Source organism: Seriola dumerili, unplaced genomic scaffold (genome assembly GCF_002260705.1).
Source record: "Seriola dumerili isolate Sdu_G_001 unplaced genomic scaffold, Sdu_1.0 BDQW01000109.1, whole genome shotgun sequence".
In the NCBI taxonomy this organism is placed as follows: Eukaryota; Metazoa; Chordata; class Actinopteri; order Carangiformes; family Carangidae; genus Seriola; species Seriola dumerili.
This window is the reverse complement of record NW_019174364.1, coordinates 1,072,305-1,144,393: the sequence shown is the minus strand read 5'-3', so window position 1 is coordinate 1,144,393 and position 72,089 is coordinate 1,072,305. Positions and strand designations below refer to the sequence as shown.

Below are 72,089 nucleotides of genomic sequence, written 5' to 3'. Positions count from 1 at the left end.
TTAACGCCGTGTCGATTTTCATTTTCACTGCATTATGAGATTTTGGCAAGTCCCCAAGTTACCTCTCATGTAATTCCACACTGATATGAAGCTGCTTAATGAAAGATGCATGTTCTCTGTAAGATTTTGGTTAGAATAACTGTGCGTTTGAGGAATTTAAAAATGCAGTGAGGAACACATGCTACTACAGCCCGAATCCTTCAGATGATGTGGTGGTCTAGATCCACAAATGAATAATATAGCTATGAAAGCTTAGTGCTAGCCTATAGTGCTTCGTATGGGCTGAGCCTCTGCTGTCTCTTTTTCATCCAGCAGTCATGGATGTTTAGATGGAAGCCACCCTGACAAGCAGTTTCAGCCACTGTAGGAGGCTGCGATTGTCTGATACTTGTGGATTATATTTCCCCTCAGCCGGACTATTTTATTCCACTTCACTGAGGTTGCCCATGATCATTAGCAATCTTTCCACTCATGTCTCACATAATGAAGTGAATGAAGTCATTTTCAATCAATTGCTATGTTGATCCAACTTAATTAGTACTTCAGAGGATACAAAACAAGATTAGGTAACTCACTGTTCTTGATTGCCAGGGCTGTTTGTTTTGGCTTTGAATTAACCCTCACTTCTACTGCAGCACACACTTTCTTTAGCTTCTACATGTATTCCTTCACTACTTCAGATCTGTCACATTTTTCTCTTAATTTCTTTGGTTAATATGTGTAGCTAAAAAAGACGCTGATTAGCTATTCCCTGCTTTTAAGATAAACCTGTCAATCATAAATTACCCTGCAGGGCTACAAATGATCTCATTAAATAAATCTTCGTAAGAGTTATTTGAGAAAATACACAGAATTTCAGAGCAGATTTTCTGGGTCATTTTCAAAATGTGACTATGCCTTTCACATTGGTTAGTTGAGTTTGACATGTTAAATCCTATGATTCATATAACCTTAAATTAGCTAGGTGCCTGTGAAGGCAGTGCACTTTGTCTCTTGTGGCTCGACACCCCCCGACAAAGGCTGGAGGGAAAAGAGCAATGCCATGTTGTCATGGTGCCCAATAGAAGGAGCTCTGCCTCCTGGAGGTAATGAATCGAGAGGGGGATTGCTCCCAGTAGACCTCCATGTATGAGAAGCACTTGACTTTAAAGCAAAGCTCACAGACTATACAGCTGTACAGGGGGTAAGGATGGAGGGTGAAGTAGGAGCCATTACATACAGGGATTCAGGGACATAGTGCCCAGAGATGAATTAAAAAAAAAAAAAAAAAAAAACACTGATAGGAATAGATACAGGTCATTTTTACAAGAGCTCCAGAGATCTGGCCACGCTCTCATCGATAGAATCTGATTTGTAGTAAATAATGGTGTTTTGCTCCTGATTGCTTTGAGACAATCAAATAATGGATATTACAACCATTGTGGGATTTGTTTAGTATCATGAATTATGATACATAATTTTTTGTTTTCCCAATTAACACTGCAAAGCAGCTGTTAAATCAGATTTCTGCCTGAATGTAATACTTAAAATGACACCTGAAAGTCACAGTTGAATTTAATTTCCAATTATCATGCAATCCAATGACATTACCATCAGTTAGACTATGTGTTATGTGATATTCCAAACATAGTGACCCGAAGTGATACCAATCTCAGAAGGGTGTGTACCAGTTATCACAATACTTTTGCATTACCCAGCCAAAAATATACATTAGTGGGTCCTTAGGCAAGGATAAGCTAATGTCTGCTTTAACCAAAATCTTCATTACTTCACAAAGGACACTGCTGTAGCTCTTATCTGTCGTCTGATTGCTGTGCACACCTCCCACCAATCTATTCAAATGAAACCTTTCGCTGATTCTTGCTGCACCAACGGCTGTGCCCCCATTTGCTGCTTTGGTAAAACTGTGCCTCTGCCTCCCCAACCTCCACCCACTAAATACTGTCCAGTTAAGCCTTTAAAATATCATGTTTTCCCGCTCTGTTCCATTACTCAGGTCGTGCTTATCCCCAAAGGGACTGTAGAGTGCATTGATTCTGATGTGTCATTTCCAGTGACACCAGTTGTAAATTCTTATGTGTGTGTAATGTTTTTCTAGTGACTACTAAATGGTGTAGTGTTGCCAAATCAACCTTTGGAAGCCCATTAACTGTGAGTTATTATTGTATCCTATAAACACAATAAAGTGTCGTGAATAACTATTTTAGTAAATACTGTGATATATTCGATTGACCAGTTAGAGCAACTCTTCCTAGGACATGGTATGACATGAAACATAAAAACACCTGCATCCAATTTTTTCTTTGGGAGCCTTCCCAATGAATCTTGACAAATATCATTGTCAGTTGCAAAAAGAAAAAAAGCAGAAGTTTTATCACTTTCTGTCCCTGAATCGACACATGGGGCACTGGAACATGCTACCAGCATCTGTTGACACAGTGTTACATGTGTGTTCCAACTATGAGGTTTTTTGTTTGTTTGTTTGTTTGTTTGTTTTGCCCCTTCTTCCTTTATTTTGACTACATAAACAGTGTCATGTGACTTGATTTAAAGCCTTAAGACCTTTTGAACTTTGTTGTGCGCGTCGTGTAACATTCCTCTGCTGCCTCCCGTAGCTGCAGTGCTTCCCGACTTGATTAATCTCCTGTTCCAGGGAGAACAGAGAGAGATTCATCTGTCTTACACCTTGCATTTATAGTCCCAGCCATTCTCTGTGATGATGGAAGTTTAACACAACATCATCTATATTCCTCCAGTCTTGCTGATGTGTTGTATCAACCTATAGTTGTACCTGCACTCATTTTCTGAGAAAATGAGGGGCGCAGGAACACTAATTATTAAAAATGAATTTTCCTGGGGCCCAAGCCTACTCATTATTCATCTTAGTTATTGCTAGCACTTTGGATCAGCCTTCGTGTGCCAGAATTGGTCCATTTGTCTCTGTCAGGGGTGGGCCCTTGACAGATGTGCCAATATGGCTGCCGAAGTTCTGCGCTGGGGGAGAGGCATCTTAATTCTCCATGATGTATCACGCTGGCAGCAACCAATTTAGCAGAATTGAGCTCCAAATCATCTTACTTCCCACTGCCTCCCACAATCTGCTTCCTTTCTCTAGATGAGGTAAATATATTAAGGATGGAAATAAATTAGGAATTCCCGCGCCCTGAACTAATACAGTATCAGTGAGTTGAATGTTTGTGTCGTCACCTTGGCATGTCCAGAGAACAGCACCCTGGGCAGGTGCCACCAGGATACATAAAGCCAGGCCCCAACACACAGCGACTATGATAAATACAGCCAAATTTTCTGGTTTCCCTGTTTAGGGCAGATTGATGTGCTGGACCGACATGTTTGCTGTGTAAACCTAATTAATTAAATTTCAGGTGTCACATGGTGTTGGTGTGCCTTGTGGCAGCATATTAGGCCTAGTTGGTGGCTCTTGTCCAACGTAATGGATGTGGTCATGCTCAGCCTGCTGGGACTGCAATATTGAGGAAGTGTGCGATTGCCAGCCCACAGGTTTCCTCTCTAATGTGGTTATGCTGATGAGCTGGAATGAGCTAGCTAGCAGCTCAGCAAATTTTTAAACTCATAATCATGATGACTTACTTTGTAATGAGTACATACACCCCCAGAGGTGAGGAGGTAACTGTAGGGGGCAAGACCGTGTAAGTTGCATAATGGCACAATGCTGGAAGTTGTGCAGTGCTTCACTTGAATTATAAAAAGAAATGTGTGATTGATGATTATATGTTCGAATGCTGTGAGATATGTTAGCGTAAAATTGTACTTAGACTACTGAGTAGTAGCTGTATACAAGCAATTGATGGCATTCAGTACTGCATCACTTTCTAGAGCACTGGTATTCCAGGCTTGTTAGATCGTTTATTCTGTACTACTATCTGTAGTTTACCGAATTGCACCGCTAACTATTGATTTCTGTCTGGATTCTAAATTATAAGGACACTTGCTGTGTAAACATGTGGCCATTGTCCCTGCTTCACTTGCAGAACAACTGCAACATAGAAGAATAATGACTCCTTGAGGGGGTGAGCTGAGCTTAGAGAGGGCAATAGCTCAGAGTAGTTCAGGCCTTTTTTTATTTTCTTTTTTTTTTCTGTACGATGTTATTTTGTGGACTAATGGTGCCTGTGGAGTGGATGATGTGATTTTGTGTAAAAAAAACAACAACAAAAAAACCCAACAAACTTTTCTCTGTAATTCATATATGTGGAATAGATTTTTATACTTTAATAATATTGGATCAATAATGTGGGTTATCAGTCACTATTATTGTTGTGTAGTTTAAAGATAAAAAAAAGTGTGACTACAGCCCATATGTTTCCACCACATTATCTTTCTGCAAACTCAACGACATTTATGTTAATTTAGAGTGATCCAGCTCCATATTCTCACTGTAGCAGGTAGAGGGAATATCACTCAGGCCTGTCATCCTTTGTCTCGTAAAGTCTCATGACTCATTTAAGTGGGAACTCGTATACCTGCAAGGGGTAATAAATAATGTAGATGTATCATGAAATTATTGGGCTAGAAGGTGTTTCTTGCATCTTAAAATGTGTGATAGTCTGAATCTTCTGTGCAGTATGCAAACATCCCCATTGATTTGAAGATATTATTTTGTGTTTTTTTTGTTTGTTTTTTTATGCTAAAGCCTGAAAAATGATACTTTTCACTCAGCAGCAGCAGGCAGCAGAGGGAAACTTTGAAGCCAGGGGGTAAAAGACAACTTTGTCATCCGTGGGCACACCCAATGCTTTCACAGTTTCAGCCATTAGCTGCTTTGGTAATGTCACTAAGCCTATATTTTTTTATTTTGATGAAAGTCTGTAGGTGCAGTGAATTTGTTATTTTTTCAGAGAATTTTTAATATGTATTTTTATGTCTATACCTAGTGGAGACCTACCTAGAGCGGCTTTAATTATTAAATGGATTTAACCTCTCTTCACCAGCGTTCACCTCTCCTCTGGAATACATTTTCTTTTTCTTCTATGTGAGCTCCCTCCTCCCCTCTATTCTTTAATTTCCCTCCTCATCTATCTTTCCTAATGCTGGCCACATCTCAATTCTGAGCGGGGGTTTGCATGTGGATGCTATGGGGGTAATGAGGAGGGTGAGACACCCACTGGATTAAAGCTGGATTTAAAATGGCTGCTCGCTGTTCTTAGCTCAGCATTCATCTGAGGATGTGGTCATGTGCTATCTTGTGATTTGTGACCTAATTAGCGGTTTTGGGGTACCCAAGGCTAAACAACCTGCGCTGTTTCTTTCTCAGTTGCCTTCAGTTTTCACTTCCTCCACTCCCTTCCCTCTCCGTGTCTACTGACTGACACATGTACCCACATATGCGCACTCTCTCCCACTCTTAAGCTGTAAAAATATAACCAAAGGATGACTGTGAAATCATGTGAACAAGCAGCAGACACAGGGGTTTAGCTGTGCAGATAGAGGCTTCTCTGTACAGCCTGTTTATCATCATCCGGTGCAGTAAATAAGTACATGTCTGTTTAGTTCAGGTCAAAGTGCACAGGTGCAAATCGGGAAGGTAATTTAGCTGTTCAATGTTTACCTCCGCCAAGAAGGTTGCATTAAGATGACCTCCGGCTGTCTGTTTCAGTCTGTTACCAACGTATCTCACACTAATGGCTAGACTGGCTTGGACTTTGCTGTGTTTAGCTGTGATCTCTCCAGAGAGTTCACAGAACAAAGAGGGAAGGCACTTATTAAATGCGGGGACCTTGTGACCTTTCCTGTACAATCACCATCATCCAAACTTTGACGATACACAACCATTCTACTGTATTAATTACACAGGGCACTGTCGATTAGAGTTGTATGCAAAAGTTTGGCCACCCCTGAGCAAATTACATATTTTGTTAATATTTTTCTCAAGTGGAAGGAGGTAAATACAACCCCTGACTCTTTAAAAAGATAACCCTTCAAAATGTTAAAACTTTTTATGCCTCCGTGCTAGCAACAGCTGCGGCTGGAGGCATTTTGTTTTCAGGTTGCCTGTCCATCCATCCCATTCTCGTGAACGCGATATCTCAGGAACGCCTTGAAGGGAACTTCAAGGGCATAATTATGTTTTTTTTATTCTGTTAAACAGTTTCATGTTTTTGCTTCACTTTACTACTTCTACTAGTTCTAGTAGTACTTCTAGGAAAAGTCTCAGTACCATATCACTGTTCTTTGTGTAAGCGAATGACAGCATCTGTCCTAGTGTGTGACTGTGCATTGTTGCACATTAGTGTTTTTCTTAAGCCTTTGGGAGATAATTACAAGGTCAGGACAGTTCATGGATCTCTGTATCAATCCCAGACAGCTCGTGTACATGTTATTTGCAGAGCTGATCTCCACCATGTTAGGAGAGATGAAAATCAGATTGTGCACAATGTCCACAATTTCATTCACAGCCTATATCTGATATTGGAAAGTGAACTATGACTAATATTAGAGACGAGTTGTGTCCCCCACACACATTGTAAGGAAGATGTGTGCTGTACAGTATATCTGTAACTGCCATGTCCCACTTTAGACATTTTGGCGGAGATAAGCTTCTGTATTTTAGGCAATTTAGGGAGGATTATTGAGACATTGCCGGTTTTCACGGTACAAAATTGGCACTGTAGGACCGAACACTTAAAATAGCTGCTCTTGTAAAAGAACATGTACAAGCTGGCAAAATAAAATTCCAGATAGCATGTCATCTAAGGGTTCACTGTGTGGGTGGAGATCTTTCTCCTCCACCTGCTGACTGAGGATAATGGTCTGCTTAGTGGTGACCTCATGCTGTGGGGTTATCCCGACGCCATGACAGGCAGGTAAGTGAGAGGCTTCTGTGTGTTTCACAACCTCTGTCCCCTGGGAGAGAGCAGCTTGCCTGTCTCCTTATGCCTGCCCTGGTTTATCGCTCTGCAGTGACCCACAGTCAACTCATCCTCCTGCCGTTGTGTCCCTCAGTCCCGGGGACGATGGCCCACTGGCAGGCATCTACCACTGCTCCTTCTGCCCTCCCATCTCTGATGGCCAGCTGCTTAAAGCAAGAATGATGACACAATTGGTTCTGTAATCTTTGGGATGTGTTTGGCAGTTTTAGCCATGCTAGCTGCATGACTCCGGGGATAGCAATGTCATTTTGTGTCTTGTTCCACTGGTGATAGTCAGACTGAAATATCTCCAGGTCTTTTGGATGGATTGCTATGAAATTTTAATGTTTCATCTAGTGCCATCATTAGGTCAACATTTAGATTTGTCCAATACTTTGTTTTGTGACTAAATACCAAAAACTAAAAAAAAAACAAAACTAATGACATTCCCAAAAGAATCATCTGCGCTTTGTGTTTAGAGCAAGTATGCAAATGCATACTAATGAGCTAAAATAAGTTGAGCAGCTGAGCATGGTAAACATTGTACCAGCTAAACATCAGCTTTTTGGCATGCCGACATTACCATATAGCTTGAAGTGCAGTTTCACACAGCTGGGGCTGCTGGGTCTTCTTACAACAGCAGTCCTGTCGCAGCTGACGTAAATGGAGGCGAAGAAAGTGGGGGAACAAATGCATGGCACTGTACATAAACCAACAAACCAGGAACTACATTTTCATCATAATAGGAAAAATGTATACAAAATATAAAACTGACCATATTGACATGGTAATATATTGGTCTTTATTGTTGTTTTTCAATCTACCATAACCACATGTGTATTTAAAACAATAAAAAACAATAACCTGCTGAAGACCGTGTTGCCTCTTATACCCAACTGAACTAAAGTGATTTAGACGAACCAGCCAGCATTATCATGATTAAAGTTTTGCACTCTCACTAGTGGGTCGACACAGTGGTCACAGTTTTCCTTCCCTAATAGTCAGGTGCAGAAGTCATAGCTTAGTGGAAGTTCCTAGAGCCAAAGAAGAGATAATTAAACTAATGGAGGAAGCTGCATAAATGTGATCTTCAGGTATGACAGTTCATAAAGAGGTGAGGGCTTAGAGTGAGATAAGGTATTGTCTGAAAATAAGCATAACAAGAGGAATAGATGGATAGAGATGGTTTCTGTCATATTTCTGTGTGGGTGTGTGTGTGTGTGTGTGGTGCGCAGCCTAACTGCACTAGAAAATAATTGGTTCAATTTTAAGAAATGGGGGATTTATAACATTGCTGTTTACTATATACCAATATTAGCATTAAGACTTACTGTGGTGTATTTACTTCAGCCTCAGTCTGTCATTTACATTTTAAATGTCCTCTGACTTAAATGACTACTGAAATACTCACTAATTATCCCTTAATATAAATTTGACTGTGACTTGAATACACTCGCTATTTTCTGATATTAAAACGTCCATCACACGCAGCTGCAGGACATTTATGAGTGCTGAGGTTAGCCCTGTGTTTCCGACAGTTAGCTGATATGAAACAGTTGCCCTTGGACAAAGCGGAGTAATGTAGCGGCACTAATCAGTGTTTCACTTTGCGGCTCTACAGAGGAGATCTGTGTTCTGCTCGACAGAGTGCTCACCTCTATCTCCTGTTTACAATTAGCAAGAGGGTTCCTTTCTCTGATGCAGTGTTGGATTGGTGTTCACTGATACAAAGAGAGGGTAAAACCCACAGAGAAAACATTTAGTCTTTCCTTCTGGGAAAAACAGCTTTTAAATATGTGGAAAAAGCAACTATGAACTTATTTTTATTTACTTGCTCTGCCCTCTCGTCCCAAACTTGGTCATTAGCCAGACAAACATAAGGTTTGAAATCCTAAGCTAAATGATGTAAATTGGCTGGAAGTGTCTCATAAGACATTTTCTACATCAAATATAGTCCTTTTGAGTTTTGTTTGAGTTGGATCTAAATAAAAACATCTCTGTAGAGGAGACTATTTGTTTGACAAACTAAAGTTTGCCCAAGAGTTACTGAAACAACGATTACTGAGAAAGTACAGATCATGAACAAAGAGCACGGATACAGGATGCAATCGGATTTGCATTTGAAACATGAGGGCTTCTTTCAGTAGGTTGTCATGAATTATTCCTCACCATGGCTGCTCTTTGCAAACAGAGCTAAATGTCTTCAGGAATGGGGGAGTTATTCTGATTGACGTGTTTATGAGAGGCATTTTATTGTGACTGTTTTGATTATTGTTGGACTAAAAGGAGTAAAGATATGACTAAACACCTGTTGAAACAGTGAGATATAGCCTCAGAGCACAATTTCATTATTAATACAAGGTTCATACAGACCTAAACCTTGAGATCCCAAGATTTGATTGACTTATCATGAGCAGCCAAAGCAATGAGACCATTTTCAGTTGCATACATCTATTACATACCCATGATATTGGATTGTCTTACATTACAACATCATAGCGATGCTGTCACACTTAAATTGTATAACTAGATGTTTAAATATATCCATGGATCTAGAAATGTAATCGACCCTTTCAGATTAGCTGTCCACAGGGCATGCAACATTTACGCATTTTATTTTTGTCCCAAATGCAATTACTGGTCAGCTATTTACCACTACAGTTTGATAATTTGATTACATGAATGAATCTTTGTTTTATGCTTTCAGAGAATGTTGAGCTTGTTTGTGTGAAGCTTATCTCTTGACACGGTGAATTCACAAAAATAATGAATACATTTGTTTACTTAAAACACTGCAATTTTTTATAACAAACATTCAAATTGTCGAATATTCTCAATTCAAACACTGATCAGATTTAATCCACAACTAAGGTCCCTGACAAACCAAGCTGGCTTCAAAGATCTAGTGCCGGCAAAGGCCGACTGATTAGTTTGTCACCTCACATCTTGCGTTTAACAAGTTGCTCTTACACACACACACACACACACACACACACACACACACACACACACACACACACACACATTTATTTACACTGTTGACACTGGCTGTTCTTATAACGCAATGAAACTGAATTTAAATCCCAAGTTGCATAAACAGTAATAGAAATTTGATTTATAAATTAAATATTGTCAACATTAAAAATTGCATCATGAGAGTCAACAAATGGCTAAACAAAATACAAAATATTAAACTTGATAATTACGCAGTACTTAGTGGCTTTGCTGGTGGACATACACCTGAAGGGACTAAACATGTGTGGCACTTAAAGCTTAAATCATTCCTGTATTAACAGAAATGGCTGTAGCTTACAAATGCTCATTATGACGTTTTCATTTCGTTATGATGTCGTTTTCATTGTAAGAAAATGAGCTAAGAAAATCAGAAATGGGAAACTTGACATTGTCAGGGGTGATGAATTTGGTTGATAACTTTTTGCGACAGATAACAGTGGACAGGGGGGAGTGGTAAAACAGGAAGCAGCCACAGTAAACTGGTGAGGTCAGTGGTTCGTATCGGAGCCAGACTGTAGCCAACAGTGGCATTTATATCTCAGAGAACACACAAACTCTATAGAAATGCAAAGGTATTTGCTACAGTTATGTAGTAGCGGGTATGAAAGCTGAATTTCTCCATCAGAAAAACTCACCCCTTAAGTATTGCTATTGTTTTTGCTCTCCTCATTGTCATGTAAAAGCAGGCTTGACAAATCTGGGTGCTCAGGGAGAATTTGCCCTATCTCTTTTTTGAATTCACGCTTTTTGCTACCTTAACTTTCACCCAGTGTTATATTATTTCTTAAAGTGAGTTACATACTGCTCGGCAGAGACGTCACTTAGTTGGTGTTTTAGCTTCACAAATCATGTTAAATTAGCATTTAACAATATAAACACTTTTACACAAGGCTGTCATGCAATGAGCGTCGAGACTTGCGCAGTGGACTCTGATCGCTCCGGTCACACCTGTCTCTCTGCTTTGAAAAGTTGATATCAGAGTTAAGCTAATTATTTTATGGACATGAGTGCAGACACATACTACGGTTTACAGCTGTTTGATCTGACAGAGCGAGCTGTCCACCTGCTGCTGCTGCTGCTGCTTCTCCAATCACCTGCATCGCCCGTCACAGAACAGCAGCTGTGCTCTAAGGCAAATCAGATGGACAGGGACACGTAGAGAGTGATGCCCTACAAACTGCACCCATCTCCTCTTTCTCTAGCATGCTACATAAGGTGGTTGTGTAACACCCATTATATTCAATAATAGTGTTGTGCAACAGTCTGACGGGCCCTGAGGGTAGGTTAATGTCTTATTCTGGTTGTTTGGGGAATATCTTCATATACATAATGCAGGGTCAAGTGAGGTTTGGGCATCAAATACATATGTTACATTTGCAATGATTAAATTAAGATGGTTTAGTCGAAACTTTAAGTAGTACAACCTACTTGGGGAAAAGTTAATGAGAATAAATGTAACATTTTTAGACTTCTGTCAGATTTATTGCGTGCTGACCACCCAGAGATCTCTTCAGAATTGAAGCTTCTGAAACGTTTGTTGCCATGTTGGCCTCCTGCCATATTGAAGAGGAAACTGTTAAAGTTTTTGAATTGTAGAGGAAGCTCTTCCTCATGGGGCAGAATGTATTTCTGTCCCTCTTTTTCTTTACACAAGGTCCTGTAGATTATTTTTACAGACTAGGGGATGTTGTACTTATGCAGCGGCCAACACCCAAGAACAGGAAGCCACAGTTTCTATGAAAGTCCACGAGATGGAAGCAGATAGCGCCAAGGGAAAACAATATTTTGGCTTGAGCTCATTCTGGTGGCCAATTAGACCCCAATGCCTGTATGATTTACCACTTCCTCTACCTGCTTTTATGTGTTTGGGGCTGCTGTGTGGAACACAATGACCCCTGATTAAAGATTGAGCACAGGCACTGAGACAGTTGTGGCGCCATTCTTATCAGATGCCTACTTCTCAGAACTCAGCAAGACCACCTGAAATCAATGGTTGTATAGTCTGCTACACTGAACACTAAGAAACAGTGAGCTTATGTAGAGTTTATTTTAAATATTGTCTGTCTTTCACAGTTTAAGTCATTGTGATACCAATAATTCTGGTGCTACTTTAAATTTTGAATGCTAGGTCTCACATAGGCACCTAATCAACGCCAAAATATTTGATCTCTTCGCTGTGGTTGTTGCATAAATGTGTTTAAAATGAGTTATTGGTTGCTACCATTCATTTTTAAAAGGCAGTCAACCGTCAAATTATGATTTACATTACATTAATAATCAACTTGGAAAATGTACTGTGTATTTAAGAATTTGAAGTCAGTACCTAAGTTTTACGGGACCTTTTGTCTTTACTTATGGAGACACATTGTACTGTATATGCGAAGAGACGGATGGATTGTTTGTCTTTACTCCACCCTCTCCTGCAGACATGGGCTGGAAGTAAAGCCCAGCTCATGAATGGCTGGGTGAAGTGAGGGGTATGAGGTCACTCTGTTAATTGCATAATGAAACATGTCTGGGTTAAGATAACGCCTCAAAGGAACCGTTATGTAACCTAAAATCGGAACCAACTTAAATTTGATAAAGATGTGCAGTGCAGCCTTTCATTGTTATTTTTTTCATTGTTTGGGCTGCGTGTTAATGCACACTGGGTGGAAATTTAACAGTTACTTCAAGTGCTGGACTTTTCTGCTTTAAGGATGTTTTTTGGGGGGGGTGGGGGTGTTCATGCTGGGTGAACAGTGTAGGACTCAGTGGCTCCTGATGTGAATAATCCATCAAGTTACAGTGGAGTAGAACAATGGTCTTATATGAACAGGATGAGAACTAAGGAGTTTTTTTATGAGCAAACACTGGAGTGCTCTTGACTGGCCAAATCATCCAAATGAGCATGCAATTCACTTGCTGATGACCAGACTGAAGGCAGAAAGCCACTGAAACCAGCAAGAAGTGAAGATGGCTTTTGTACAGCTCTGGCAGAGCGTCGCCACGGAGGATACTAAGTGTCTGCTGATTGTCTAGGGGGTTACAGATTTCAGGCAGCCATTGATTGCGGAAGGATTTGCAAACAAATATGAAAAAAATTATGTCTTATTTTCAGTTTATATTAACATGACCAATTAGTTTCTGTCCCTTTTTAAATTCAGAGAGTTGTTTTCTAAAGCAATCATACATTTCCCCTCATGGCTTCATAACACCCTCAAATCAGCCTTTTAACCTCATAGTCGTTGTTTCATGTCAAGTCTATTGTGCAGGGACACATTAAAATGCTTACTTAGTAAATGTAAGTTGTGTGTACCATCTATGGATGAAGATTTTCCTTTCAGCTTCTTCCTAGTTACTGGAACTAATACTAATGCTAAAAAAAGATGCTGTTTGGTTGAATTATTCAAGCAGTGCGATGTACCATACCAGCAAATTCTCCCATTTTTCCCATGTTTCTACTATATTTGAAGGACTTTTACAGACGTGCTCCAATTTTGTTTCTTCAGGGAAACCCCTGTAATTTCCCCAGCCCATAAAGGAATCAAATAAAATCAACACTAACATCTCTGTTTGCTTTGCAGACGAAGTCTCCAGATTAGATTGTTTAACTTGAGTCACACACCACACTATCTGTTCTCTGCAAACTGGTAACTTAAAAAGCTGCTCACACCAAGGTAAAAAAAGACATCCTAGTGTTGGGTGGTCATTGTGTGCTTGCCAGTTAGTGTCGGTTTGTCTAACGTAACAGAAAGATAGTGGTTTCCTACAGGAGAGCAGAATACAAAGTACTTATCCTGCTGGGTTGTATCTGGGCTTTACTTGTGTCATCGTTTGTTCTTTTGTAGTTATGGAGACATCTATGACTTTTTTTGTAATGTGTAATAAGGTTCAACATGTGGCTAGATTTGGTGACTTTAAAGACCCCTGGAGTGACTTCTTTAAAAAAACAAAACAAAACAAAAACATTTCTCTCTATTCATGAAACTTTAGTCCTGCTGTTGTACAGTTTTGTGTAGTTTTTTGAAATTAGAGGTGGATTAGGTGCATGTTGATGAGAATAACAGTTGTGTGTAATGTGTATATATATATATATATATATGTATAATATGTCAATAGTTGCGTGATGATGTCATAAATATGGAAATTTGCACATAATATGTTCTAGTGCACATTTGGCAACACTGAGGGTGAAATCATATCATATCATAGTAGGGCTGAACGGTATGCAAAAGAAATCATATTGTGATTATTTTTGTCAAAAATTGCGATGCGAGTCATTTCAGTTATAATGGTCACTTTTGCATGTTATTTTCACAGAAAAATAAAAATGAAAATGACAGGTGTGATTTTTGCTGAGGCTTGTACCAAACAAGCATGATTTGTAGGTGGGTGGCGTCTCAGTAGCACCACAGTGACACATTTAACCTGTAGCAAAAAAAATTGCAGTTTTGGTGATTTGGATATTGCACTTGGCCATATTCCGATTTTGATAATATTTAGAGTAATTGTTCAGCCCTACATTCTAGGTTGTGATTATTAACTTTTCTGGAGAGGAGATATTTAACCTCCACTCATAATCCTGGTCATAATTATTGGCACCCTTGAATTTCAAGTATGTAATGTAGAACATCTTCAGAAATAAATGCAAATGAACCAATTTTGTATAACCAGAAACTTTTAAGAAATGTCGAAGCAAAACCTGCATAACAGTCAAATAATATAAACACAAAAATGTACCCTGGACACAATTATTGGCACCCTTTTGATGAATTTAAATTGGTTCCTCAAACAAAGTAAAAAAACTAAGACTCACCTGTGCTTAATTTTGTGTTGACTTGACCTGAATTAACCAATGAATGATAGTTTTACTGCTTTAAATGGCCTGATTGTTTCCAGTTTTTTTTTTTTTTTTTGCAATGGCGAAGACAGCTGCCTGACAGCATCAGAAATGTTATTATCAGAAAACTTCACAATTCTAAAGGCTACAAGGCAATCACAGAAGATCTTGAAATCCCTGTTCCAACAGTTCATAATGTTATCAAGAGTTTTCACAGCCATAAAACTGTTAAGTTGCTTCCAGGACCTGGTGCTACAAAGAACTCAATGAGGGAAGTCTGTGTAGGCTGGTACAGATTGTGAAAAAAAACCTCACAAGACATCTAAAGAGCTTCAGGCTGACATGGAGCAATCTGGAGTAGTGATTTCAGCCGGCACCATACACTGCATACAAAACCAAGTTGGGGCCAATGGGTGAAGGCCAAGGAGGACACCGCTATTGAAAGAGAAGGCACAAAAAGGCAAGAGAAACATTTGCAAAAACTTTCATAGATAAACCCTGAGACTTTCTGGGATCATTTTCTATGGACAGAGGAAAAAACAAAGTAGAGCTCTTTGGGAATGCAGTACAGCAGTTTGTTTATAGGCGATGACATGAAGCACATAAGGAAATACACTCTACCTACAGTAAAACATGGTGGAGGTTCTGTCATGCTGTGGGGCTGCTTTGCTGTCTCTGGTGCTGGAGGCATTGAATGTGTCTATGAAATGATGAAATCAGAAGATTACCAAGGCGGTTTAGAGTGAAATGTTTTACCCAGTTTCAGAAAACTAGGTTTGAGGTGAAGGTCTTGGATCTTACAGTGGGAAAACAACCCAAAACTCACACCTAGTAGCACAAAAGAATGGTTGAAAAGGAAAAGATGAACTGTAATCTGGCCAGAAATTAGTCCTGGACTGTATCTCTTTAGATCATTTGGCTTCAGTCCTGCTAATTGGTCATTAGATTGCCATGAAATGCTTGAGAGAAAATGCCTAAAGAAGAGGAGATTTTTCTTGATATAGGTTTGCTTTATTGCCTCTGAGAGGACCACCCTGTCTGATTCTTTTTGGTTAAGTCGTGGGAGCTTGTACCAATTTCAGAAAAGCAGACTGTTTTGAAGAGAGCAAAGCTTTTGAGAAAAGTCGAGTTAAATCCAAAGCACTCCGTGTCTAATGTAGTGGCAGAAAGCTTGTTTGTGCTTGAAGATTGTTACTGTACAAGAAATTAATTTGGCCTACAACCTCCATGGCAAGCAGACAGCAGCATAGTGCGGCTTTTGGTTGACTATGCTAGAGGCATAGTGGTGACTTGGGCTGCAGCTGTGGGAAATGATAGATAAATGCAGATCTTCCAGACTAATAAAGCTGATTAATATCTAAGTGAAGTACCACTTCGGACAACCCCAAGAAGCTGTCAGAGGCTCGGAAATCTGTCTCATAATTTAAACTGAAAGGACAGAATAAGTTAACAAAACTTGTGTCTTATCATATCAGTCATCACCAAAATCTAAAGTAACTGGCTCCCTGTTATATAAAAACCAATTTGAACTTATGTAACCTGGGTCAGTAAGTGACCCGCAGAATCAGCAAAAGGGAGTGTAACCTCAAAATGACTCCAGTTGAGTTTCATTTTGATGGTTGAGATAGGAGAGGATTATTGATGATCCATTGGCTGTGATGATTCATTGGATCTTGTCTTCTTTTTGTGTCACTTGGGCTTTGGCATAGCACTTGGGGTGAAAGTAGTTATCTTATCTGAACCCCCTGCCAGCTATCTCCCAGAACAGCACGACCTTTAATCACCTGTCACAGCTGCTGTCTGCAGTAACTCCAAGGAAGCTGATAGTGTAGTTCTAGATTGGATAGAATGATGGTAAGTTACAAATATAAGTTTTTATTATATTTGTCAGATATGATATTCTTGCCATAGGTCTACAAACAAGGGAGGCATTGTTTGATAGATAAAAGGGTTAAATATGTAAAGAAATCCATAATTCCATAAAGAAATGAATGTGGCCTGTAATATTGATTATGCCCGTTTAAAAAAAATTATATATAGAATAAATTCTTGAGTTATCAGTAAAGTTGATCATTTTCAGTATTAAGAAAAGTAGAGGAGGTGCACTAAGTAAAATGAAACTTTTTTTGTGGATAAGAACGACTTAGTTCAGTTTGATATCTGGCAGAAATTTGAATAATTTACCAACATGTATGTGAATTCTGCTACTTGATCAGTAACATCTGGAGGCAGATGTATTGGCTCAAATGTTGGTGCAGCTTTGTTTTAGCAGCCTGTTCTCACCCACAGCGTTTTACTTTCCCCTGACTGATCCAAGGATTCACAGGATATAGAAGGACAATTATTCCTTTGGCACAGCACAGCACTACACATTTAAATGTACACTAGTTCTGCTTAATCACTCGTAGCTCTCTCTTTCTTTTAGCGACTTTCTCACTAATTCCACTGTTGTTCACATACTATTCATATCTGCTAGTTACTTTAGCTTAGCAGTAAGTGATGGCTTTTCTCTCTCTCTCCTTCTCATTCTCCTGCTCTCTTTTGCTTGGTGTGTCTCGGCTGAACAAATGAACTTTTTAACAAGATTGTTGTGTTTTTGCAACTTCAACGTATAGAGGACTGTGATTTTTATGACAGTATGTGCTGCCTTACCGTCTAGCTTGTGCTCATCTGTGAACACAGATGCCTTCAGTGTTGATGTCTGTTGGTGCTACAGAGTGCTGCAGGAAAGAGCCCTAAAACCTGCAAATTAGTTAGCATTTTAGCATGTAGCTAATGTAAAAATCCCATTGGATTTTGTTGAGGGAACCAAGGTAATGTTAACTTAATTCTCATTGTTTGGCTGCTGGCTCTGTAATAGTGTGTGTTTGTAGGAATACAAACGAACCAGTTTTGGTCTGCTCTTTTGCTTCTGCCCTTTTGTTCGCCACAGAACTGACATGGTCAAATACATGCACCTTTTAATTTTGTGAAGTGTAACTGAAGACTCACTCATGCATCACCCTCTGTGTCCCTCATAGTGACCCCAGGTTACTCTTTTCATTCTTACAAACCGCACTGATAAATTGAGTACCTGTTCCTTTCGATCTCCGCTGAGAAATGAATGTTAGACAATGTTGAGAAAAAGCTTTTAAAAGCACGGAACCAGTCTCTGCAATTATTTTCTAGTTTTATAATTCCGAGGTTAAAATCATTCACTGTTCTTCATTGCATATTCCCTCACTTGTCTTTGAAGCCTGCTGACGCCCACTGAGGGCATTATGGTTTTTACCTTCATGGTTCACTAATAATTGAGTCGTCTTATGCAGATCGGCCAGTGAAGGAATCTGACAAGAAACTCCTTTGAAAGTACAGTTCCCTGTGAATACAGAATCACACATACAGGAGATGGAAGGATAATTATTGCAATTGATGATTCCCTTTCATAAATATTCTTCCATTTATGTGAAAGTTTCCACTGTTTGTGTCAGTAAGACCTTTTGTGGGCACGTTGAAACTTTTATTAACAATGTTATACTTGTTGAATCGTACAATAATCACAGTGAAAAAGACCTTGTTCCTGGTTGAACTGTTTAGTCACATATTTCACTCTGACGTAAGATTTTGTAGTTTTGGCAGCATGACCTCATTTAGACTGGAGAACAGTCAGTCACTGAAATTGGCTGCCCCAATTTTGCCAGGATGATTCTCCTCACTTTGATTGTAGTTGAATGCGGGCTGATGCAGTATCAAATACATTCAGGCACATTGACAAACTGAAGCTCATGAGAGAGAGTACATTTTTCCACTGTTCTTATTTTTTTCAAGAGGCCATTTCTTGCTGATCACACGGCAAGAAAGTTGTGCATGACAAACCGAATTTCGCTTTGCAGATACATGCAGAAAAGATGTGTTCCATTTAGCCCCACTCAAGTTATTTGGGAAACCATGAAATTGTGAAGCTGTGGTCAAGCGACAGTGACAGTGTAGACCATAAACATCCCTGTGTGTTGTTTGTTATAGCTGATGCAGCAGTAAGAGTGAAGTTTTTATTGTTAAACACTCACAATTCAAGGTTCAAGGTTCAAGGTAATCCTTATTATCCGCCGAGGGGCCATTTGTTGCTCAGCTAGCAGTAAATAGATATAATAAATATAATAATCACAATCAACACAATCGGTGTCAGTCAGTTGATTGAATCAGTTCTCCTCTTCCTCAGTTTATTCAGCCGTGTTCTGAGCTCTTTCCCTTTTCCTTCATCACAGCTCAGCCATGAGGTCACATAGCTGCCATGAAGTATGTAAAGTGTACAACGCAGAGACAGTGAAGTGAAGTGATGCTGGAGGACGAGACAAAATCTGTCAGTTTGTTTTGTGAAAAGAAGCTATGGTGCTACAGTTTACTATAGATAGGACTGTAATATGCCTGTGTTATGACAGACTAGCTCCTTGGACTTGCCCTGCCTAAGACTTTTACTGCACTAAACACTCTTAACATGTTGGGTTACTGTCTGCTGTAATTGCAGTGTATGTACAGTATTCTCAACAGGGGAGCTGGTTGGTGTCAATTTGTCAAACCTGAAATTAAATAAATGTGTTAACAAATGTATTTAAAAAAAAAAAAAAAAAAATTCATCAGCACCATACCTTCCATTCGTGCCAAACAACCCACTTTAACAAACACTGCTGATAAAGTGAGTTTTCATCTTGACAAAAGTGATAACATTGTCGTATCAAATAATTGCAGAAATTTTGCCATGTTTTGTTGTCAGTACTACTCATACATATGGACTGATCAGCGCAGATTTTTGCAAGTGCTCGTGTGCCAATTCTGGGAGGTCTGCCAGGCAGCATACGGCATGGATGCTTTCTCTCAGAGGGACAAAACGGAAATGACAAGGCAATCGCCATTCTGTCAGCGTTGCCATGGTAGCACAGGCACAGCTGTTTATCCCAAGGTTAATGGGATGACACCTGGAACTGAAAGTACCATATTGAGAGAAACATGTGCCTGTTTTACTTAAAACAAGTAGATAACAGAGAGTGGTGTCATATCACACAGAAGAGAGCCCAGAGCAGGTCGGATTAACAAACCGAATGAACATTATAAACATCACTCATTCTACTTCTGGCCCAATGCAGGAAGGAATGATTGAATTTCTCAAAAACCTAATGCAGATGTGACGTTTTGTCATCGGACTCATCGGACTGCTGCCATTGATCAAAACATGTGAAAGGGTTTGAGAACAGTGAAAATGTCAGGTAGCTTCTTTTCCATTGAACACATTGTTTGGCAAATCATAAAGTGGAAGTAGTATGCGTAAAAATGCAGAAACTGATAAAAACTGTTTTCAGAACCATGAATTTTTTGAAGGCCCAGGGATAAATGTAGGCTTATGGTTATTTTAGAATCAAACCTGCTTAAATCCATCTCATTTTGTATGTTGCTGCTGCCACATTTCTGAAACGCTCTGAGTTGACCTGCTGCCTATAGTATTCATATTAATGTGAAAACATCCTGTATACACACATGCAAACGCAACATTGTGCGAATCCTTCAAGGACATCAGACGACACAAACGAGCCACTTTTCACTCATCTCTTGCAATTAGAAGCTGTCGCTGCTACTGTAAACAGCTGACAAGATGAATCAGTCTATAATGTTTATTTGGCACTTTTTTTCCATCAGAGTCCCTTCATTTTTCCATCTGGTTCCCATCACGATCCAACTTGAATATATTCCACACAGGGTTTTGTACAGGGGTTACAGAAAATAACACAAACAAGTAACACCAACAGTATATAATGCGATCCACCAAAAAACAGCACGAGCTAATGCCTCAGAAATAAAGTAATCACACCTTGCTTTCACAGTTTCCACAAATATAGAACATTACAAGCTCTACAAAGGTAGGATTTGTTGCAGTGCTGTTCTGTTGTGTTTCCATACACCTTTCAATTGTTAGTGATATCGTATCTAACCTCCGTGTGTGTCTTTGTTGAAAGTACAGATGATGCAAACAGAAAAAAATCAGCTAATCTTATTACCTTTAGGTTAAAACAAATGTGCTTCGTCTTCAGTATTATGACTATGTTTCTGCTTTGTTACGTATCATTGATAATACGCTTTTGAATTTTATGCTGACAGTCTTCTCTTTAGTCATACAACACCAAACAATCACATCTGCAAGCTGCTCTGTACAATTACAGTTTGCTACCGCTGGGCATTTTGTGTGGAACAGCTGGGCATCAAGTACCATGGTTAAAGTTATAGTTATTGTGGAACTGGAGACAGTTTCTCCTTTTATTTTTCCAACCTACAACTGGTCGCAAGGTTCAAACAAACACATTTGTAATCATAACGACAGACAGCTACTGTACGAGCATGATTATCACACCGAATTGCCATTTTGATTCACTTCATTCACTCCTTTTGAATCACCGCACATCACAGATGCGAGAGGTGATTCAGAGATCTTGAACCAGGCTAAGTAACTGCTATGGAGGAGATGAATTTCCCCTGCAACAATGGTTACTGATAAATTCTGATAAATGTTGTGATATTCCTGGAAGGCGAGGTGTAACACCAGTGTACTTCATCCAACTCTGTCCATCATAAGTATATAAAACTATCAGTATCCTGCATGAATGACCTGATTGCTCCAATAAATGAGTTTCGCTCCGAGAAGTGTGTCATGCAGGCGATTGTGTGTGAGCTGTTCTCTCGGAGACGCATGCTGAATGTAGCTGCAAATGTGGCAGGTAATGCTTTAGAAAACACATACTTATTTTAAATTTGTTCACCTCAGCCTTACAGAGTGGCAGGGCTGCAGTGGAAAAGGCGTAACCACTAGGATTATAGTCATTCTGATGGACGGCAATGAGACAGATTAATCGACTGCTGTGCAACCCTCACTTATCTGATTTTAGTGCTGCTCCTCCCTTTCTGTTCTTGAAAGGCAGAATTATCTCTCTAGCAGTAAATGAGATGTAATGTGTGTTTGAATGGAAAATTAGCAAAAGATTACACTTTTCTTGTTACACTTTGAATAAAAGTGACCTGTGAAACACTTGAGTGGCCTCAGCACACTAAACTCACTACGTCATGTGTTTCTGAGGTCAGAAAATGACATTTTTGTTTGTTTGATGATTTTTATGTCATAGCTCTGTTTGTTTTTGCAGGGCCAACCAATGATAAATGTAGGGATGTTTCTTTTAAAACATCCTTTCATGTTTTGAGTGAACATCTAATCTGTCTCCACACAGCTGACCCCTGGAATTTGGTGTTGTTCTGAGATATGTCAGTCAAGTTTTGTGACACCCTATATATCTCAGTAGCATCGGAGGAGGTTTTTGTAGTTTGCCACAATTCACTCAAGAGGAGAAAGAAGAAAAGCAAGAAAATAGGGGTTGAAATTGCCCACTGGAGATCCAGGATATTTCTCAGTGTTTTATATTGTTGTTAGCCCACATAGCGCACTTTGTTGGTTAGGGACATGGCAAATGTTTGAAGCAACTGCAGGCACTGTTTTTCAGAAAGCTCTGCCAAAGAGAATATATATTTTCTGCAAACCCAAATGGGATGGAAGTTAGTCAAAACCAATTGTACAACTGCCTCGAGTGTGTACTACTTTATCAACAATATTTCCCAGAACTGTATGAATGTACAGCTTACCCTACAGAGTTTTAGTATGTGCTTCAATATTTGTCCTAGAAACATTCAGAGACATTTACTTGAATTTACTGGAACTGTGTGGGCATTCCACATTGCACGTCGCAATGTTGATTAATACATTTTATATCCAAACAATACTGGATTTATTTTAGACCAATACTGATATCAAGATTTGGGATTACAAATAATCTGATAATGATGTATTGACCAATAGTAATATATATATATATATATTTTTTTTTTTTTTTACCTTAACACATGACATAAAATAATCAGGATACAGATCCAGGTTTTGTTTTACACTTGAATGAACACATGAATCAACTTTTCAGTCCAGTGGACAAACGATGTGATGTTGACACAATTGTTTCTAAAATCCCTCAGACCTACTTTAGCATTTCTTTTTCTATTTCAATTACTATTGGCCAACATGTACACCAATACAGATATCTAGCTGCGATAAGCTACTATTGGCCGATTATACACACTGATGTGCATTGGTTTTGCCTCTATGGCCTTAGAGTTAAGATAGAGATTTATTTCATTGTAAGTCCTTTATCCAATAAAATAGTGCCAGAATTAATGAACGGATATCCATGTTCAGTAAGTTATGACATAGAAAGTGAGAAACAAAAGCAAAACGGGTCAATTTTCTTTTGACTTTAAGCTGAATGGAAAATAATTGTGAGTTGGTATTGAATGTTCCATATTGAACAGAACCAAGCAACATTGGAATCCCACTACCGTCCCCTTTCTGACCCCCTTGTTTGGGATTTAGCCAAAGCTAATACCTCCCTCTCTTTTGCTTGTTAGATCTACGACTTTCTTCATAAGCTCTCCCATATTGATTGGGTTGTTGATTCTCAGTGAGGTAGCAGGGCGTTTACATGACATGACAGGGTGTGATTGGCTGCTGTGTTGGTATAAAAAATATTGCTTCTATCGCAATCACAAATCGAATGGAAAGGAAGAGAATAGATTTTTTTTTTTTTTTTCCACATAAAGGCTTAACAAATATTTTTGTACAAAAAGCAGTTTTATTTGAATATGGAAAACATTTCCTCCATTTTATATAAATCCTTTGTGCAAGCAGCTTTCTCCTGCCTTATAGTATTAGTATTGCATTCATAATTGGCTCTTTTCCAGGGTATGGAATATTGGAGTTGTACTGGTAGAGACATATTGGTGAGTCTAAAGTCATGACTGACAAATTTAATCCTCCTTTCTAATGCTGTCATTAGTTAGAGATGCAGCTCAAATCCATTCCAACATTTGCCTGCAATCCAGACCTTTATAAATCCATAATCTTGCAGGTGGTATTTAGAAGACAATTGATGTTAATTTAAGTTACCGGACAAAACTGAGACATTTCATAGTGCACTCTTTTCCGAACCTAGTGGCATATTCAATGGAGAGATGGATGAAACGATTCCTGTTTGTGTCTGCACGCCCCGTGGTGCATGTTTATGGTTGCTCACTGGTTGACGCCGTAAAACACTGGATATTTCAAAGTAATCCTAAATCACGTCGTCTTTTTGAGGGAGTCACACACAGTGTCTGGCTGCAAGGTGTTTATACATAGCAAGACATAAAGCCACCCTTGATCCAGGGTGTTTTCGTAAAGAGGAGTTCTCATATCATTTTATGAGCCAGCAGCGAAGTTGCCCTATATCTGTAGGGAATGGGATCATGAATATTGTGTTAACCCAGAAAAGTTAAAATCCATGCATGCTTCCTTGTTCCCCTGATCCCTCAGCTTTTGTTGTTGCACTGGCCCATTGTACCCGCGAAGAGATCAAGGGGACCCCTGTCGGTTGTGGATTATTCCTTTGTAGAAGTGCCACTGTAGGGGATAGAGGATTAAAAGAGCAGACAGTGGATGGGGATTCTACAGGAAGTTAGTTTGCAGCACACACTGCACATGGATTGTTTAAAGTGGAGTATTTTCTATTGAATAGCCTATTTGGTGTAATGTTTTTATTTTTATTTTTTGTTTATTAAACACATCACAGGCATTAATTCGGTACTCATGCTCAGCACAGTTTCAGTAGGTGTAGGACTGTAGGAATATGCCTCATTTGGATATTTATATCATATAGAGACAATCAACACTGGAATTGCCTGTAGCTAGATGATGAATTTTCATTGTTTACATGTTTTCTCAGCTGTGGCGGGAGATGGGGTGGGGGTGAGGGCAATGCAGCTGAATGAATATGAAAGAATCATTGTCCTCATTTTTCTCCATTTTCATTAAGAGCATATTGAAACCTTGCTACTTCTCGTAGCAGTAATATTGTCAGTGTTTTTGATTTTGTGTGCGTTAGAGTATCCTTAGACTAAGGTGATTTCTGGGGGCTGGTCTACATTTTTCATTGGTTCTTGTGTCTTCTGTTCCTGCAGGAAGCCATGGACCTCGAGGGTGGGCAGCCTCATATCCAGAATGTGCTGCGAAGAACCAATCACCTGTGGACATCGCAGATGAACAAGCTCTGGTTTCAGAGGAGTACCAAGAGCTTGTGCTCGACAAGTTCAACACGGAGTCCTCCAACCACACCACCATGAAAAACACAGGAAAGACAGGTGTGCATCCCACAACTTGTTTTGTTCAGTCAACTTTCTTTGTATAGCAGCTGTCGTACAGGTTAGTGCAGTTCAAAGTGCTTTAGAGATGACTAATAAGCTGATAATACAATGAGATGGTACAAATATAATTATGAGATTTATTGGGTCTGTAGACTCCATTAAATTCGCAATAATATAACAACAAAATCCAAAATGCTAATTTATTGGTAGGATAATGATTTCAATAGTTGTTAGTTTCAAATGATACCAGGACGTGTAGGGTGCAATATGACAATATAATGACAACATACTGTGAGACTATATAGAAACTGACAGTTTCCATACAGTTTAACTTGAGGTTGCTATCCTTATCCTAATATATTGTACCCCTGGTTGTATGAGAGCATTACAGGCAGTGCTGCAACATCCTTACAGGACTTCTGTATAACTGAGATGAAGTACTTTCATTTTCCAAGTATTAAATTCACAGAATTAGTTAATTAAACCAACCAACAGACTGAATTTACAGAAAGTTTTCCATTCCATAACCCCTTCAATTTTGTTACATTTCATTATGTTGCAGCCTCATGCCAAAAAAACATTCCTCTCATCAATTTACGGTCACAGCCCCATAATGACAAAGCAAAAAACTGAATTTTAGAAATTTCTAAAATTGATGAGGGAAAAAATGATATTTTAAGGCTGCAACATAACAAAATGTGACGAAATGGATGGGTCTGAGCACTTTCAGAATGCACAGTGTAGTGGCATTGAAATATAACAATACATGTACAATTGTATACAGCAACCACTTGTAGTTTAAATCAAACTAAGTGCTACTACGATAGTACATCACGCTTAGAAATTATAAACATCCCCAACTCATAGATTTTAAGTATTTCTCATGGCAAGTTTCAAAACCAAGCTCTAACATTTCTGTGAAAGGCATAACAACCATGCATGATAGTAACAGCCTGCCACCATTGTTGTAAATCTGCCTGTGTTTTAGTAATTCCTCTATTATTTGCCTTCATTGTGCTGTGCCCCTATCTCTCACCATCCTTTTTGTACACAGCCTGCATGCCTTGTTTACAGAAACATTTTGAGGCTTACTTGATTAACTGCTACTTCAAACTATTGCCTCAATGTTTTTTCCCAATCAGCAAATCCATGGACCATTGGTGTGAAAACCCTGACCTTAATTGATCTCCTCTGCTTTTGGTACCGTTTCTCTCAGAGAGTTGTGTCATCTTTTGCGTATGATCATAATGAGAGTTGTTAGCCTCCATGACAACCAAGGCCATTGGGACAGCTGAGCAATGCTTTGGGCTGCTTATTTACAGAGATGGAAATAACACGGCTGGCTGTAATTTTGGGCACATAAAGTACAGAGGGAATTTTAGATTGGTGAGCACTGTGAAAATCCAGAAAATAGAACCACATTACCACAAAATATTATTATGCAAAGGCCATTTAGAGGAGGTCAACTTAATATTTAGCAAATTCACCTAACAGTATTGGGAAACTGATTTAATATCAGCTTGTCACCCATTTACTTTTGGGATTATAATGACATGACAGGTAGGCTTTATTGCCTATTGAAACTTATTTGATTGAAAAGTAAAGCAATACTACATTACCAAGATAAAATATTCTTTCATAATATAGTGTGTGTTTTTAAATATTCAACAACTTTAAATAACATACATGGATGGATGGATGGATGGATGGATGGATGGATGGATGGATGGATGGATGGATGGATGGATGGATGGACCAGTCACCAGATGGATGCAGCTTGGTGGCTCCCTGGTGCATTCATTGGTTTGCTGATGCTCTATACTGCACCCCAAAAACCAAAGTTTAGAATAAGGTAAAAAAGAAAAAAAAACAGTGTATAAACTCTCCTCAGTCTTTATTTTTAATGTTGCATCTGATTCACTTTACACTTGACTTGTGGGTGATTTTTTTAAAGACAGAGTTAGTTATTGATCCTAACAGAAATTCATCCTTCATATTCTTGTTACTCATCATGCAGCTACTTATTTCTGGTCCCTCAGTCCTTTCTTTCCACGGACTGCTACAAATAAGTTTTGTTGTGCTCTCAAATGTTTGGTTTCAAAGGTATGACCTTCAGTTAGAGGGGCTCCAGAATACGATCATTTTAGACGTACATTCAATACACGTATTGCTCATACCAATACCAACAACACTAGCTGTAGAAACAAAAAGAGGTGATGGAAACGGAGGGAAGATCTGCAAAACTCATTTCTGTTCGTTGCTCCAGTGCTCTCAGCTCTTGTGCTGATTGTTAGCTAAGTTGGCTAAAGCACTTTTGAACCAGACGCTGGTACAACCTTCTCTACTTTGTCTGACAGCACTTTCAGCAGCTGCGTAGGAGAGACACTGATTTGATTATTTAACTATGAACAGGACAAACTTTTTATTTCCCTGACTGTGTGGAAAAGTCCCATTTTCACTTCACAAATAAAGAACAAAGGCATTAAAATGTGACTCTTACAGATAAAACATTACTCATGCAAGGTGTTACAGGAGTTAAGTGTGGGGCAGCCGCTCTGCAGGTGAACTGGACCTATAGGCCTCTATCACTGTGTGGAGGAGTGATTACCATAGCTCTCATAATTGTAGGTAAGGTGTAATTAAGGAAAAAGAAAAGTTTTAAAGTCTATAGGTAAGAAAGCAAAAAAAAGCTACAAGAAAATGATAAAATAGTAAAGTTGACTATGGTGCTGCGTTCACTAGCATTCATCCCTGTGTCCCCCGGTGTCTTTTTTTTTTTTTTTGATGTTTCCACTAGGGGGTGGTGTAGTGGAGATTTTGGAATCCTGCTCAGACGGGCTTTAACTTCATACTATGTAAAAGTCAATGTTTTAATTAAGAACTGAGTGAATAGATCTTAAAAGTTCAGTGCGATTGATTTCACAACGTTCCCTTGTGCCTTGACCCGCTTTGAGATTGAGCTGATTGGCCGCCATTCAAGCCGCATTCCTCAACAAAACATTTCTCAGTAAAATTTCAAACAACTCTCAACCAAATTCATGAGGAATCGGAGGACCCCAGAGACATTTGCATTGATCAAGGATTTACTTTCACACATACTCCTCTTCTTTCACAGGCTGTGATTCAAGGTCTTTTTGGCTAAGCTTCTAATTCCTGCTCTGCTGTTAGAGGGTTCAAACACACCCAGGGCCGCATTTCTAATGAAACTCCCAGGGCCAGCCAGCACCCCCTATCCTTGACTTTCCTTGTGCTGCGCACAGGATTACACCACTTCAACAACAGCAATAGCAGGGATTTATTTCCATCACTGTAAATGTTTTACGTGTCTGCAAATGAGCTGCACAATTATCATCATGTGATGGGTACTTCTTTCTTACGCACACTGATTTTCACTTTGACCTGGTGCTTTCAATCTTGGAAATCTCCTGCATCTAAGACCTTTTCCTTCATGCTGTGGGCCATCAGCTTAAGCAGCACTGGCACGTTAATACTGCTGGCAGATTCTTCCTTGCCTCGCGACAGGGGCTCAGCTCATCCCTCATCATATGAGGTTCTCCTCTCCTCAGATCTCCTTGTCTCTTCCCTCCTTTTTCTCTGGAGCTCACACTCTTTTCTTCACGGTTCTTCCTGCTATCTATCAAATGGTGATCTGTTTCTGTTGCCTTGATTTCATTCATTCTCTCTACACAGCTTGTTCATCATGTCGTCTGTGTTTACTGACAGTCTGTGTTTGCTTGTACATGCTCATCCTCTTGGTTTGCTTTTGTGATATGATTAAAAATGGGCTGTCCTTCTCCAGAGAGGCTGACTAAATCTCTCTGTAACGAGGGAGGATCAGCCGACAGAGCACCGGGTCTAATCTGGCTAATGATGTCAAATGTAGACATGGTTAAAGGGTTACAGATACATTAACATGTAACCTTGGCCAGGACAACAGAAGGAAGATAATCTGCCTCGTCATGATGGTGTTTGAGATGAACTAACACAGCTCAAACTCACCCTTATATGACACTGCTGAGTAGGCTACATTTACAAATGTTGGCTTCCGCAGAAGCAGACAGACTTAACTTTTAAGGTGAATCCAAATTGCTGTTGGCAAATGAAAACCTCATGACAGCAGAAATGTCTTCAGGAGGAGAATTACATGGGCTGCTATGAATTTTGAAAAGCGTATGACCGTTAAAAACCATTTCAGTTTCAGAAGTGTATGGTAAGAAATGTAGATGAATTGGTGAAACTTGATTCTTTTTTTTTTTTTGGCAGATAGCATGCAAAGCTGTGATGTTTGATATGGTCAGTGCTCTCTAAGCAAACACCAATATCTTGCAAAAGTAGTCATTTTTGACTTTTGTCTGTCGAGTTTGATTTTGCAAAAACATGTCTCACATAGTGGAGACGTATTGACGTACTGCTTCACTTCCTGACTCTCCGGCTTCTCGCAGGCAGTTTAGAGAATATTGGAGAAACAAATCTAGATTGAATGCTCCTGGGAACCTAACTACAGTGCATTCAGGAAGTATTCAGACTGCTTCTTCAATTAAATAACTTCATAGACATATCAAGCTCAGACGGAAACTGGCAGATTAAGCAAAATCATTTTGTAAATCTAAATTCTTACAGAGGTTAAAATAAACAGATTTCCACAGTAAGTGTATAATGGTAGAAAACCGTGTATAAGTAAGTGATTTTCAGAAGACATATGTATTTTAAAATCTATGAAACTGCATAAAATAATGTTATATCTACCTTACAGCCTATGAAGGGCCTCCATAAATAAATGATAGTGACACCAAATAAAAATGCCACAAAAATTCCAAATGCCTAAATGTAATCTTTTTCCACTCAAAAATGTTATTTAGAAACTTTCAGCAATGCGGAAAGCGGTAATAATCTTGCATGAGAGAAAATGTTACAATGGCTGCTTTCACAGACTGAAGCGATGGCATTACAGCCTTTCAAAAAGCTACCAGGTGGAAGAAGATCACAAAGCAGGTGAATGCCATTATGTATTCCTAGTGAAGCATGCAACAAGTTAAAGAGAGAACCGCTTTGTCTGAAGCTGTTCACTATGTAGGTTCCCACAGTCAACTGATGGGACGTGAAGGCCACAGGAGGAGGCCGGCAGGTGCTCTCTCTGAAGGGCACATCAGTGGCCACCACTGACTTTGTATCCAGCCATGAAATGATTCCCTGCATAGAGTGTCTTAAAGATGCAAACCATTTCAGACTGCGGGTCATCAGGTAGCAAAATACCCTTTGGCAACGCTTACTTCCCTCAAAGTCCAGATCGTTTGAGACTTTACAGCTTCTTGGCCCCTCTTAAATCACCTCTAATGAAAGGATAAAAGCACATTGATCAGTTTTGCTGTGTAATAATTTCAGAATAAAACAAAGAGTCTGTGTTCAAGGCAGCTTAATTGCAATCCAAATTTATCAACAAAAGAAAAGGAAATGCATACATACATTAAGATATTAAAACAAGTCAGAGCTACTGTGTCATCGTTGCCAAGTTTGGATTACCACACTGATGTTCCCTAAGAGTCTATTCAAGTTTTTAGCCCAGACTGACAAATATCATGGGGAGACATTGACTAACAAATGATCAGTGCAATAATCAGTGTCCGAAGCAGGTAGAAATGGTGCTGTGTCATTCTTTTATAGACAATATTCAGATTGTGTTTGATATCTTGAGAGATAAGAAAATGCACAATCTCTGGATCAGGATAAATATGAACGCCACAGAATTTAAATGTGTTATTTTGCGATAATTGAGCTGTCATTACAATAAACAGATGAGAATTTAGATAATGAGAATCAAGTTGTGATCTTGAGATAGTAGGCGTAAAAGAAAAGAGATGAGCCACTGCAGCTCTCAGCTTCTGTAGAATCTAATCTACATTTTTGCTGCACTTGGATGAGTATACTTAATTTTCCTTCTTTGTTTGATTGCATCTTTTTTCTTTCTTTTTTTCTCCTTTTTTTCTTTTTCTTTTTGTCTCCAGTTGCTGTTCTCCTGAAGGATGACTACTTTGTGAGAGGTGCTGGACTGCCAGGCCGCTTTAAGGCTGAGAAGATGGAGTTTCACTGGGGCCAGAGTAATGGATCAGCAGGCTCAGAACACAGCATAAGTGGCAGAAGGTTCCCTGTAGAGGTAAAACATCCTGTCGCTACACTACACTTTGACAAATGTGCAATATGGGGCCTCGAGGGTCAGCGCTGAATGTAGGAGAATCAGCAAGTCACTGTAGTGTTTAGACAGATGAGGTTTTATAGAGAACAACAAATTGAAATCTTGTCAAGCCAATAGATATTTTATTATTGGAAATTATATATCATATAATTAAGGCCTCGAACACCAAAATGAAAGTCAAGACTCACTTTTGCTTGTAGATTTGACTGAATATACAGTTGCACTTTAAACATTCAGCAGGTATTTTAGTCTTCACAAGTTCAGTAGTGTCACAGAGTTGGTGCAGAATTGAGGCGGTGCATTGATGCTTCTAAAATCCAGTTTCAACTCCTCCAGGAAGCTCTAGTGGGTTGAGAGGCTGAAGATTTTTCAGACCATCAGAGAAAACAAAATCTACTTTGGTCAATAGCTATTTTTAGGTAAACTGCAGCTTTCAGAGGATGCTGAATGATGATGCTTGGCTACTACAAATTTTCAGAACAGTAGGCCTGTGTTACAAAGTGGGGGTGTGGAGTTCAACAGAGGTGGAATTTACCAGATATGGTCCAGCAAAAAGCGTTCAGGTTGCATTATGGGAAGTGTAGTAGCCAGTGTACTATATCATTGTGAGTTCCTTTATCAAACTTTATGAAAGTGCAACATAGAATTAGCAGCGTAGCCTTTAAAACCTTAAGACTGGAGGTTTTTTAAGAACAGTAATATGTTTAAAAATGGCTGCAAGTCATCAATTAATTAACATTCAAAACATTAAACAAATGACATATATTTTGCAAACTACTCATCACATTTTTCAGTTATTAATCAAAATACAAAATACAATAAAAACACAATTTATATATTTTGATTTAGTAGCAAGGATATCACATCAATGAAAGTCAAGTGACAAGCTATGGGGAAAAGAAAGTTGAGTAGTAGAGTTTAAATGAAATGAAAAGCAGAAATTGGTACTTTTCTTGCTCGTGTTTTTTGGCATAAGGTCACAACTGATTTATCAATGCAATTAGTGCCAAAAGACAAAGAAAAGGCATAAAAAAACAAAGGGGGAACAGACTGCAAGTAATAATGGGAACGCAGGAAAAAAATTAACAGACATCACCAACTCTTGTAGCACTGATATAAAGGGTATTAAGTCTGAAACCTTTTGGTATTATTTATTCTGGCTCGTGGATTAAAGCAGAAATCCCACTCTTTTTTTATGTGGTGCGGAGAATGAGTTATTAGTGCCTTTCAAATTTTATCATTTACAATGCCATTACCATTCATTATCTAAAATGAATTTGCAAATGTGTCATAGTCTTATATTTTGAGGGGTTATATAAAATGTTTTTTTTTTTTACCCCCTCTATTGTCATATAATTAGTGGAAATATAACAGTGTATGAAAACAGGAAATGGCTGTCAGTGTGTCTCTCTGTCCTATCTCCAAACACACAGCTAGAGTCCTCCTTGTTTGTTTCTTGGCCATATTCTTTGGAGCCCTCTCTGCAGGCGCGGCTTTTGATGCTGAATGGCTGAGTAATTAGATTTATTTTTTGCCACATCATTTTGTGTTCAGCGTAGTGTTAAAGGGCACCAGATTATATACAGCCATTACAAAGCGGTTGTGCATATGGCTCCTTTGATGGTGTGCTTCTAAATAAGATGATGGAATTCACTTTAATGACCAATTGGAGCAGCTGTTGGGGGAAAAAAAGCTTAGAAAGAGCAAGAAAAGTGTGTCCTCCAGATTCATAATTTATATGAGATATAGTTTAGCGAGCCTTTGTGTCTAGATGAAGGTTTTTGCATTGACCTCTCTCTCTGTCAAAGAACATGGATTCCACAGCTAATGTGCTTGAAAAAGGATGATGCGCTCTCTCTCTCTCTATATATATAAATAAAAGAACATCATGATCCTTACCTGCCAGCAGGTGCATGGCATAGGCCAAAAAAAAATGTGTATATATATATATAACACATACATACACACACAGGTATATGTATATATATCTGCATATAATCTGTCTATTGGAGGTAAATAAACACGAGCAGGATTACAAATTGTTTGATGCTGATCTTTAGTAGACAATACAAATGTATAGACCAAGCCTGCTGGAAAAAAAAAGGAAAAAAGGCCAAGCTGTGGTCCCTTCACTGTATCCTGCACAGTATGCAACGATATGGCAATCCTATCCAGGCATATAAATTAATAGGGCTAAATAACAATCATTAATCATCAATTAGAGTATTTGTGCTTATGCAAGGCTGAGAGCCCATGACAGCAATCACAAATGAAGCGCTGCCATTTGGATGCAAATGACGTCTCGTATTGTCTTCATAACTTTAAGGATGGGTAACCCTCCTCTTGTACCAGTTATTCTGTTAACATACGCTTCACAAACATGCAGGCAGCCCGGATTGGACTGACTTGACATACAGGGCGATGGGGATTGAGGTTTCTTAAGTGAAACCATGGAGAAGTGTACAAAGAAAATGATTCTCTTATCAATAAGCCAGCCTACATGATGTGTTATTTAACAATGTGGATCAAAAGGTGAGAGAGTGAAATCAAATGGTGAGTGGTTGAAGGGGAATATGGTTATGTAGGATCTAGCTTTTGGCCATTTAACTGTTCCATCCTGCTAGATGTGTCATTTTAATTTTTCATATTTATTCCTTGACAGCATTTGACATGTTTGAGATGATATTACATCTGACAGCATGTGCGCAGCAAAACTCAACGTTTTTCCAAATGTTTGTGTTTCAAAAACCAAGTGATCTTTTAAAGTGGAGGTTGGCTTTTGTTTTGTTGTGTATATGTTTTGTTCGAGGAGAGCTGAGCAGCATGACCTAGGAGGTTGAGCTCCAGGGCTTATTTGTCTCTTCTAAACAGAGACTGTTTTCCAATCTGTTGTCTAATTATCTCTCCATTCCAAATGAGTCACAGTCAACCCGGAGTTGCATATACCACACAGCATAAAGCATTTACTCTTACAGTGGGGATAAAAAAAAAAAAAAATCCTACAAAGTGTTTATCCCACCTGCCCAGAAGCTTGAAAACACACAAATATAGTTCACACATGGGTACAGAGGGTGGAAAGACAAATTCAGTGAGCTGTATTATGGAACTGCTCTGTCTCTGTAACATGGTCATGTAAGAAACACAACCGATGGCCTGCTCAGCCTGTGGCTCCTGAGCTTGACATTAATCTAACCACGGTCTTTTTCATGGGAGTGAAGTGGGGAAATCGATAGATGGACCACCTGTTCGCTCAAACAGTACAATGAAAAATGAAAAATGAAACAGTGGATTTTTTTTTCTGCCTTCAGGGTGCCATAGGGAAATCTTTTCTAATAATTTATTAGGGTGTCACCAAGGTTAGATTAATTATACATGGATTACAAATCATACCTTGGAAGGGTGCGCGTTCTCACACAGTTCTGTAGATGTATCAAGTGTTAGAGTGGGTGTACAGTAGAGTACAGTACATTTCAGAAAGAGAACACCTCCAGTAGCACTGAAAATGTCTCTGCAACAGAAAGTTAAGAAAATACACAAACGAGAATGGGAAATGGATACGGCATCTCTAACCAAACCCGTGGAGATAGACAAACCACAAGCAAATTAAGAAAACATATTCACTAATTTGGACAAAAAAAAAAACAGCAGCGTGTTTGAAAGTTGAAAAACACAATCGCATAACTAGCCTACATGTGCTACAAAATACAAAAACAAATACAGCCACACATAGTAAATACAACCAAATACAGAAAATACAACTCAAATACACAGAGGAGGACAGCACAAGGGAATAGAAAAAAAAAAAAAAAAAAAAAACCCAACTAAACAAAGAAAATCCCTAAAACCTGACGGAAAAAACACCCCAGAATGAGCGAATTGTTGCTGTGGTTGGCGGAGCATGGAATTACTGAAGTCAACACCCCGTCAGTGGTGCTGGAAAATGAGCGAACAATGAATTGGGTGGCTGCTAAGGCTATTTGCAATAATATCTGAATCCTGCAATCAGAACTGGTGAAACCTTTTTTTTTTCTATTTGGTTGTGTTTTGTCTGTTTATATGTATTTTCTGAAGTTGCGGTGTGTTGAGCTCTCAGGGCCACTATAGATTGATCCCTCTCTGTTAAGTAATAAAAAAATTATGTGTGATTATCGTGTCTAACTCACAACAGGCATCATTGCAACAGTAACACATCAACAACATAGTGAATACATTTTTATATGGAGCCATATGATAGAAGACAAACAACACCAGGCTTTTTATATTGATTTTAAAAATGCCTGTAATGTTGGCTGTATCAGTGGAACCTGTATTCATGTACAGTGGACTCCAAATGTCTGAGACCATTTTCCCATTATATTTACCAGGTATTTGTGAAGTTCCATTCAGCTGTCGAGTGGTTATATTACCAGTATTAGGTCAATATGAAAATTGGCAAAGTCAAGCAAATTCAGATCTTGCAGTGAATCTGCATTCTTACATTCTTCTTGTATTTGTTCAGCATCACCCACTGTAAAAATTTTATGATGCTTTATTCTTCTTGAAAATGAGTGCTCTAGCACTTTGTAGGTGCTCGAGTGAAAGAATAAAGTGGATGGTGATGTGTGATTGGAGTGAGATAATCATACTGTGTTAAAAAAGACACGTTTACCTGTTAACAACAAAATGCTGTGGTAGCACAGTTGTTGTAAAAGATAAAGGATTGGAAAGAAGAAAACATTTGTGCTGCTGCGATAAATCCAAGACCTCTCCGCACACAAACTTATTTCTTGTCATTTTCTTGTCTCGCCAATATCTTGCCGTCTTGGGAAATCATGCCAAACATGACTTTGTTTTTTCACCTGTTTGTGTTTAAATGGAACTTGGGAATGCAGAGCAGTTTTCAGCGCTCGTGTTTGCACTCACTGTGTGCCGGTAAACTGGAAAAAAAAAAAAAAAGAAAAAAAAAGAGGGCTATAAACTGAATTTAGACAAAAGAATGGCTCAGGAGATATGGGGACAGCATGGGCTGTCTTCTCTGCAGAGAAAACTGGAAGTAGATTATAAAGCTCAAATAATGTTTTGTTGTCTTTTAGTTTCCACCTGTTTCCCCTGAGTGATCTCAGTGAGTAAATGAAGGGGGTCTCTCGCAAGCTGTTATTGGCACTCGTCATTTTCAGATTGGTCTTTACATACTTCACTGTACAACACTATTGTTAATTGTACTGATAAAAACAAACATGTAAGAATGTGTCTGGATATCTGAAGACATTTCAGAGAGTTTTATCCTGCTTAAAAATCAAAAACTTCAAGCCATATCTGCGGATGAAGTTTATTCCAACGAGGGGTCTCATGTCAAAAACATACAGTGAAATGAAGCGTGCTATCAAGTGATCCAAATCACTTTTGGCAACAATTGTTTTTATTGGCAGCTATGAACGTGTTTGATAATTGATAATTTGTTTGATAATCACGTTTTCCAAAGTGTGGTGTTAACAAGAGTGGGTCACATGAGCCAATCTCAGTGAGTAAATGAAGCCTAAGGGGGCCAGCTTAATTGGGTAATGTAGTTAATAACATCTGAAGGGTGATGAATGGCCAGTGCTCTTTCTTGCTGAGCTCTCAGACAACAAATTAGCTCCATTAAAGGCTGCAGTTAAAAGAACTCTGAAGGAAACTGATTAACTTAAATTATCTGGATTGAGTCATTTTGTACCTGGTTTAGTCCTGCGGTACACATTAATGGATTTATTTTTATTTCTACGCTTATTTACTTTGACTTTTTGCATCTGTTGTCAGCACAGCAAATTGTGGCTGGGGGTTTCTCGTAATTTTCCTTTTGAAAAGGGAAAAAGGCAAGCATAGCCTTTAATTAAATCAACATCTAGGACCTTTTTCTTATTACCAATTAACTTGGTTCAGTGACATGAAAGCGTTTTCTAATTTAAGGAGGCTGGAAACAGTGAGATGATGGACAGCTCCGATTGCTACTTTTAGAATCATTTACTGATTTTGATCGGCACTACCATAATGTGTTCGCTTTGAAATGAAAGGAATGAAAATCTTTTCTTTTTTTTTTTTCTTTTTTTTATAAAAAAAAAAATAAGAAGCCATGGCAGGTATGTGATGTACTCTGTGTATGATGGCTTGTGGATTATACCCACACATCCTAAGCTTTGTTGTGAAATCAGAAGCAATGTTGTGGGTGATTCAAGGTAATTGGGAACAATGATTAAAAGCACACCATTCTCTTAGATCTCACCACAGGAAAAGAGCACATTCCTCCAGTTCTTCCTCTCTGCTTGGAACTGTCTCTGCGAGGGCAGTTGCCCCGAGGAATGGGCTGCTGTATTTCTCTAGCATCCTCCAGGAGTGGCAGCACACAAAAAGGAATGACACAGATTATGGGAGATTTATGAGTGTGATAAATACACCCTCTTTTATGCCCCTCAAAACAGCTTTTCATCAGCTCCTCGGCAGTGTGTCCAAGTGATTGATGACAGGACTCTTCGTTCTCCTTGTCCACTCCTCAAGCTGTTTATGCTCTGTTTCCCATCACAGATGCAGATCTACCTTTACAATTCAGATGACTTTGACAGCCTCAGTGCTGCCATCAGGGAAAGACGCATCATCGCTGCCATGGCCGTCTTCTTTGAGGTAAAGTATCACCAAGACTAAAGGTCAAGGCAAATATATGAAGAAAACCAGGATTACATGAAAACACCTATAGAGTATAAATGTATTATTCCATGGCTCTAGTGATAGCATGGTGAACACCACACAGACCACACAGACCCCAGACTATCGCATGAATTGCTGTGAAATTTGGTCCACGCATTTGTGTCTACCTCAGATTGAGTGTTAATCACTTCGATGAACCCCAAACTTTCCATGCAGGATCAGCATCAGCATTGTTAGTAGTATTACCCAGATGGTAAAATAACTGTATGAACGTACAGTAAATAGCACTCACTGCCAACTGTTAGAAATTGTTTACAAAACCAGGGAGAATATTGAATAAATATATATATATATATAGTGCATTGAAACTGACAAAAATGAGAGGAAAATAGTAAAGTATGCTAAGAAAATAAGTCAGAATCATACAGGATGGAAAAAGTGAGTTGTAATACAGAGAGCCAATTATGACTTTAGGGGAAACGTAGGAATTCTATTTGTCCAATTATGAGTAGAGATAAGAATAAGTTTTTGAGGTCAGGAAATGATAAATATTTATTAGAAATGATCTTTGGCACCTGTGTTGTGATAGGAAATTTTCTCTTCACCTGGTTGCTGATTATTTCTCTTGTTCTGCGGCGTACTGCAGATTGCTTACTGAGATACTACAAATTGCCCCCTGAAGGTCTGCACACATAAGCTCTTAATGGACAAGAATGGTCCTAATTTCTGTTAACTGTAAAAACACATCAGAGATTTATGAACCATGAAAAAGCATACACCAGCAGCACTGACACCTCCAGGGTCCCTCTCCATGTTACACTCTTTATTTCTATTAGCACTGTCTTTGCGATTGATGGCAGGTGATCAATGCTCACTAACATTCGGCTTAATAGAATATAGGCAAGGGTCAGCTCTCAGGCAAAGGGAGGCTGGAATGGGGACACAGGTGTTTGTAATGTAGGTCTACTCCCAGACAGTGATGAACCGTGTGTGTGCGAGGACCTAAATGCCTCCGCTGGGTCCTGACAGCCCTATTGCTTACTGCAATTAGTACCACCATACACAATCCGCTGAATAGCAGTTTACAGTGCAAGGGTTTTTTAAGCGGACACACACACACATTGGCTCAGATTTACCATTTCTAATCAATGAGGAGAGTTCTTCCTCTGCTCCCCAAAGGCCTATTAATGGCCTCTAAGGTGTGCATATTATCCACATTCAGCATTCAGTTCAACACAATTATTCTCCTCTGACTGACCTGAATTAATGATGAGCAAGGTAAGATTAGTCCCCGCGTCCCAACACTGTTTTGTCCAGTCGTGTCTCTTAAGTAGGACATTGGGAATATTGTAGAATGTTGGGCTGAATATTTTCCAGTCTTCAGTCACTGCAAAGAATTACCTGTGGGCCTAACAGATAAGGAGGGAATCAATGCTGTTGGTCTCCTGGACACAGTATCTCCATGTAGCAGCTAGAAGGCCTCATAGAGTCGTGGAGGTCACACTGGATGGCAACAGCTTACAAAAGACACAAAGCCTTTGGAGCCATCAGATGTGTTCAATATCTCGTAAAGAATCAAAGCAGCAAATGCACAATAAAAGTTAATGTCTTGAAAGCAGAGCGGCTATCAAATAAATTGTTTTATTAATGGTGTTTTGTTGTTACATGGATACTGTACTTAAACAGTCTAAATATCGTTTAGTACAACACCACAAAAAGCAGCTTCGAAAATGACCAGACGACTGAATCAACCTCACCGCACAATCAACCTACAAAATCCTACCGAAAATTTAATATCGTGTACGTCACAGGAGTGGCAGATGGCATTAGACGCTGCTAGATTATATTGTGTTGTAGAGATGTTGCCTTTACTCTGTCCACCCCTGTATTTTGTTCATATTGATCTTCTTTAGTCATTATGTTAGGTTATTATTCTAGTCTTGTAATCCCTTTTGTAATCTGTTGTCTCTGGGCTTTTTCTGCAGCTGGGCCAAAAAGACAATCCAGCTGCCGACCCCATCATCCAGGGACTGAAAGGAGTAGTGCATCATGGTAAGTAATGGGGAAGGAACCACCTTGTTTAAAACAATCTTATAAGTATTTATGTGGTGAGTGCATTTACATGTAATGTCCATAAATGTTTGTTTAAAAAAATCTTTTTTTTAATCTTCAGTGTCTATATTTCTTTATTTATTTTCCACAGATGTTTTTTTTTTTTATCTGTCATACCAAAAATCTCCTCCACATCAAACATTGCTATGGGGATTAAGTTCATGCGGAATACTTAAAAAGAAATAATCCCATACAAAATCACTCTGACATTGCTGTTGTTGATATTTTGGTTGATCCAAGAGGTAAATTCTTTGTGACAGTGCAGACGTGGTGCTCCTCCCTGCCTCCATAGAACTGAATGATGCTCTTCTATTCAACTGCTTAAACATTGGTTTGTTTGTTTGTTTGTTTTTTTTAAATCTCAAATTAGTCTAAACACAAGATATGAGCAGCATTTAACTTCAAAAGGAGGCAAAATTTGCAAGATACCGCCTCTCCCTCGCTGGTGTAGCTCCACAGTAGGAGACCACCAAGGAGCTTCATTCACAGACATAAGTATTAATTACATCTGAGCCTCAATTAGATAACGCTCTTTTAGTCTGACTCAGATGTACGTGTGTACACTCTCATGGACCGCAGCTCCTGCAAAGGCTCATATTCACATTGAAACTATTAACGTCTTCGGTGTATATCATGGCACTGTTCTTCATTGCATATTGTCTTAAATTACTGCTGCTACTAGTACTGCAGGCTTCACTGCATGCATGACTTATGCAGACTGTGAGCAGATGTTTTAGCATGACTGTGTAATCCTTTACTGCAGCTTGGGACACAGCAGCTCTGTTAACACGGACACGTATGGCTTGTTTTACAACCTGCCACTGACGGTCTTTATGTGAGCATAATCAAACACTGACAAGAACATGTAAATGGATGAGGATATATAGAAGCTCAGTGTCACAGTTCTCAGGAATGGGACCCAAGAGCACAACTCAGGAGGCAGATGTAAAGAGCCTTTACAAGGATAACAAGGATACAGATATCAAGGCAGGCAAACAAAGTACAAAGGGTTGGGCGGAGGCGTAATCCAAAAAACACAGGCAAGGTCAAATGAAAAACATGATCAGGATCAAAACAGGCAGGGAAAGAACAGAGCACTGGAAAGCTAAGGCACATGGCCCAAAGACAATCTGGCAGAGAGCAAGTGGAAACGGACCAGTACATGTAACAGGCAGCTAATGAGGGAATGGGTAACGGGTAAGAAGGGCGATTCTACTGGTGGGAAAGGCAGGGAAAGGCAGGCAGGCGGTAGTGGCAGTGTCTGAAATGACACCCGAACTAGAACATGTATGCGCAAACAACTGGGCTGAATGAATGAAAGGACGAATGAGCAGACTGAAACTCAAAACCATGACACATGCAGTAATTGCTCTGTTCGCATGCTGGTTTCACAAGACAAGTACTGGGCTTCACTGAGTCATTTTTAATTATAATTTCACTCCCAGTACTTTCTGGAGATGGACATTTGAATGTTGTGCAATGTGTGCTGATGAGGTTATGACCTTGTTGAGCACTGGAAAAAAAAAAAATCTTTCACAACTTGGTGACTGAGCAGGAAAAGATGAGCACAAAAGGGAAAAAGTTCACTTAGAGCTCACTAGAGATTATTTAAAAAAACAAAACAAAAAAAAAACAGGTGAATTAGTCTTTGAATCTCAAAATTGGGTCACTTTGTTCAGTGAAATTTCTAGACTTCAAATTTCATTGAAGTGATTACATTAAAGAAAATAACCCATTTTCTGATTGGTCTCTTATCAGCTGCGGGGCTATTTCACCCGTGGTTTTCATTTCACAGAGGTATTTAAGCTCCACTTTTCTTTTGTTATATAACCTTGATAAAGGCAGGTTGCCAAACACATCGTTTTTGCCAGTTTATTTTATGACTCTCCATCAGTCTCCAAAAAGTGGCTGAACTCTGCTGTGCAGCTACACAGATGTTTGTGTTAGCACCACAGTATCTCTCATCTCCCAGCTGAATGAGAGCTCAGTGTGGGTGTGGTGGTTTTTGGACTGTCTTCCTGCTGGCTGCTAAATGCTCCTCGCCTCCTCCCCCGTTTGGGTGGTTGGTTTTCCACTAGCTCGTTATCCCACAGTCATCCATCCATCAGCATCTCGGCGGCCCATGAGCGATAGGGCACGTACACTGCCTGAAGACGGGGAGAAGAAAGGCTGTGAATACTGAATTTGACTCTGAGTACAGATGAGGCATGGGAGCGAGCCCTCCAGTGCCTCAGTAGCGCTATTGAATGCAAACCAGACCCCAAACCTCTGTTTCTTTTTAGATAAGGTCATGAGCTGTGAGAGATTGGATTTGACATAAATTCAGCTTTATTTGGGGTTTTCACGTCATATTTCAAGGAAAAAACAAGCCCACTCGCGTAACCCACATGGCGTATTTGCAGGAGATAAAGGGATCTTCCTCTGCATCACAAACTGCTGCTTGTTGTTATTTTGTTTTACACGGATCTGTCTTAATCTGTCTTAATTTTGGATCTGTCTTAATCCCCGTGGCCCATGCCATGGTTGTTACGCGGAGCAGAGCACGCTACCACCCAGCCACAGATGAGCTGTCAGAGCAGGCCATTTTATCAGACTCCCCTCCTTTTGCTCCTCTCTCAGCCCATCTGAGTACAGAGATCTGGCCAGAGTGATAACAAGTGGTGGGGCTTTTAACTGCTTCCACCATTCCACTAGTGGAGGCTTCAGGAAAGCAGTAAAAATGCCACAGGGAGATTGAAATGAAACGACCTTGTAAATGTTGGTGTAAATGTAACTCAAGATATGCAGGGTTTTCAGCAGAGCATTAAGAAGTGCAAGATGTAGTTTTTTTAAAGCTGCTCAGAAAACTGTGCTTTTCATCCCTGCTTATTGACAAGTTCTGATCCAATGCTCTACACAGAAAAGGAGACCAACCTCAGGTCTTTCATCCTGAGGGATCTGTTGCCGTCATCAGTGGACAGTTATTACCGATACACCGGTTCCCTGACCACGCCGCCCTGCAGCAAGGTAGTGGAGTGGATCATCTTCTCCAGGCCGGTGTATCTGTCCCACTCGCAGGTGCGTCCAGTCCACACACACACACACACACACACACACACACACACACACACACACACACACACACACACACGGACACACATGGCCAGACGGCTATATTCTCCACGCACAGTCAGATCCCATTTGCACATAGTCAGTGGATCACTTGCTGCCCCACAGTGTCAGCGCACAAGCAATTTTTCCCCTCATCTACCTCTACTCTTTCTTCCCTTTACCCTCGTTCCTCCCCAACTACTCTGCATATGAAGCCATAACTGCCTATATAGAGGATGATTAAGTGGGAAGGGGGAGCCAATTACTGGTATTTGAATGATAGTAAGTGTGAGATAGCTCTTATACATATATCATACTATCGGTGTGAGACAGTGACTATAGGCCCTTAAATAGAATACTGCTGCACATGGATTTAAATGTTCATTAATTTGAATTACATCTGTAACAGTTTAACATATGTTTAATGAAAATGTAGCATTTTACAGCAGTCACCTATGTGCTGTACAACAGCTTACCGCCAACTGGTTTAGCAATTGTGATTTTGAGAGATAATGTATGCCAAATCATGCCCCACGCTTTTTGCTGATCCCATACACAGCATTTTTTATATATACAATTCTTGGGTTACCCAGCTGCATATCCTCTAGAGCGTTGTGTGCTATAGAAATTTGCAGGGCTCAGTGGAATTTCTATCAGCTTGCAGGCGGACAAATCTTTTGTTCCAAAATGACTCGTGCTGCAAGAATATTGACCAGTGCTGCAATGTTTGTGACGCTCACAGATAGTCTTTATGAACCTGTAATTCATTTCTCCAAACACACATAGGACACATTGATTCCACAGTATCTGTAATGTGTAGTCATTACAGCACGCGGCAGGAGATCATTCATGGCAATCAATGGCCACAAATTTTGCCCCATTGAGAAGTTACAGCTTGGTAGGTAGCCAGGATGATGATTGAGGTCCCTGCCTGCTGGTGCCTGTGGTGTGAATGTCTCTTGCAAATACTGTGCTCCAGTTGTGAACAGTCAGCTACTGGCAAGTGGTTGCAAATGCAGTCCTGCATGATCTATTATATTCAAAACACACATACTGAAACACACACACGCGTAGTAACAAAAGTGCTTCAGTTTGCTTCAAATAGCTGTTCCCTCCTTCTATTCATCTAGCTGGAGGCCTTTTACTCCATCTTTACAACGGAGCAACAGGACCATGTCAAGTCTGTAGAGTACCTAAGGAACAACTTCCGGCCCCTGCAAGACCTGGACAATAGGAAAGTCTTTAAATCGGCTGTGAAAGATGCATGGCAGAAGGATTTGACTGAGATCCTGCGAAACCCTCACAGCACTGAAGCTTCAAGAGGTACGTACCATTTTGTACATTTAATGCATTATATCCATAGATATCCTGTATTGTATCAGATTCTCCCTGTGGTTTGCAATGTAGCTTGACTGGTATAACCAGAGGAGCTCCTGCAATGACTACCATTACTTACTACTAATTAGTTCTTGTAAAATTGCATACGATTTACGTCATAAATCCGCAAATCTCGCATTCCATCCAAAAGCTGCTGAAAATCGTACCCGAGCTATGTACCTTTTTGCAGTTTTGCTAGTCTACAACCTTCAAAATTTGTCCTAAGTGACAGTTTGGGAAGCCCTTGTCCCTTACTTACTGTTGCCTTGCATGTCAAGTTTTCCGTTCTCGTACGGCAGACATGCAGTTTACAGTGATGACTGTGGCAGATTTACCACTGCAAAGTCTTGGTACTTTTTACCAAATGTTTGGTCTTTGATGTCAACAGTGGTACACAAAGACAAGCTTCTCATTTCCAGTGACAACTGCCACTGGCAGATTTTATTAGCTCTAGCTACCTAGCTAATTTAAACTAACATCACAAGCATCACAAGTTGGTTAAAAACACTGTCTCTGCCTTTTTTAAGGGTTTAAAGTTTAAAGTTTTTAATATTTCCTTTTGCTTGTATTACAACAAAAACCATGCAAAGGGGTCTTAAATATGCACTTGATGGCTACATAAATTATATCCTGTGAAAACACTGCGGCTAAAGCTCCATAGCCTACCTAGAATCTGCATCCTCACCAGCTGAGGATACATCTATAGGACATGGAAGTAAAGAAACAGCACAGTTTGAGGATTGCAGTGTAGTATTGTTCTTAATAGAAGCCCATGCACAACACTTCAATGTGTGTAGGAAACTTAAGTTTGACAGGTCTGCCGTGATGAGCTATGATTGGACAGTCACTGTTCCGGGGAAGGGGGAGGGGTTTAGCAAATGGTCATTTGGATTCCACATTGCTTTCATCTCCTTGCTGAGGTAACCAAACTAAGAGAATGTGTCAAAAATAGTATGATCCTAAATCATGTGTCTTTGTATGTAAATGGAAGTGGTAAATTCACATGAACTCTGTCCTAAAATGTAAGTCCTATTTGCACAGGAGTAGTACAATCTGCAGCCCTCCTCTATTTGGTTGCAGCTATTGTTTATGTTCATAATATATAAATTAAAGATTTGACCACATATTATTTTCCATACCATGTTTTTTTCAAAAAAGCCTCTGGTTTTTCCGCACTATTTTCTTTCTGGTCAAAAATCGACAGTCTGCAGTGAAAATTATTAAGGAGTTCTTTTGAAAGTATTTCGGGACTATATTCAGGAAATTCATCTTGCTGCTCAGCATGGAGACCGAATCAGCAGGTTACTAAATATAATATTAACATAGAAGGTAATCTTTTTTTTTTTTTTTAGGAGAGAGAACATTATGATGTGATTAAAATCACTAGAATACTAGGCAATAATTTAAATTTCCAGAGATTTTGGGTAAAGTTTGTCTTTGTTTTTCTCTTTTATGCGTGCATCTTGCAGCACTTGCTTTAACAGAACAGTACAGGAACTATGGAGACTAATGAGAAAGGCTGGTGCTCCTTAAAGTGGTATTGTTGCTGTCTAGGGGGGAGAATTGATTGGGAATGCCTGTGATGAAGTTAGAGCACTCTAACAGAGCCGATCAGCAATCATCATTAATATGTGGCACAGCTAAAATAGACTCATACAAATTAAGTTGTGAAATTGCTTTTGTGGCATTATGTCAGTAGGCAGAATGAATGTGGACCAGTATCTCCATTTTTTTTTTTTTTTTTTTTTTTTTTTTTTTTTTTTGTTCCGCTTCCCCTCCCTCCTCATTTACTCTTTGTGTCTCTTGCATTTCTATTTCTCTGTGTTAAAATGTAAGAATTCATATTTTATGGGAGGTGCTGGGAGTAAACAGTGCCAGTCTTATCTTCAAGGGTGGCATCTGTCAAGATTTTGTGCATGCGTGCGTGCCTTGGTGCGTGCGTGCGTGCGTGCGTGCATGTGTGTTTGAGGGGGATATTTATCTGTGCACAGTAAATGATGGCTTTGCTTGTAAATGTTGTGAGAGCCAGGGCCACACCTTGACTGAATGTTCCATCACTGTGGCTTTTATAGCCAAGAGGGTTGTTTGGCCATTAAAGATGCATTGCTAACCTTTCTGATGCAGAGTACAGGTTGCAGATTTGTTTGTATGGTGCAGATTCATTGTTTGTCCAGTGATAATGCCAAGTTGTGTAGGGCATTATTAACTTCAACGTTTGTGTTTTCTGTAACACTACATCTGTACTGCATGTGCAAACACAAGCTCTATCATCCTGTGCATATAAGCCCTTTTCCTCACATGGAGACCAGATTTAGCATACCCCTTTTTAAATTTTAGTTAATGGTAGTGTTACATTTATTTTCACTATCATTTACTCTTATGCCTTGAACTTGCTTGTTTTGTTCAGCTTACAATAAAAAGCCAAAATATATTGATACATAGAAAAGAGAGAAAAGCAGCAAGATGAGTCAAGCAGTAGTCAGTTATCTAAGAACTTATCAGTTCATTTTCTCTCAGTCAACAAATTTAACATTGTAAATGTGTTAGTCAGTATTAAGACTCTGGTGGTAGCTGTAGCAAAAATCACACATTATCAGAAAATAAGTACTGTAGTTGTCGTGTTGGTATTTAGCCCCCAGGTGACATGCATACAAGTGCGTTCAGAAAGTATTCAGACCCCTTCACTTTTTCCACATTTTGTCATCTCAAAGCCTGACGCCAAAATCGTTTAAACTCATTTTTACCCTCATTAATCTACACTCAAGCCCACGCAGTAACAAAATAAAAATAAAAAACTGAATTTTAGACATTTTTGCAGATTTCTTTAAAAAAAACCGGAATTGACTGAAGTATTCAGGCCCTTTATTCAGTACTTCATTGAAACACCTTTTGGTAGCGATTACAGCCTCAAGTCTTTTTGGGTATGATATGACAAGCTTTGCACACCTGCATTTGTGGATTTCATTCTTCTCTGCAGATCCTCTCAAGCTCTTTAAGGTTGGATGGAGACTATCAGAGTATGGTCATTTTCAAGTCTCCCCAGAGATGTTCAATTGGGTTCAAGTCTGGGCTCTAGCTGGGCCGCTCAAGGACGTTCACAGAGTTGTCCCTAAGCCATTCCTGTGTTGTCTTGGCTGTGTGCTTAGGGTCATTGTCCTGCTGGGAGGTGAACCTTAAGCTCAGTCTGAGGTCCTGAGCACTCTGGATGAGGTTCGTCCAGCTTTCCCTCTCCCTGTCCCTGCCACTGAAAAACACCCCCACAGCATGATGCTGCCACCCCTATGTTTCACCGTGCTTCACCGTTGGAATGCTATTGGGCAGGTTATGTGCGGTATCTCGTTTCCTCCAGATATGACGCTTAGAATTGAGCCCGGACAGTTCAATTTTGGTTTCATCAGACCAAAGAATCTTGTTTCTCATAGTCGGGGAGTCCTTTAGATGCTTTTTTTGTAAACTCCAAGCACCTTTTTCCCTGAGGAGATGCTTCCGTCTGGCCACTCAGCCGTAAAGGTCAGATTGGCGGATCAGTTCTTGGTCACCTCTCTTACTGAGGCCCTTCTCCCTGTATTGCTCAGTTTAGCTGAGCGGCACCGGCTCTAGGAAGATTCCTGATAGTTCCAAACTTCTTCCATTTAAGAATTTTGGAGGTCACTCTTGCACCTTGGCAGAGAGGTCATCTATTGAACTTTCAATGCAGTGGAAAAACTTTTTTGTAGATTTCCCCATATCTGTGCCATGTCATTATGGGCTTTTGAGTGCAGATTGATGAAGGAAAAAATGAATCAAAATGATTTTAGCATAAAGCTGCAACATAACAAAATGTGAAAAAAGTGAATACTTTCTGAATGCACTATAACTTGACATTCCTGCAAATTGCTGTGAAAGGGCAATTATTAGAGTTAAAATCAGCTATATTTCTTCCTTTGTGTTTTCAGTGAAAGTCTTGTTTTCCCATCATTATTCCAATGTCTGCACACAGCTTCTTTAAAATTGTACAGCCTTGAGAGGTGAAAAGCAGTGGAACTGTTGTTTGTTGACTGGAGTCAATTCATCCCCTTCACGGTAGAAGCTGCCAGCAGAAAGATTCATGCTTTGCTCTGAGTGCTATTGCAGGCTGAGGTAAAACCACTATGACGCTTCTTTTGGGAAGTTCTATGTATTCACAGAAGACTAATGGGATTTTTGTCTAGAGCGTCACTATCATGTTGTAATTTTGCTACTGATGAAACATAATGTACTATTCACAATTTGATTCATACTGTGTCACAGTTGAAGTTTATGTTTTTCACTTGAACCTGAGATGATGTGACAAAATCTCATTTACATATACATTTTCAACAGAGAGATGATTCATTTTGCTGCCAACCCGCCATTATGTTAAAAGGTTTTCATCAAATGAACATCGGCCTTAGATCAGTGAAGTTTCTAATTAACACAGAGACGTCATGTTCGCTCATCAGTAGACCAAATGTAAGAAAAGTTGCCCCAGTTATTGTGAAGTAATTTTACATTTTCAGCAGAAATACAAATAAGAAACCAAGCAGAGTTGTATTGTACAAGTTGTTTATTTTGTAGGTCTTAACCTGCTGTTGATTTTAATGTTACCAGTGCTCCAGTATTGCTGAAAAGGATGATGACTGTCATGACAGTAATGATACACCCTGTGAAATCACGACGATGTCTTCAGCTGTTATTAAATGACTGCTGTTGAGTCACTGAAGTTGACAACGAACATCCGATGGGTTATAATGCATTTCACACCTGTCACACCTCATCAACACCCCAAGATTTTCTTGCTATTGCATTTTTCTCCCCCCTGTGTCCCCCTGACTGATTTCCTTCCACCCAGTCTCCCTGTCACATATGATGCATAATTTGCACCATAGCTTCACTGTGCAAATGGAGGAAACTGTGGTGACAATTTCAATTTGGCAGAAACCCTGTGAGCACATAGTCAGTTGACACTAGATCCTGATTGCTGTTGCCCCAATGTGCCGAGAAGCATGTCCAGATTGTCCCCTACTCATACTGACATATCCCTCTGTAAACATCCATGCTGCAGCCTATACTGCCACCTTGAGGCTGACTTACAGGTTTTCTTTCATCCTCCTCCTGCATCCTGTTTAATGTTGCATAGACAAGATCTTGCAAATTAAGCATGGACAGGAAGTTGCAATATCATCTGTACCACATGTTTATCACTACGCCTTGCTGTTTGGTATTCTACCTGGAATCTCTTGCAGTGTTGTAGCATGAGAAAGACAAGTGTCTAGACAGTTTACCTTGACACCTGAGGTTGTGCCTAACCCTAGTCAAGACCCCAGGAGTGTTTTCATTACTGAGTTACTGTAATATCTTAACCTTTTTAGCTCTCTCTCAAGTCGAAATGGCTTTGAGTCATGTCGGCAGCAGACAGTAATGATAGGTTTCTTAAAAGGCAACCTGAATTCTGCCCACACACTCAACAACCCTCAAATACATGTGGTCAAGCAGTCCTCCCAACCACAGCCATTCATTTTGACCAACTGCATTCAGACATTGAAAATGGACACTGTTTTGTTGTTTTTTTTTTTTTTTCTCTTATCAGTCATTTTTCTTTTCATGCCGCTCTTTTTTCATACTCTCCTCTTTTCTCCGGTCTTTCAGTGTGCAGCAGTGCCCCAGTGAGCATGAAGATCCAGCCGCTGAACCAGACGGCATTGATGGTGAGCTGGGAACGCCCTCTGACCGTCTACCACCCTCCAATCACCAGTTACATGGTCTCCTACAGCTGGGTGAAACGTGATGTTGCAGATGAAAATACCTTCACCAAGACCGGGGACCAGAGCATGGTGAGTATCATCGTCAGCCGCTCGTACGAAATCAAGGCAGTTTTCAAGGACTGTCTAGATTTCTTTCTTTTTCTAAATGTCTTTCTTTTTCTTTTAGATGGATGTGGTTTAAACAGGTCTGATTGGTTTGCAGAGCCTCAGATGTATCTGGCAGGATCAGAGGGTGGCTGGATCAGTGACAGTGTGTATAGGAGGTGACAGGTTGTGATGAACTTTTCATGTGGCTGTTGGTTGATATGAGGTCCGGGACACTCCCCTGTCACTCACCTGTCTGAGAATAGACACACAGGCCTGTCACGGACACTAACGATTCTAACTGATATACGTGCAATGTGTTGACAAATACACCTGTGGCCTTTTGTCAGTTTTAGCATTTTCTGTCATCTGTTAATTTTGAATTTAAATGATTGCTGAAAAAAAGAATCATTCTCTGGAGTAGGTCTGTGTATTATTGGGTCAAAGATAGCTTTTAACTAAAGCGTGTTCAAACAAAAGCAGTATAAACAAAATAATATATGCTCCTTTTATTTTAGCTGTATGAAAACCAATAATCGTTTGATAAATTCTAGTCTGGTTTCAGGGAGTGGAGGCACCTCTTTGAACACAAACTGTCTTCTTTTAGTAACAAATGCAGGCAGCTGTGAAAATGTAGTTCTTTAGATCTCTGCACAGTTTCTGACACCATTAATATATAATTCTGTTCATCTGCCTTAAACATTAAGTTATCATTCCTGTTCTTAATGTATCTCTCCAAAAGAACATTCACTGTCTCTGCAGAAATATATCTTTCCGCTGCAGGAGTTTACACCTACAAGGCTGTTCTTTTTCATTCTATATATTTTTCTCCCTGGTCACATATCCTCCCATTTGTGGGAATCCAATACCCAGCTGTGTATCTCTTTTAAAGCCCACTGACCCCCTGCTGTCTTGACAGTCTGCATGACTGCCTCTTTAGACATACACAGTGCAGAGGCAAAACACTGGCCCACCAGTTCAGAGACCTGGGATCAGTTCCCTTGCGGCAGCTCGTCGTCATGGGTGGGAAGCTGGTGAGGGACTTCTGCTGGTTGAAACTAGCCAACGCGTTAGCTAATAGCCAATTAATGAAGATGAACTTAGAGGCTCGTAACTGAAGCTTTGAGACTCCGGGTGTTCCCAGATTGCAGTATATCTCTGGACGTGTAGGTTGGAATGAATATGCAATCGGGCTTCCTACGGTTAAGAACTGCCACATGAATTAAACCAATGCTGTCCATCTTAAGATTAATTGACATTTATTTCTTCTCCTTTTGACTACCACTGTTCATTGAACTCCTGCACCCCTCAGAAGTCCATGCCTCATATGCTGCTTGTTCAGAAAGCTGCCACAAAAATTATGTCTGGTGTTAAACAGAGAAACCATTTCAGTCCTCTTGTGCTGGTTAATTTCTGTTTTTTAGCATCCATTCACTACATTTACTGATGTTTTTACTCCCCATCGGCCATACTGCACCCCGGGGTCCTCTGGCAGAGCTGTCATATCACTGCAGCCCAGTCTTCATTTTCTTTATTCTGTGGTCTGTGGTGTGAGACAGAATATGACAGAATATTCTCTATAAGGACCTGATACTGTTGAATAACTCGCTTCAGAAGCTTAGCCGTCAAATATGAAGTAGAGTCATTTACTAAAATCTATATTTGAACTTTGAACGTTGAATGACTTTTTTGATTTGAGAGGCTTCTCGCTGTCTTTTACAATTTTTATTTAGATTAACTTTTTTTTTTTTTAAGAATGGATTGATATTAATAATTAATTTTTTGTTGTCATCAGGTAACATCTTTGTGGCTATGTGGGGTTGTATGATGATTATTATTACTATACATTTATTACCTGGCTGACTGAAAGAATGATTAATGTGTCCATGAGTAATCTCTGTCTATGTAGTTTCCTTCCATAAATACAGTCAATCAGTCTCTTTCCTGACAGTATTCTCTCCACTTCTCTCTCTGCTGTCAGTCTTTCTTATTTTGTTCACTTCATTTCCATTTCAATTTTCAGTTTGTATCTCTGGACACCTTTATCTGAATTTATTTTAGAGAAATACTAGCTCTGCAACACCAGAGGCAATCACCCATCCATTCTGAGGACCAATTTTAAAATAAGTAAAGCCATCTGCAAACTGCACAACACAATTAAATTAGACAGGAAATTAGGTTTTTAAACTGCATCGAACTTGTGGGTGAAAGCTACTGTTGACAGAACAGTAGCTTAGCATAGTATATTTTCATTTTAGGCAAAATGAATTATCATCATCCTCACATTAAATGATTGTTCACTACAAATTCAAACCTTACTTATAATATTTTTGTAAATGTATGTGGGTCTTCTCTCTTGCAGAAAGCAGTCATCACTAATGTGTCCCCTGACATCCTGTACCTGTTCAGAGTGCAGGCAGTATGTCAACATGACCTGCGCAGTGATTTCAGCCAAACACTGCTGTTCAGAGGTAGCTTATGGTCAATATGTATTTTGAAATATTTTATACAAATCAAACACATGAAATGAGTTTTTTTTTTTTTTTAAATGCTTCCTCTTTTGTTTTCCAGCTAATACAACAAGAATATTTGAAGGGTCTCGTATTGTGAAGACCGGGATGGTGAGTTGACCAGAAGATGGCAGTGCAAATTTTATTTTGTGATGTTGGTGACAGCCATGTGTTACTGTTAGGTAACCACTTTTTCTCTGCCTACCTCCCTCAGCCCACGATTTCTCCAGCATCCCCGGCAGACATGGCTCCAATAAGCTCTGGTTCCTCCACTTGGACGTCATCTGGCATCCACTTCTCCATCGTCTCCATGGCAACGGGGATGGGCCCCTCCTCTAGTGGAAGCCAGGCCACAGTGGCATCAGTAGTGACAAGCTCCCTGCTGGCTGGCTTGGGCGTTGGCGGAGGGGTCATTTCTTCTTTGCCCAGTTCTGTCTGGCCTACACATGCTCCACAAGCCACTCAGAACCCCACCCGTCCCTCCGCTGCGCCTGAAAAGTCCAGCACTGAGCAGGCAGCACCCCAGGGCTCAGAGACAGACTCTCCGTCTGAGGAGAACCAGCCTGCACGTAAAGGTGAGGAAGGGGAAGATGAGGGCGAGGGAGAGGGGGAGCCAGAGGACGACGAGGATGAGAAGAAGAGAAAGAACAAGGCTACACCTGATAATGAGGAAAAGCAAGTGAACCACACTGTGGCCAAAGAGCCTTTAGTACCCACCCCCGCATCCACAGCCAAAGAGAAAGGGGAAGGGAGGCCTACAGTCAAAGGCACCACAATACCTGCAAGCACCAGTGATGAGCAGTTGGTCAACGTAGAGAAGAATCCCACAGATGTAAATACAGTCTCCACTCAGGAGCCTCGTAATGTCAGTGCTGAGATGCAGATTCCCCAGAGCTCCACACTGTCTCCGAAGAGCGGGAGTGATGGAAGGAGTCTCTGGCCTTTCTCTGTCCACACTGGTAAGCAGTTCTCTTTCTCTCGCACAAATGAGACCCATTTTCTTTCAGTTTACATCCCTTCCAAACAGAAAAATCCTTTTTTAATTCTCCATAAGCCTTGTTCCCTTGTCGTCAGATATAATACAAGCCAAGACTTCCCTCCAAAGCAGAATTCAGCTAACACTACCAACAGTTATGGAGCCCAATTTAACATAACAAATAAATTGATTTAAGACAGTAACTACACTGGTTACCATCTCAGTCAAAGACAAAGCTCCAGGCTTTTGTGTCAGTACAACACAGAGGCCTGAAGGCAGAAGTGAGCTGTCTGCCAGAGGGGTTCTGCCTCGAGGAATTCCTTTAAGCATATTTCAAAAGAGTTTGCTTCAAGGGAGAGCGTTTTTTCAAGATTCTTTTTGCCAGATTTTTTTTTTCTTTTTTTTACCGTCCCCATCATCATAATGTTAGAAATAGCGCAAGTATCATGGACATTGATTGAAAACTGTAACCAGGCACTCAGTGTGCTGCTATTTTGCAAAAATAAAGTAATGATCTCCACAAGCAGAGGAACTACATTTTGTAATGCTCATCTGAATCTGATGGGGCCAAACCAAAGCTGGTTTGGTTTGAGATTCTGTCATTGCCATTATGGTTTATTGTCATCAGTCTCAAGTGATGTTCATATGCAATGTTGAACATGTGTGCTTTACAATAATAGGCATTTAGATGTATTATTTTCAATAGCTTTCATTTAAACTAAGATAAATATTGAGCTTAGCTTTTAATTTTTGGATCCAGTGGTTTGGTAATAGTGGTAAAGGTGGAAGTCCCTGTGTGTAGGAGTTGAAAATTTCAGACTTTGGCGACTCCCAGTGGTAGTATCAAAACAGATACAGTAGCAGACAGAAATACGTGCCAGTGCATCCTTCACATATGCGTATTAAGGTTGACAAAGGAGTTTGGTGTTTACTCAGTAGAATATTTTTATCCATGTAATATGTGCATGTATTATGTTCCAGACAGGACCACTTTATCCAACGTTACCCGAAGTCCTCCTCCGGGGATGGGCAGGATGGTGTGGATTGTCCCCTTAGTGGTGGTGTCTGCTCTCACTCTGCTTTGCCTCATAATGCTGCTGATTGTGATGGTCTACTGGAGGTGAGCAAAAAGTTCAATATACATATCTTTATTCCAGAGGGGACATTTTACTGCTTAAAAAAAAAAAACTTTTGTAGAACAGTAAAAATTTCATGTTACATCAAGTGCTACTAAATACAGAAGTGCCTGGATAAGGGTATCGCTGATCATGAATAAGCAAGCTGCCTCTCACCCACACTGACCTCATCCATAGATCTTGTCACACTCGCATATTAGGTTAAGTGACATAACCGCATGCATGTCTGGATTTTCCGGTCTGCCTGCTCGGCATTCAGACCTGTCTAGTTTGGATGTGTCTCTTTTAAGAGCATGTCTCCATTTGTGCGCATCAGTCTGGTCGTAAGACCGCTTTCCTGCCTGCACGTTGTACATCAGACCCATCACCCACCCAAGTGAGGAGCTGGCGACCTGAAGGCCCTGCAGTGCCAGCAGGGGTCCCAGCTGTGTCTTCATCTGCCGGGCTAATTTCCAGCCACGCTATTGGAGCTTCAGTAATTACACAAGCCAGGCCACTGGCACATGTGGGATGGCTAATGAGTTACAAACAGCACTGTGGACCATTTCCTCAGCTGGTCCCAGCATATTTACTGTCTCCAAAGGTTCTGCTCATAGATGGGTAGTTTTACAGTCTGAGATTTTTTTTTTTTTTTGTTAATAGTGGACATGTGTTTGACGCATTTATAAATTTATTAGGATACTTTTTCGAAATGTGAGATGACTGCAGCCACCGTTTATGGATCAACAACACCCTACTGTGGTATTTTATGGTGTCAGATAATATATGACTGTGATATAAATAAAGCCTGGTTATCAGCTCCGTAGAGGCGTGAAAACACAGACAGCTGAAAACAAGATGACTGTAGCGGTTTCAATAGATGGATGCATTACTGAGAGTTGTGGTATTTGAATAGAAGAGCAGGGGCAGCTTTGAGATTAGAAATGGCCATCCCAGCTGTTGTTGTGACAACTCAGACAGTTCACAGACAATCTCTGCTTCCCCTGGGGAAAAGACCATGATGGAAGATGAAATCAACCCATTCACACTGTCTTTACTCTTCATGCTCTGCGAAGTCTCTCTTGGTGACAGTGCAGCTATTAAACTAAGCGAATGTCTCTGCTCACAGATGTTTTGGTCATTAACAACTTAATATCATAATCCATTTGATTTATAAATATATATTTAAAAATATGTAATCAATGGACCATCTACTGAAGTTTAATAAGCTTGTCTTATTTTTAGCTTTTTTATTTTTGCATGTTTGGATAGTCTTGGGTTATGAGTCTATCTACAGTGGAATTAATTGCTGCAGTTACAGAACACATCTGGAAGCCTCTGAGGCTTGAGGTGTTTGTTGAAAACTCACAGATGTTGAACTGAGAACAAATCCCATACTGTGTTAGTGACTTGGTGATGCCGGTGTTAAATGGGATGCCTAACTCCAGTTTCTTTACACCTGACATTCATTCAGAAAGCTTTATTTCATTCCATTTCCATTTCCCGAAAGCAAACTATTCTTCTGAGAGCCTGGGAGAGAGTTAGGGAGAAGGTGTCGACTATGCTGGTTCATTACCTGCACCACATCTACACCCACGGGGAGCCATTAGATTGGGAGGCTGTGACGCAAGCCAGGGGGGAGCTCTCCTCCCCCATTTGTTTTTTTACCCTCCCCTCTCCCTCTTTCTCTCTTTCCCTCCATCTCTCTTTCTATATCTTTTAAATGCAGTGCAGCCTTTTATTTTTGTTCCATCTGTCTTAAAGAATGACTAGCATCTGCTCCCTCCTCTGCATCAAGTACAGGTAGGATTAAACAAGGGAAATGCTGGCACTGGGATGAAATATGGGACTTTTATATGCATACATTAATATACATTGTGTATATATGTGTGAGGAGGAAAAGGTTGAGGCTGGAGAGAATATGCAAGGAGGACCTTGAGATCACTACTTACTTCATGTTAAAGTTATTGAATTTTTTGAAGGACACACTGAAACTGGAATGTAGCCAAAATTGACCTTTTTACAAATGTGTAATATGGATGAATAACTGAGATACTCTTTAAATAACCCATGGCTTCCTTCAGGCTATTAGTACTTAGCAGTGATTTGACAAGACTTTCAGTCTGTGACTTTTATACTTTGAACTGTGAATATGGGAGGAATCATCCAACAGTGTATACATTGTCAATTACCTATGGACAAGTGTTGGGTTGCAAAACTTTCATCGGATCAAAACAAAGTTGTTTTTCTCTAGAAAAATTCACATTTAATTTTGATTTTGTTGTCCTCAAAATGTATCAAGATATTTTTAAAACTGGTGTGTGTTGTCCCGGAGAGGGAATCTGGGGGGAGGGAATGTGTTTAGATTAGTTGTCTTTAGTTTGAGTAAAGAGCTAAATTTAGTGCTGTGCTGTGTGTCGCTGAGAGTTGTTTACCTGTTCCCTGTAGTCAACTCAGACTGTGTTTCCAGGAGCCACTCTATCAGTGTGCGATCAGCTGTGTCCCAACTACTCTGGGGTTTTCATTAGCAGTTTTCTGTCGTTCTTGTGTCATTCTATTCAACATTCGGATGCTAATTTTAACAGACCGGATCTGAGAACAATGGGATAATGACTCCCTAATACACTTTCCTGTGGCATTATCTATGCTGATAGTGTGTGGTTTCACTGTGCTTCATCCCACTGTGCTGCTCTCTCTGTGTCCCTGTAGGAGATTTTTCCAGACAGCTCACTTCTATGTGGAGGAGAGCAGTTCTCCACGGGTGGTGGCCAATGAGAATATTCCAGTCATCCCTATACCAGGTGAGCCATGTTTTATTCATTACATTAGAATATTCATACACGTAGTGTTCAAATATCCATAATTTTATGTCAAAGTATACCTAAAAGTCACTGTTTGTTACAGTTTTTAGATCAGTGATTCCCAACCAGGGGTATTTGTGTTACATGCTGTGTGGTACTTGTTTACCCCAGGGGTTACTTCTGCATTTGCTTTGGGATATGTGACAACATCGTAGGATAGCTCTACAAATCTGGAAAAAAAAAAAAAAGTTTATTAAGCAAGCAAGCAGAGAAATTGAAACAGCTAGCTAAAAATAATGGATAAACAGTTAAAATAGTTAGCAAAGAGTAAAGGAGGTGAAATTAGTTAGCTTAAAGTGATGGATAAACAGTTAAAATACTTACCTTAAAGTGATTGATAATAGTTAGCTTAAAGTGATGGATAGTAGCTTAAAGTTTTGGATAATAGGTAGTTTACAGTGATGGATAAACTGTTAAAATAGTTAGTTTAAAGTGGTGGATAAATGGCAAAAGCTTAAAGTAATGGATAAGTGGTTGGAGTAATTAATAAAATTATGGTGTTGATGAAGGGATACTTGAGTTCATCTGACAGTGCTGTGTAACAAAAAAGGTAAAAGAACCACTGTCGTAGATGTTCCAGTTCTACAGTACACCCTAGCCAAAAATGAAATTATAAAATCTATTCTATTAAATCTCTCATTAAAATTCTATTACTGAAACTGAAAAAAATCACCAAAATGACAAATGAATCTTCATTTTAAGTGATTTATGTCTACTGATACAGCACACATCAAAAAGTCACCATTAACTGTTTTCAAATGGTTTTCTCTATTACCTTGATGTCTGCATTCAGTCAGTTTCTGTTCATTTACATGTGAAATGACTCTGGGAGCAGCTCTGTGGGAGTTGTGTGACTGGCTTTTCTTCGCCTTTAATGTTCCAGGCAGCAGTGCAGTGGCAGCTAGTCGATATCGGACTTTACTTTCACAGTCGCTTGAAGCTCAGGGACATTTCAAGACTGTGATATCGTAGTTAAAGAGCACAGTTGACGCCAGTATTGACTCTGCATTCATTCGACTTTTATTGCTTTGGCTTTTCATTCTTTCTCCCTTTACTTCCTCTTCCCCTTCTTTTTCTTCTACTTTCTTCCAAACTGTGGTGTTTATCGCAGAGCACACATATTCTGAATGACTGACCATATAGTTGATTGTTTGAAATGTTTAAAATTGAAATGTAGAAGAAAGTCACTGCTCCATGAATTTCATTAAGGGCTCAGGATTTCGATTATTTCTCTTGATAGATATTTGTAGACTTATTTCAATTTATTTATGTATTTAATATTTAGATGTTTTAAATGGATGTTAAAAATATTGATATTGCATGAAACTTTGTGGGATATTCAAGCACACGTGTGAACATACCTTTGTACAGTTTTATTTAAAACTGTGCCTAATCAACCTTAGTTAATTTCAATTTCTAGCTTCTAAAGCCACATTTCACCCAGAACAATTCTGATGAAGTGATTCGGCTGTCGTGATAAGTCTAGAAAGAAAGACATTTTGATAAATGAACAGATTAACAAACCAGAGTCCACCCTTACGCTGTAATCACTGAGGCAAGTAAGAGCCCTAAAGGCCCCAGCTGCGAGGGTGTATTAGTTAAGGCAGTGGCCAGCATCAGCAGCAATGACAGCTGGGTACCCTGCACTATTGTCCCTGTGTGATGGTGACCAGCCTTATCAGAGATCCCTTGTGTGTGATTTGGGGCTGATTTGGCTCAGATGAGACAGATTCTCCCTCCTATAAATACTCAAAATGGTAATGTTAAATGTTTGCGATGATATGCAATAAAAAACATTTTTTCTTTATTTAATTTTTTTTTCTTTTCTTTTCTTTTCTTTTCTTTTCTTTTCTTTTCTTTACACATAGCTGCTAATAACTTAACCCTGATAAAGCAGGATATCAACCACACACAGTAATTAGGACTTTGCTAACAGTTCTGTTTCTCCTGCAGATGACATGGAGGCCATCCCTGTGAAGCAGTTTGTTAAACACATCATGGAGCTCTACAAGAACACCCTACAAGGTTTCGCTGAAGAATTTGAGGTATGCTTTTTTTGGAGCGCTGTGAACCTTTGCTACAGTATTTAACTCAGGCTGCATAATAAATAAAAGTACATTTGTAGTTTTTAGTCATGCTGACATTTGTGCTTTTTAGTAAAGTGTCCGCAACTATTGGATGGATTGCCATAAAACACTTTCATATCCGCCTAAGGACAAATTATAATAACTTTGGTGATCCCCTGATTTTTCAGGTCAAAATTAATTAAATTTGTCCAGTGCTTTGGTTTACAACTAAATATCTTAGCTTATTTGCTGACATTCCCATCATCCTTAGCTGTACCACAACATACTAGACTAAGATGTTTAACATGTCAAACATTATATCTGCACAGCATAAGCATGTTAGTATTGACATTGTGAGCATGTTAGCATGCTGCTCCTGTGTTTGTGTGCAGGGTTGCTAATTTTGAACAGATGGTTGCAAGAAAGATGGAGAGAAAGATCAAGCGATACAGGGGTAATTAGAGAAGGTCTGTCTGCTGGTTGACTGGATGGGAACACACTAACTGTGTAGCCAGGTTAAAGAATGAGGCAGAAGCTTCACCCCTTAAAGGACTCCTTCTAATTGGGGTCATCTGATGTGAAGCTTATGTGCATAATTTTTCAAATGCACCACAATGAAACTGTGTTGGAAATAATTGTAGTATTTTAGGGGTGGGTGCACTGTGGTGTAGTAAATAAGAAGAGAAGAAGGCCGTCCTACTGGAGGCGTGAGTTCAAAACCCAGTGGTAGTAAACATCTGCTCTGCTGAAGCACCCTTAACTGAGACCCTGAATCCCTGTCAGAGTTTCAGCTTTACACTTCACTCTGAGCTCTGAGCTCCTCATGCAGAGAGCACCAAAACACAAGACAAGTTTCCCTTTCAAGATCAATAGTATCACAAAAATATGAAATCTGAGAAGTTTTACTTCAAGAAATAAAAACATGCAGTTTTTAATGAAAACACTGTCACACTTTAAGTAAATATAATTCCCTTTCCAAGGGTAATTCATTACATCGTTTATCCTCATTTAACAAAATCCATCTGCCTATGTCTCCCTCTCTCCAGGAGGTCCAACGCTCGACAGCAGACCTGAAAATTACAGCAGAGCATTCCAATCATCCTGACAACAAGCACAAAAACCGATACATCAACATTGTGGCCTGTGAGTCAGCTGTAAAATCTGATTATGATGTCTACTGCTGCGGAATCCAATAATGTTTTAATAACACGTTTTCATCCATTTAATAATTCACCCAAATATGTCAATGCTTTCCCTAGATGACCACAGCAGGGTGAAATTACGAGCCCTGGCGGGGAAAGATGCCAAACATTCAGATTACATCAACGCCAACTATGTGGATGTGAGTTTTACCAACCACTTGACATGGTAGAATCATTCAAGGTTTAGTCTTCTTCATGAAGATCTTATTAGTTTTCCTTTTTTTGTGTGTGAAAGGTTGTGAAATCCCCCTGCTTGTCGCTGTCATGAATGAAACAAGAGTGCGTTGTGAAAAGAATTATTCATGGTGCTAAATGCCATGCTGACTGCTTTATTTAAAATATCAATTGAGGTATCAAAATCATAAAAATCGACAGCGAGAACAATACAAATTTGATATCTATTTTAAAAATATTGATTAATGTATAAGAATTTACAATTTCTGTCAGATGAAGGAGTGGATTTCATGACCTATTAATGTCTTGTGTCAGTAAACCAGTCACATAAGCTCTACCAGGGGTTGTGGGTAATTGATACAACATTGATTGCATCTTACTGGTAACAATATTCCACCACTCTCCTGTTCCAGGGATACAACCGTCCCAGAGCGTATATAGCTGCTCAGGGTCCTCTCAAGTCTACATTTGAGGATTTTTGGAGGATGGTATGGGAGCAGAACACTGGAATCATCGTCATGATCACAAACCTGGTGGAGAAAGGGAGAGTAGGTTCAATTCCATCATTCGCAAACTGAAAATAGAAAACAGAAATTAATGTATACCTGTGTTTCAGACGTGTTAAAATATCATTCATTGCGTGTGTTGTGTCCCTCAGAGGAAATGTGACCAGTACTGGCCGACAGAAAACAGTGAGCAGTATGGAAACATTGTGGTGACGCTGAAAAGCACCAAAGTGCACGCCTGCTACACACTGCGGCGTTTCCTTATAAGGAACACTAAAGTTAAAAAGGTAACTAAAAGTCCAACACACTTTATTCTCACTGGTGAATCTTCTTCAGATGTTTTGTTTAATGAGTTTTTGCTTTTTGAACCTGAATCAGGTTGGACCAGCTATTCTTAATTTTCTGTCTAAAGTCCTTCCTAAGTTGTAAGTTTCTACTCTTAAGTTTCAAACTAGTGATTAACTAAATCAGGTTGCACCATTAAAATTCCTCTGATTTTACACATCAAAGTCTGAGGAGTGCAGCTGCATATGTGAAAAAAAAGTTGTATAAAGCCTTGTGTGGCTCCAGAGGGAGCTGTGTGAAGTCAGAGAAATGTCCTCAAGTGATGTCACTTGAGTCAGCGTTGGTTGGGTCTGAAGACTACAAATTTGAGAATTAAAAAAAAGAACTTGGTGTGTGAAGTTAAAAAGTAAAAAGAGGAGAGTTTACCAAATCTGCTCCTCATCTCTGCTTGAGACTAGAGACTCAAGGCTACATTAGCTGCTTCTAGCAAAACACACCCAAGTCTCCAACTGGACTATTGGGGGTCAAGTTGCATTGTGGGCAATGTAGGCGCCAGGTTTTGAAGAATGCATGGGAAAAAAAGACAATATCTCTGGTTCTACTTTTTTGTTTTAAACTGTGCGTCATGAGTCCAACAATGTTACCAAAGTGCTATGCTAAATCAGTACAGAACTCTTTTAATGAATAGTAAAGAACTTAGCACCTTATTGTTGGCTCTCTGCTCTTACGTTTCAGGGCCAAAAGGGGAATCCAAAAGGGAAGCTAAATGAACGTATTGTGGTCCAGTATCACTACACTCAGTGGCCTGACATGGGAGTACCAGAGTACACCCTCCCTGTGCTCACCTTCATCAACCGCTCATCAGCGGCTCGCACTGCAGACATGGGCCCTGTCCTGGTTCACTGCAGGTACAGTTCATTATACCCAAGCTCCAAGCTAAATGAGTTTTACTTATGAGTGTTATTCTCTCTTCTTTGCTGACCTGGTTAACAGCTCCCTCTATGGGCCTGCCATTATGCTCATGTCGCTTTTTGCTCTCTGCTCTTCAGTGCAGGGGTTGGGCGCACAGGAACGTACATTGTCATTGACAGCATGCTGCAACAGATCAAGGACAAAAGCACAGTCAGTGTCCTGGATTTTCTCAAACATATCCGCACACAACGCAACTACCTAGTCCAGACTGAGGTAAGAAGCCCTAAATCATCAGTTGAGCTGGGAAACTGGGTTCCTTCTCCTACATTAAAAAAGGTCATCTAGGATTAAAGATGGATGGGGAGTTATAAAAGCTGCTCAGTTTGGCTCAAGTAAAGGTCATACTTGATGCAATTTCATTGCAACGCAGTACAAACTGATATATACTCACCACAATACAGATGAATGTATAACACTAGAATAGTTCCGCACTGGTTGTCCTCAGGCCACAGTTTTGTACAGTAGGATTCAAAACTCTGAGAATGGTAAAGTAGTCTCTGACCTTTGGACCTCACTGTATTTGATTGTATAACTTATTATAGAATAATTATTTCTGGGTCCTCCTTACCCTATGTGTACTAAATCACACCTGCCTTCACTATCAGGTTTGTCCACAGACAACTTGCTGTAAGTGTGAAACCATGTTTTTTGGGCCATGTTTAAGTTTTCCTCTATTAAGTGTCAAGCAGTCTTACAAGTCAATATTTCTTTTACAATTGGTTGTTTAATTTAATTATTACATGAATAAATAATTTAAAGTAAATGTGACGTATTTTAATTGTCTGTTATATCTAATTGTTTTGTTGATACAAGTACTTCAGTGTAAATGTTGAGCTTGATGCCCTGGTTGTTTTCCTGTAAATTTTTCACTTTATTTCTCTAAGCATTTTTCCTCCTCTGTGTCCCTCTAAAGGAGACCTAGAACATTCAGAATTAAGAGAAAAAAAAACACATTTAAATGAGACATGAAATAAAAAATGAATATTACATACATGATTATTATCATAAAATGTTACAGTTTCATCATCATTCATCTTTTTTCCCAATGACCATTTTAATTCATAATGCCACTTTTCATTACAGTCTTTGTCTGTCAGTCAAGACAGACAGGCTGCGTAATTGGCTCTGCCACGTTACTGCTGGAATTTGATAAAAATGAAAAAACTTCAAAAACCTGTATGGAAGCAAAAAATCATAATAATAAACTGAATTTTAAAAAGTTGCATGTTGATATTGTTTGTATTTACATATATATTTATGTATTTCATATGATTGTTTATTTCTTAATCTGTTATTGTTATATATGATTTTTTTTCTAAATCCTGTCTCCCCCTCAGGAGCAGTATGTTTTCATCCACGATGCTCTGATGGAGGCCATCCTGAGCAGAGAGACAGAGGTGCCTGCCTGGCAGCTCCACAGTTATGTCAACAGCATTCTCATGCCCAACTCGACAGGCCGCACACGGCTGGAGAAGCAGTTCAGGGTGAGCAAACCTTCTGGGCATCTGACTGGTCTGGTTAGACAATCTGTCACCGTCTGCAGTGGCAACACCAGCTGAAATTGAGGCGGTCTTTGGATCAGAAGCTTGTTAGCAGAGTGCACGGAGGCTTTCCATTTCCTGACGGGAATAGACTGAGAGCGTCTCTGATGTTGGCTATAATAAAGTCGTGTCTGTCACCCCTGCTGACTTATGCAAAGCTTGATGAATGTTTCATCAAGCTCCTGCTATTTCAACTTCAGCAAAGACAAACTAATTGCTCCCGCATAATGTCAATTCCTCCTGAGCTTCACAGGCTCTTTATTAATGTGAAAGACTTAGTGTTAATCTTTGCTGTTAAACAACATTAAATCTTATTTTTCATGTCAGATTTTAATTTCCAGTGACTCTGAGGCCTAAATTCAGATTTTCTGATCTTCTGGTCTTTGCATTCTCTCTCACCAGCTGCTGACTCAGTGCAACACGCGCTTTGTGGAGTGCTTTAGCGCCCACAAAGACTGCAACAAGGAGAAGAACCGCAATTCCTCAGTGGTTCCCTGTGAGTATTTTATCTGTTTTACCACAGCATGCTTGCAACTGAGCTGTGGTTTTGGACAAGCAAGGTCATATCGAACATGTACAGCTGCCACAGTCTGCATTCAGGAGTATCACGAGGGTTGGTTAGCGTGGGTTTGCATAATAATTAGTAGGGGCAGCTGTCTTGAAAAGATGAGTTAAAATGCATTAAAAGGGTTTTCATTACAAAAAAAATCTGTCAATTGTTGAGTACTTTTCCCTGTTTTTTGAAATTTGAGACAATTGGAATGAGAATCAAGACATTTTCTAAGGTAGTTTTCTGCAGTTTCCAGTCAGTAAATTATTAACGACAGTTCATATTCCAAAATTAGAATCTATTTCCATAATCCTATAAGTTAATCTTTATATGCGTTCTCGGCTCCCAGACAGGGGAAACGGAGAAACTTGTTGCTATAGCAACAGTGAGGACTGGTAATGAATGTGTGCATTATCAGCCAGTGCAATATTATAGAGCCCTGGTTTGTGATTTAAAGTGTGTTTTTCCATCTCCTTGCCACTCTACAGCGGAGCGAGCAAGGGTCGGACTCACCACTCTGCCTGGAATGAAAGGAACAGATTACATTAATGCATCCTACATAATGGTACAATGTCCAGCTTCTTTATCCTTGCTCACTGTTTGTTTCTTGAACAATTTTATTGACAGGTTCTGTTAGTTCTTTATTGTAGATTCTTGGAAAATTAGCAGTTGTCTGTTAGCTTTCACAATCATGCATCAGTACAAGTGTTCTATGTTTCAGAAAGACTAACAGCTCACCTCTGTCACCTCAGGGTTACTACAGGAGTAACGAGTTCATCATTACCCAGCATCCCTTACCCCACACTACCACAGACTTCTGGAGGATGATTTGGGATCATAATGCTCAGATTATTGTCATGTTGCCTGACAACCAGGGACTGGTACGCAACAGTGAATCATAATAATATGTTTATTTGTTTTTTAATCAAGTCTAATCAAGTTTTTTATTTGTCCTTGAGTTCTGCTGCATCGAACAAACACTGACATTCTCACAAAAAAAAGAATATTGACAGCAAAATGAAGCATTTGTGAAAAAGATTGATAAATAAATTGCTTTTTCTTTGCAGGCTGAGGATGAATTTGTTTACTGGCCGAGTCGGGAAGAGGCCATGAACTGCATCGCCTTCACTGTCACACTCATCAGTAAGGACAGACTGTGCCTCTCCAACGAGGAGCAGATCATCATCCATGACTTCATCTTAGAGGCCACACAGGTAAGGGCTCCTCTGCATCGTTACCTACACCATACTTAATGTTTTTATGATCGTGACATGAAGAATCCCAGCCATAACATTATTTATGTCATGTCATCTGTGTACTCTCCTATGTGTGACAGGACGACTACGTTCTGGAGGTGAGACATTTTCAGTGCCCTAAATGGCCGAACCCTGACGCCCCTCTCAGCAGCACCTTCGAGCTCATCAGTGTCATCAAGGAGGAGGCCATGACCCGTGATGGTCCCACCATCGTGCACGATGAGTATGATTGAATTTACTTCTTTGTTGTCCTCTGTCAGCACAGGGAGAGTTAACTTGTAGGGGCAAACACACCAAATGATTTTAATAAGGTTTTGCTTACTGTTTTACGTGCTTTGCAAAGCCCAAAGGCTGCATCTGGATCTGGATTTTAAGGGTTCAGAAGTGGTTAAAGAATCCTGTTCCTTAATTGCTTTTGAGTTGTCCTTGCTAAAATTCTGTATTAGTAAAATGGTAAATAAGGCTCTCTAAATTCTCTTAGTAACTAGGCAACCATAACAGCTTCTACAGTGATTGCTAGCTGATGTCTTTCCTATGGACCTCTGTGCCTACAGCAGCACAGCTGCTATTAGTGAGGACATAAGTGACTTGAATACTCTTCATCATTGAATTCCCCATTTCTCTTCTCTCAACCGCATGAAAGCCGCCCACCCTGAGTCCAATTCTGTTGGAGGTTTCTTCCTGTTAAAAGGGAGTTTTCCTCTCCACCATTGCCAAGTGTTTGCTCATGGAGGAAACTGTTGGGTTTCTCTCAATAACAGTGTAATAGTTGACCTTGCTCTGCGAAATGCCTTGAGATAATTTATGTTGCGACTTGCCGCTAGACAGTTAGGGCTGTATCTGACATTGTCACAGACTCAATAACAGGCCACTCTGTCTCCCCATCCATTTATACCATTTATGTTACACTAACATGATGCAATTGTGCATCATGTTAGTGTAATATAAATGGTACCAACTGTATGAAAGAGGTGGCTTGTATCACACATTGTATCCATTAATTAACTGCAGTGTATTTTTTTACCTATTGGTTACAGAGGAGTATACTTAAGTTAATAACATAACAGTCTGCAATTAGTAAAGGTGATGATGAGATCTGAGCACTAAAACTACACACCAGAAAACAGCCTTACACGTTTGAAGTCATTTGTCACATGTATCATTTGAAGTGATGGAGTGAAACAAAGGATTTGGTGATATTCATAGTGTTTAATAACACATGAACAGAAGGCTGTTTGAGACAGGAACAAGTCCTACAGAGCTGATTCTGAATATTTCCACTCAGGTATGGAGCAGTGTCAGCAGGAATGCTCTGCGCCCTCACCACACTGTCCCAGCAGCTGGAAAATGAGGGATGTGTCGACATCTATCAGGTGGCTAAGATGATCAATCTCATGAGGCCGGGAGTCTTCACTGATATAGTAAGTTTATGTGAAAGATGAACAGGAAGGATCTGGGCTCAACATTCGTCCAATGATCCAATGATTTTATACCAACAATCAAATGACTACATGTAGTGTTAAAGGGGTCGCTCATAGCGGTGGACACACAGATAGTTATTAACCCACCTCTCTCCCCTTAGCTCTCTGTAGCCTTTTTCATTTACTAATTCTTTTGGTTTTCAGGCCAACAGCAGTTTTCAATGTTGCTTGCAGCTGCAGCAGATGGCTGATATCAAAAGTATAAACTAATAATTTGTCAGTGTTTGCTGCTTGTTCTGCTGCTCTCAGGTGGCCCAAAAAAAATCTATTAATCCTGCTTTTTTATCATAGAGGAACATTTAAAGCTGCATTAAATCATTTTTGCCACTAGGGGGCAGCAAAAAAACCAACAAGCTAACATTTCTGATATTATTTCATAGCCACTTTATCATCAACATTAGCATTAACTTGGGATATAAGTAATATAAGTAAATGAAATCCAATTTTCACTCTCCATTTCACTCTGTTTTGTGGGTCACCAGACACTATTTGTCTGTCATTTGGTGTTTGACAGGTTGTGTGCAGTGGGTTTCAAAAGGTTTTTTTGTTTTTTTTATTTGTCAAGAGTGACCCCTTTTACATTAGATTCAGTGTTTATGTCTAAAATAATGATTAATGCAGTCATTTTTCTAACACTTTTTTAGTTTAACATTATACCATAGGGGACGATCTATAGTGTTAACCTGTTCTGTGTTTGTGTTTATGTGCACAGGAGGAGTACCAGTACCTTTACAAAGCCATGCTCAGCCTGGTCGGTAACAGAGAGTGTGGCCTGAGCCCCATGCACATGGACACTAATGGAGTGGTGGTGATTGCAGATGAGTCGGACCCTGCAGAGAGCTTGGAGTCGCTCGTCTGAGGACATTCTTACGGGCACTTAATTTGTAAAAATCTGAGAACTTTTCTGAGGCCTTTTTTGCCAGACTATTGATTAAATGAATAACCTTATTACTTTTTATACTGATAAATGTTTTTTGATATTTATGTTTTTGCCCTTTATTTCTTGTCTTAAATGTTATCCTGCTGAGCGTTTGCACCTGTTTAAGTTGACGTGAGGAAAAAGCAGCTCTGTCCAGTTTGCACTATACTATCAGTGTTACTGCCTAAATCCAGCGAGTTAAATCCTGGCTACATGACGAAACTGGGATCTTTGGACCGCAATGAGACGAACCTGAAGCATGAAGACCAGGAGAGTTAAGGCGATCCACCTACAATAATGTCTCAAAGATGAACATCGCATCACAACGTAGCCCAGCATGCATTATGTCACTTTGTCACCTCGATCAAACTAACTGTTTTCAGGCTTCGCTCCACATGCGTGAAGCTCTTTATCACACGTGAAGAGACTCTTACCTGCCTAATATTCATATATTGTCCAAATATCTCACTGCTGTCTTGTATAATGTACTTATGGCTTATTTTGTTAAAGTGTGTTACAACATCTAATGTGAACATTTATTGCTTTTTACAGGGATTTATATTGTTATATTGTTTTGTAATATATATATATATATATTATATCCTTAATAGCCAGCCAATGTTGTTTTCTTTTTTCTTTGATTTTTTTTTTTTTTTTTCTGTTTTTTTTTTTAGTACTTTTGCCTACATGTATTTGTCCACTGGCCTTGGTGTAGATTCATATTTTTGGAGATTCTGTAGCTTATCATGAATTGCCTACACAGCTCCATGTTTTATTTTTCCGCTTTTCTAATCTCAGCTATCAAAGCTCAGCTGTTGTAACACATGTAATAAGTATCTGTATTGACACAATGCAGTGCCTACAAAAAGTATTCACCCCACACAAAGTTTTTCATGTTTTGTTTTGCAACATTGAATCACAGTGGATATGATTATGATATATTATTTATTTTTGACATTGATTTAAGAGGGGAAAAAAACAATGTCAAAGTGAAAAATGTCCACAAATGGATCGAAATTGAATACAAGTACAAAATTTATTGTGCAAGTGTTCACCACCTATGAGACGATAATTATTATAGGAACCTTTGGCAGAAATTACTACAACTATTACGATCTTTGTAGATCGGTCTGTATCAGCATTGTACATTTGGACACTGCATTTCTCTCTTTCTTCTGTCAAACTCTGTGACTGCGGCAGCAGCGCTCAACTCCTGCCATTAATTCTGGACTGGATTGAGGTCTGGACTCTTATTTTGTCACCCAAGACATTAAAATTGTTGTTTTTAAAAACACTACTGCATAGTTTTGGCTTCATATGTGTCTTGAAGGAAAATAAACTTGCAGTTCTCCCAGAGATTGCAGCAGGATTTTTTTTTTTTTTTTATACTATATTCTCTACCTTCACAAGCCTTGCGGAACCTGATGCAGAGGGACATCCTCACGAGGCTGCCTGGTTTTGATGGTGTGTTTTTTCTCATGTGAAGGGTTTGGTTAACACTCGACATGTTTTCCCTTGTGCTTTCATGTGAGCTTTTTCACTATTGACTTTATCGTGAACCTTCGACTGAGAAATGTCTCCTGCTATATCTCAGCCATGAAGTGCTGCAGTTCCTTCACCGAGCCCTCTGGCCTCTCAGTGGCCTCACTAGTGCTCTTTCTCTTTCTTTTGAGGATGACCTGCACTCATCAGATTTAAAGCTGTGCCATACTCTTTCTGTTCTTACGATCGTTTTAGGGATATTCAGTGCCTTGGAAATCATCTTTATTCCTCTCTTTATTGGTACTTTTCAGTAGACTTGTCACTGATTTGTTGGAATATTTATCTGCCTTCACATTGTGGTTTTGGGAAATTGGACTTCAAATCAGTTTTATGTTTTTTATTTCTACTCAGGTCATTGTTTTATAAATTTCCTTTGACTTTGAGAGTAATATTTTTATTATGATGTGCCAAAAACATCCCAAATTACATCCACTGTGATTCAAAATTGCTAATCATGCTAAAATGTGAAAAAGTCCAAATGGTATAGGGACTACTTTTTATAGGCAGTGTAGTTTCTTTTTTGGTGGCTTGATGCTTTATTTGTAACCAAAGATGTGGTTCCAGTTTGCAACATGTAAGTGGTTTTGTCCTGAGATCTATTTAATCAACTAGAATTTAAAATCAAAATTGTTAAATCTTGCAGTACATATTTCCAGTGTCAAAGGTGTGAATTTAACCAGATTTAAGCATGTTTCTGTTCTAGCCTCAGGAACTCACCTTACAGTAGATAATCAGAGTACACGATGCTTTCCTCACATTAGACAAAAAGATTTCAAATTCAGACTGTAAAATGGGGGCTGATATTCTGTCTCTGCACTATTTTGTGGCTATTAATTATAAGCCCTTTTCAACCCTGAACAGCCCTCTCTCCTGATTGATTTGTGTGTATCTTTATAGTGTGTATTCCATGATGAAAACTTTTTTTTTTTTTTTTTGTGCTGATAACAGCTACTTCTCTGCTAAAGGGGAGTTTACTAAATCAAGTGAAAACTCTCCAACATTTGGAGAAAAGTCCAGATTGCTTAACACTTAGCTCTGCAACAAAAGTTTTCTTTGCAGCAAGTAGTTATTTTTTATTTTATTTTATTTTTTTGGTATAAATGCCAGCGTCCTCTCCATTTGATATTTCTACACTCATTTAAAACACAAGTGCTGTTGCTTCAAAAACAAATGACTTTGACCTTAACCTTTGTGACCATAGACGTTTGTATTTTCATACAAAGATTTGAATTGTGTAGTGGCCCTGTGACGGATTGTACTTTATTCAAATCTCCACTGCTAAAACCCCCAAGATCCACACTCATACCTGCCCCTTTGAGAGGTCCATGCTGGTGTTTAGACCACGTTTTCATGATATTTGCTTAATGGTCCGGGGATGCAGTATGTTATCCTCAGTGGATTTCAGTCAGGGTGGTGGTAGAGTTTGATTTGTAACTTAAATAAATGATGAACTGGTTTTGTCCTTCATATCATGTTTATATGATAGTATCATAGTCATATATCCCTATGATACTGTGATATATCATATTATAGTGTCATAGTGTTATTTAATAGGTAAACTGTATTGCTATACGTTAAATAAAGTCTGGGTTTGGGTGCACAGCATCCTTGTATTACGTGCAACCACTGATGGATGTTTTTTTTTTTTTTTAAACTTAGTAACCACTGAACAACAGTGGTAGAGGGAATGTTCAGATGCTTTGCTGAAGTAAAAATATTATTGCCACACAGTAAAAATACTTAGTAGTATAGTATAGTATAAAGTAAGGGATAAAAATGTCAAAAAGAAACGTCATAGTATAACAAGGCTAAAAAACATTATAGTATAGTAAGGCATAAAAATTTGGAAAAAAAACATCATAGTACAGTAAGGCATAAGAATGTCAATAAACATCATAGCC

At 39.5% G+C, this 72,089-nt stretch overlaps 1 protein-coding gene across 1 annotated transcript; it reads left to right on the top strand.

The window, feature by feature from the left end:
* Positions 1 to 21,346: 21,346 nt before the first annotated feature.
* On the top strand, positions 21,347 to 69,257 carry LOC111222827 (receptor-type tyrosine-protein phosphatase gamma-like). The gene is made up of 28 exons (XM_022746682.1): positions 21,347 to 21,464; positions 24,778 to 24,957; positions 30,963 to 31,111; positions 37,688 to 37,783; positions 39,793 to 39,859; positions 42,819 to 42,976; positions 44,140 to 44,332; positions 50,033 to 50,217; positions 52,595 to 52,703; positions 52,804 to 52,853; positions 52,957 to 53,701; positions 54,700 to 54,838; positions 57,543 to 57,634; positions 59,648 to 59,739; positions 60,807 to 60,903; positions 61,020 to 61,102; positions 61,550 to 61,684; positions 61,795 to 61,929; positions 62,663 to 62,835; positions 62,977 to 63,112; positions 64,237 to 64,383; positions 64,843 to 64,936; positions 65,479 to 65,555; positions 65,743 to 65,871; positions 66,058 to 66,204; positions 66,327 to 66,469; positions 67,532 to 67,667; positions 68,440 to 69,257. The coding sequence occupies exons 1-28, from the start codon at positions 21,347 to 21,349 to the stop codon at positions 68,584 to 68,586; spliced, it is 4,152 nt and encodes a 1,383-aa protein (XP_022602403.1). The 3' UTR covers positions 68,587 to 69,257.
* The last annotated feature ends 2,832 nt before the right edge of the window (positions 69,258 to 72,089 follow it).

Bases quoted from the DNA above. Each gene is read 5' to 3' on its own strand.
- LOC111222827 (XM_022746682.1), top strand. From the start codon at position 21,347: ATGAATGACCTGATTGCTCCAATAAATGAGTTTCGCTCCGAGAAGTGT. The intron at 39,860-42,818 runs GTAAGTAATGGG...TGCTCTACACAG, and splicing joins GAAAGGAGTAGTGCATCATG to AAAAGGAGACCAACCTCAGG. The intron at 57,635-59,647 runs GTGAGCCATGTT...TTTCTCCTGCAG, and splicing joins TCCAGTCATCCCTATACCAG to ATGACATGGAGGCCATCCCT.